The 71,897-nt window shown below is 42.8% G+C and overlaps 3 protein-coding genes across 4 annotated transcripts in view; all 3 read right to left on the bottom strand.

Annotated features, from left to right (window-relative positions):
• Positions 1-20,335: 20,335 nt before the first annotated feature.
• Positions 20,336-27,424, bottom strand: LOC102460184 (amylase alpha 2A). Its single transcript, XM_075936631.1, has 10 exons — positions 27,257-27,424; positions 26,639-26,785; positions 26,214-26,411; positions 24,901-25,131; positions 23,585-23,718; positions 23,376-23,498; positions 23,183-23,282; positions 22,834-22,955; positions 22,607-22,732; positions 20,336-20,657 (listed from the first exon to the last, which is right to left on the bottom strand). Exons 1-10 carry the CDS (start codon positions 27,422-27,424, stop codon positions 20,468-20,470), a joined length of 1,539 nt encoding a protein of 512 aa, XP_075792746.1. The 3' UTR covers positions 20,336-20,467.
• An 11,058-nt stretch (positions 27,425-38,482) lies between these two features.
• Positions 38,483-50,364, bottom strand: LOC102460423 (pancreatic alpha-amylase). Its single transcript, XM_006119797.4, has 10 exons — positions 50,150-50,364; positions 47,948-48,094; positions 46,996-47,193; positions 43,498-43,728; positions 41,148-41,281; positions 40,941-41,063; positions 40,730-40,829; positions 40,477-40,598; positions 40,260-40,385; positions 38,483-38,739 (listed from the first exon to the last, which is right to left on the bottom strand). The coding sequence occupies exons 1-10, from the start codon at positions 50,315-50,317 to the stop codon at positions 38,550-38,552; spliced, it is 1,539 nt and encodes a 512-aa protein (XP_006119859.2). The 5' UTR covers positions 50,318-50,364; the 3' UTR covers positions 38,483-38,549.
• An 18,094-nt stretch (positions 50,365-68,458) lies between these two features.
• The window catches only part of RNPC3 (RNA binding region (RNP1, RRM) containing 3), a 24,812-nt gene continuing 21,373 nt past the window's right edge, over positions 68,459-71,897 (bottom strand). Inside the window, exon 15 of one of the 2 annotated variants that reach the window (XM_075936629.1) lies at positions 68,459-69,665. The gene's annotated coding sequence lies outside the window, so the exon portion shown is untranslated. The remainder of the gene's footprint in view (positions 69,666-71,897) is intronic. The other variant, XM_075936630.1, reaches the window with a different exon arrangement.

Below are 71,897 nucleotides of genomic sequence, written 5' to 3'. Positions count from 1 at the left end.
GAGATCCCTTCTAGTTCTACAGTTCTAAGATACGTATGTGTTGTGAAAAGATACAGGAAGCAGTTTTCTTCTCATGTGAATATTTTTAGATCATTGTTTTCCATCTCCTTTTATTGTCTTAAACTAAAAGATAATCTCAGAAATAATCATGAACTGAAAAAAAATTAAACACCTTGGTTGTATTTGATTTTTTCTTTAGGGTTTTTCTTTTCAATCTGATAAAATTAAATTTCCAAATTAAAAAGTCAGTGTACACTAGAAAATTGGAATGTTTCATTCCCATGGGCACAATGTTGTAGGGTTGTTTGTTTTTACTTTTTTTCCTCAAAACTTCACAAACCATTTTTGTTGAAAATAAATTAATGTAAAAGTTCTAAGCTCCAGGAGTTGTAGAAGTTTCCTTTTCTATATTCCTTTCTATATTCCTTCCTGCTGATTCATTCAGTGATAACCCAGTCCTGTGTGTGACATCCCAATCTCTTGTTACAATAGCTGGAGAAGATATTTATCCCACACCCTTTAGAAATAATGTCTATCTGTGTGGTTATATAAACTGAAGATAATGGCTGATATACACTAAACCTCCTTTTAAGGACTAGATTCTGCTGCTACCTTTTTTCTCACTTGTAGCAATCTGTCAGGGATGGTACATGGTCCTGCTGTGAGAGCAGGGGACTGGACTCGCTGACCTCTCAAGGTCCCTTCCAGTTCTATGAGATGGTATATCTCCATATATATATATATATATATATATATATATATATATATATATATATATATATATATATATATATATAAAGACGTGTTCTTCCTCTTTACACAACTTTTAGCCCCCGGATGGTATTAAACAGTGCTCAGGTGACCACTCTTCAAATTTTCGTTTTCTTTGCTCCAACTGAAACAAGCTAGTACTGCTAATTGTAAACTACTCTGTTGGCCAGATATGTTATCTTTTACAAACATGCTTTAGTATTTCTATCAGTTACGTGCTGAGAGTACAAATAATTACACTTAATTTCATTAATGAAACTCACAACAGTTTTGCTCCACTACTATTTACTTCTTAATTAAAAGATCATTCATTGCTAAATGCTACACAAAACAAAACCAAAAAAAAAGTGCAGTGTGAATAACCAAGGGAAGAAATGCATCCAGCTTACATTACAATTTAGCATTCACATGTATTGCAATGAAAGGATCTTCAGACTGATTACTAATCTGGAAACTGGCAATGCCGTTGGAACCAACATTGACTTTGATTCCAGTACAGGAGTTGCCCTCCTTTTGCCCAGAAATAACATCACAATAAGCGCCAGCTGGAAGGCCAGTTTGCAAATTTACATTCAAGTTCCTGTGTATAAAAACAGATTTAAGAGTAGTAAGAGGCCAGTCAGACTCCAAAATATAGGTCTTCCTCGTAATTAAAAACTTAAAATGTCATGCTGGCCTACACCAATTTTAGACGGACCATCTCATGCTCTTTATGACTTCCACTGTGTTTCAAGTTTCCCAAGTCTTTTTCGGTACCTCTGACATCAGACAAGCTTAGCAGAGCACAACACCAATCCTAACAAACTGCTATTCCTCATGAGACTCTTCTAGACACTGCTCGGGACAAAATGTCTTTTGTACTGGAAAGGGAAGCATTTAATTTGAAGTGATTCAACCTTAACACGGACAGCACTAAGAACAATTCAGTGTAGAGCACTCAAAACCTGATAATCCTATCCCTATAAATCATCTAATCCAGTCATCAGCTCTTCTCCCTTCAGCAGACCTGACCCAATTCCACCTTCCTGGTCTTTCCCAGAGCATCCCAACCTGACACAAGTATTAATCTCTGATCACTTCTCTAGAGCCATCCACCTTCTAGCTCATGCCTAGTTACCACTCAGACCTTCACGGACATGCATTCCTAAGACTCCTAACCTCCTCACTGCTGGGTCTGAAACCAGTGATCAGGAATCAGCAGCAAACTGATGTATTGTTTTGGAAGCTAATGCTGTGTTTTGAAAAGTGTTTTTGGAAGCAGGCAGGTGGCAGGTTTCGAATTGCAACATGTAAAAGTCAAGATCTGTTACATTAAAAATTGTCACCTGTCCTGTCTGTAGCTGCCGTGTTCCTGATGCAATTCACCTTACTTACTTACCAGTCATCGTTATTAAAGACGACGAAGCCTTTATTACCACGCCCAAAAGCCACTTGATTGCTACCATTGTCCCACCAGTTTGACAAAGACTGGCCATTAACCACATTACGGAAAATCACCATGTTCCTGAAACTAAAACACATAGGATTCGCTTTAATTGAAATCTTCCCAAACAGTGAAAGATATACTGCAAAATGCATTATCTGTATTTAATTTCTCTCTACGGATCCCTACCTTATTTGAGGCCACCTATGTTCACAGACCCAGCCGTTACCACATGAGGAATCTGCATTGATTGTAACAGCTTTGGTGGAACCACCACCATTGCTTGGTGGTCCTATCCAGTCATTAACGTCCTTGTTAAACAGAACAGTAAAAATGAAACATTCTAACTATGAGAAAGGCCACAGGAAGAAGGATAATATTCACAGAGAGTCAAAACAAGGTTTATTCATCACTCAAGAAACACTCCTGCACCAAAGATTTTAATGGGTACTCAATAGTGCCTAATCCCAGCACTGTCACTCCACAGAGAGGAAAAGTAAGAGCCTTGTAAATTTATTTTCAACTGCTAGAAACCTACCTTTCCATTCTGGAAATGTCTTGTCCACCGGTAGCTTGACATTACCCGTGTGAATCCATAAGGATGAGCAAGCATGAAACCAACTGCCATTTTATATAGTCTGCAAGCCAAAGAGTAATGAGACACATAAAGGTACATTGTCTTAATTAGAAAAAAATAATAAGACTCTCACACAGCCAACCATATTCCTTACCTGGCATTCCAGAAGGTAAGAATAGAAAGTCCCGCAGAACCATGTCCCCTTTGGTTGTCATGATTATCCACAAAGACAAGGGCTCTGTCAGAGGGCATGAAACCCCAGCCTTCTCCCCAGTTCCTTTAAAATGAAATAAAAAAAGAGCATCAAACACATTGAGTCTTCTTCTTCAGCTATTGCATGAATGTCACAATTAATCCAAATGGTATATACTTTAAATAGGCCATCTTTTCTCCATCCCATTTGCGGATGATGGTCCCCAGTTTTGCACCATATTTGAACTCAGTCACTCGGCCAGTTCCAAAGTAGTCACTAGCCTTAATTGCCTCTCCACCAAAATCAATCACCTGACAAAAGTAAGAAAAATCTGTTAACACATTTCTAGCTATTTAACAAGCAATACAGTAATCACCACTTAACTCTAGTTCTGGTTCTGAATTACAAGAGAAATAATGAACATTAAAACAGATTTTATTTTGTATACAACAAGCATGCATAGCTCTTGTATTAAAAGAATTGCCCCAATGCCAGAATGCTTAGGGCAAGGGTGGGGAACCTAAGGCCCAGGGGGCTGGATGCGGCTCCCGGCTTGCCTGGATCTGGCCCCCAAGGCTCAGGGCTCCCCCCGCCCAGCATTGGGGAGCCCATCCTGTCACTCCATCTACCACACCATCCTCCCGCAGGGCTGGATCACACAAAATCTACTAGCCTGGGCCCCGCTAGGCTCTGGTGCGCGAGGGTAATATGGGGAGTGTCTTTTCCCTTTCAGTCAGGACACATCAGTGAGGGTTTGTTTTTTGGGGGGTTGTTTTCTTGCTTCTTGCTTGTGTGCAGCCCCTGACTGATTTTTCTGTGGATCAGTGGCCCCTGACCCAAAAAAGGTTCCCCACCTCAGCGCAGGGTATGTTTGCAGCTTTTAGTGTCACTAAAACTGAGCTTGTATGAAAGCTGGTAGTTGGCACTTTTGCTGCCAATAAGCTCTTCCCCCACAAGAGCACTTGATTGACTACCTGCTTGATTTGTTACTTCTTTATTCTTTGTGTCATCCTTTACATTTTGCACCTGGGCACAGCAAATAAACAAATCTCTGCATGCAAATTGTGCTTGGAAGCATCAATTCTGAAGCCTGCCACGCCAATATCAATAAGGTGGTTCATGAAGTCAGCAACTTTTGAGCGCACATAGTCCTTCTCCAGGACAAGATGAAGAAGATCAAGCAGGCGGCAGTCACGAGCCTGTTTTTAAAATGAGATGAGATGCCACAGAGTCATACACCAAACCATTGGTGCCAACTTCCCCCATAGATAGGAGCCTTCTTAAACCCTACTCTGAACCTACTCCCACTGCTCCCCTTCCCTCAAGCATGTGCTCCACCACAATCCTGTCCCCACTCCACCCCTTCCCTGAACTCCCTGCCCTTCCTCGTTCCCTCTTCTTTCTGCCTTGAGCACCCACTGTCCCTGCTTCTCCTCCTGCCTGCCGGCTGCGGGTGGTGGGTGCAAAGAGATGGGAGGGGGGAGGGAAGAAAGAAAGAGGGGAGAGCTTTGCTGCTGGTGGGTGTTTTGTACACACTAATTTTACTCTGTGATTGCTCCAGCCCTGGAGCAACCACAGTGTCGGTGCCGATGCACTACATTATAAATCTCTGATTCAAATATATTAATTTTTAACATATTTTTAATTGCACATTGTAAATCTGTTCAATCCACAAGCGAAACCTGTTCTGAAGAGAAATCCTTCAAAGTCACTACAGAAGAATGCATCCTGGAACTTACTATACTGAGCTGGTGTGAGTCTCACATCAGGCCAGGAAGTGAAGAATATTGCCTCCAGATGTAGCTGCCTGGGAGTTTAGGAAGGAACTTGGCAAACAAGACAGAGAAGCTAAAAGCCCTAAATCTGGGAAAGGAGCCATTAGCCATTTAATGATTACAAGAGCTCAGATTCCAGTTTTATGGCTCAGCATCCACTGAATCACCAGCATCCTTTGCTGCAGACCTGTGGATTTTCTAAGGTCATCTCTCATTAGTAGTTACTGATCAGGCTGGAAGACTTATGGGTTTTCAAAAGTCATCTCCTTAGGCCTTTGAGCAATACCTTGTTCAAGGTATTGAGCTTTATCAGTTAGGAGTGATCAGAACTGCATGACTACTAACAGGTGCATAAATAGGTGCAGCAGCATAACTTTAAACATCAAGAGAAGTCGGTGTTCATACTCCCACACTGAAATGTAGCTACATCCTTAAGTAACATCTTAAACAGAGTGCATACTAGTTAGCTTGGCCAATTATTTTATTTTATTTTATTTTAGGCTTGTTATGATGGTCAAAGACTGTCAGGAAGGACAGCAAAAATAAATACTTAAATACAAATTACCTGATACACATCATTGAAATTTTCAATCTGTCTACTTTCAGTTTTACATTTGCCATCGTTAAAGTCCCAGGCTGAGTATGGGACAGATGGAAAATCTCTGTGGTCTGCATTGAAATAACTTCCACAAGTAGTTCCGTTTCCAGACCCACCAGTAGCTCGACACATGTGGTTAACTACAGCATCCACATAAATATGAACCTAGGGAGCAATGGTTGCATGTCAGTTTGTTTTTATAAAGGAGAGTGAGTGAGGTGACACTATACTCTCACTAACCAAGTCACTGTTTATTCCCCATTTACATTCCTTCATTTTTGAGGATGTCTTCTCTTTTCATTTAGCATAGAACAGGCAGGCATTTCACTTGGTATCAGTTTATTCTTGCCACGTTATTTTAACACAAGAAACTTACTCCAACATTGTTGCATCAGGTCACCATGTCTTTAAATTCATGCTCATTTCCAGATCGGGTGCACAGTTTGTAGCTGATGGGCTGGTACCTTTCCCACCACGGTCTCCAGGGGTTATTGACAATAATATTTTCATTTGGAGGCGATATCTGTGAATGAAATTATGTCATGTGATAAACCTGTAATTATGATGACATTCATTTGTATAAGCACAGAGAGGATGTTCAGTGCTGTCCAACACGTACATAAGAACGGCCATGCTGGGTTAGACCAAAGGTCCATCCAACCCAGTACCCTGTCTGCCAACAGTGGCCAATGCCAGGTGTCCCAGAGGGAGTGAATCGAACAGGTAATGATCAAGCGATCTCTCTCCTGCCATCCATCTCCACCCTCTGACAAACAGAGACGAGGGTCCAGGAGCACAAACTGATATCAGGTGGTAGAATTAATCCTGATTAACATCATAATTCAGATCACTCTTCCCCACAAGGAGCTCACCATCTCAGAGGACTCATATTGAAATCAGTGAGACTTAAAGGAGCGCAGCATCTCACAAAAGATACCTGGGGCTGATTCCTTAAAGAAAGATAAAAACACCCTGGGAGCCTGAAGTAATCTAGAAGTTGTTGTTGTTGTTGTTGTTCAATTAGGATGACAAGAATGGGTGTTTGTACATATTACTGAATAATACATGTGTCTGAAATGATAACCAATAGTAAATCAATTGTTATTTTGTACTGGGAGAATCAGACTATGCATGACACACAAGGAAAACATAGTGTTTTGGAGCTAACCCCCTGGAGACAAAGTAAAATCACCCTTTCATAGTGACTGGTCTAGACACATACCTGTCAGCATTTCCTACTTCCATCACCAATTTCTACTGATGGTAAATGTGTTGCCTGCCCTCTGTGATCCAAACCTTTTTCTCTGGTAAGTAAATAATGCCAAAACATAGAGAAATTGTATTGTACATTACAGGCTACGTACCTGAACTCCACCAAATCCATAGGGTGCTAAATATCATTCACATTCAATAGCAATGTCAGCTCAACGCCATTCAAATAGGTGGACAATAGATGTCCCCCCAGAATTTGTATTTGGGTTGTATTGCGCCCAGCAAAATCCAAAAGCTGCTAGCAGAAGAAAGGTCTTCATGGTGCCTGAAAGTGAGGGTTTCTACACTCATTGACTTGTTATAGTCCTGCAAGAGGGTACAGTTCACATTACATTTACATGTGACATAGTTCACATGACTGCCTACTATTTGGTTAACTAGTCATTTGTCATTTTCTCTGATTGTGTCTGAAGTGCTCAACAGGTGAAGATAAAACAAATTCTCATGCTAACAAACTTTAACTCTAAATAAAACAAATTAGACTTGTGTGTGCTTTCTTGAGGGTGACAACACCATTTTCCATAGGTATCTGGCATGTGTGTGTGCGCCCTGGAACACAAACTCATTGACAGAAACCAGATATGAACATGCCATTGGCTTTGATAATTAGGACTAAGCCAGAAGTTTTGCACTCACAGATCTGAAAGGCACAATGGCTTAGAATGAGAGACTTAATATTAAATGTCTATCAGCACTGCACCTCTAGAGGGCTCCATGATTTCGTAAAATTTCAGAATTTCTTACTTAAGGCTCAGTTGTTGCTCTGTAGGACAGCTGGATAGCCATTGGGTGAGAAGGCATGCTACTGCACTGCCCCAGAGGATGTATGGGTGGCATTGTGCTTTGGCTATTTTAAAATATACATTTTTTAGTTTTTTTCATGTAGCGTTAAAATACTCTAAGAGTAACTAGAAAGAATTGTATTTTTCTGTAATGTTGTGAGTTACAAAAAATGCATATTGAGACCTGTATTATAGCATTGGCTTAACTGACATGACCAGTCCCAAGTTATGCTTGAGTACGTAAGTCATTTTTGAACAGCAATTATTGTAATGGCTGAAACAACTAACTATTGTGACTACGCTAATAAAGATCATAGAATCATAGGGCTGGAAGAGACCTCAGGAGGTCATCGAGTCCAGTCCCATGCCCAAAGCAGGATCAATCCCAACTAAATCAACCCAGCCAGGGATTTGTCAAGCCAAGACTTAAAAATCTCTAGGGATGGAGATTCCACCATCTCCCAAGGTGACCCGTTCCAGTGCTTGAGACCACTGCTCTTTTTTCTACCTTCCATCACTACTGAGAACAGCCTCTCTCCATCCTCTTTGGAACCTCTGAAGGGAGGTAGGAACTAACGAGTATGCTCATTTTCTTGTAAACAATGTTGACAGAGGTGATGAATTGGTGAACTAATAAGCATACCATATGCAATCTCAAAGCAGTGATGTTTACATGCAGGTATAGATGCTGGTAACTAGGATAGGTTTATATGAACTATGGTGTGCCATGGAATTGTGGGATCCCCCTGAACCTACATCCCTTGCATCTAGGCCTGGCTAGTGTACACGAAGAGCAGTTGCATGCCTATTAAAGTAACCTGTGTCAAGCAGGAGACAAATGGCTTCTGGACCCTAGAGAACTGGATGAAATGTTCTCCCAGAACTTTGCAAGGTGTTCTGGATAAACCAAGTGTCTCAGAGAGAATCCTAATATACCTGGCAGTTTGGTGGTCAACAGGATTATAGCCATAGAAGTTAAATTATCCATTATTGTTTCTTCCTTGTTTATTTGGTGGAATCAATACAATGCTCATACATGCTTGAGAGGCAGAATGATATGCATAGATTTTTAAGGCTAAAAGGGCTCATTGGGATCAACTAGTCTGACCTTCTTCATAATGCAGACCATAAAATGTCACAAATAATGTATACAACAAGCCCAAAAATCTGTGGTTGAACTAAAACTGATCTTTTATAAATATAGCAAATCTTAGCCACAATGTGGAAAGTACTTAGGACAATAGGGATATCTGGGAACAGACCAGCTGTAGTGATAGTGAAGCTATAAGGAGGATGCGATTAAGCAGTTTTATCAATAGATATCTTTTACAAGGTAGCTATCTTGATGGGAAAACATTTGTTCTTACATGAAGACAAAGACAATATGAATTTCAAGGAAAGGCATCAAATCATAGTCTCCTACTAAAACAAAGAGTAATAAAATCCCAGTCTTAGTAAACAGAGAAAAAAGTAAATATTAAGAACATGTTCTAAACTTCAAAAGAGCCTCTAGAAGAGAAAAAGCTTAATGGTGAGAATGAATGACAGCCAGAAGTTGAGAAGCTATGAGAAAAGACTCATTTGCTCACCAGTGGTAGAGATGTAGCCGTGTTACCAAGACTCATTTGCTCACCAGGAACTGATTGTTCACAGGCAACTAATACACAAACCCTGCAACATCACAAGAAAAGCAAGTTGGTAGAGCAAGCGGCACTTCCCCGCAGGAAGCTTCCAGCTGCCTATATCTGGTACAAATCACTATGATCTCTATAGATTAGAAAAAAATCCATAGCTGGTCAAACTCACCTAACTTTTAAATGCAAACACAAACTTCTAAAACACGTACATGACTGTCATCTGACTACACTGAACTACGCTCAGAATATCTACACTAGGAAGTTATTTTGAGATAACTTACTTAGAAATAAGAAATCTCAAACTATTTCAAAATAAGCATGTCCACATTATAGGGAAGCCTCCAAATTAGCCCAAGGAAGCCTCTCTCTATATGTAATAGAAATGTAGCAGTGTTAGTCTGGGGTAGCTGAAGCAAAATGCAGGACAATGTAGCACTTTAAAGACTAACAAGATGGTTTATTAGATGATGAGCTTTTGTGGGCCAGACCCACTTAACCTAGAGACTTAACCTAGAGACTGTTGGAGAAATCTCACTCCCCTGGGGTACAGAGTCCCCAGAAGGGTCCAAGGCTGGAGGTCCAAGGCTGGAGGAAAGAAATCTAGAAGGAAAACGAAGCAAAATGCAGGACAATGTAGCACTTTAAAGACTAACAAGATGGTTTATTAGGTGATGAGCTTTCGTGGGCCAGACCCACTTCCTCAGATCAAATAATGGAAGAAAACAGTCACAACCATATATACCAAAGGATACGATTTAAAAACATTGTAAAAAAATTGGTATATATGGTTGTGACTGTTTTCTTCCATTATTTGATCTGAGGAAGTGGGTCTGGCCCACGAAAGCTCATCATCTAATAAACCATCTTGTTAGTCTTTAAAGTGCTACATTGTCCTGCATTTTGCTTCAGCTACCCCAGACTAACACGGCTACATCTCTACCACTATTCTAGAAGGAAAACTTTATTATGCATGCATGCAGGCTGACAGCTACCAGAGTGAAAGCAGCAGCCGCCCTGAGAGAGAGTTTCAGGGATCCTTTATACAGTACGTTCAGACAGTTTAGTTGCTGATTGTTTTCTTTAACATATCAAAGTCTCAGCAGAAGTACTCTTGAGATGTTTCTGTTCACACCAGAAGTGCTAGTAGTAAGTTTTACAGTACAAAGGCACATGAGAACTTGAGTGAGGAGTCTAGAAGGCAAACTGTGACAAAGATAAGAGTTTGCATGGCAATTTGTGACAGACTAGGAGTCTCCATGAACTTGAGATAGGAGGCATTGTAAGAGTCTTGATTAGCGTTAAGATGATTTATCTCTGTTACAGGGAGAGAGGCCTGGAAAACTTTTAACCCTTACAGCAGTTTTCTTTTAGAGAGTTTTGATTTCCTCCACATTAGAGTTAATTGGAGTTATTTGATTTTTCTCCCACAAGACCTAGGAAGTACTGGGGAGTAATGACTCTGGAGAACAGTTATTTCGAAATATCAGCACTGGAGCACCCATACTATCGCTATTTCGACATAACTATTTTAAAATAAGTGTTATTCCTTGTGGAAAACAAGAGTTATTATTTCAAAATAACCAGCCCCTTATTTCAAAATAATGGGGTTGGTAGTGTGGATGTTCCACTTGTTATTTTGAAATAAGGGACATTATTTTTAAATAACTTCCTAGTGTAAATCAGGGCCAAAGTACCTATACAGGTACCAGAAATGTGTTAATTGATAGGGCTCTTCAATCTTGCAAACAAAAGACATAACAAGATCTAAATTGGCTAAAAGTTACCAATGACAGCCTAGAAAAGTCGCAAGTTGAAAACAGTAGGGTTGCTAGGTGTCCAGTTTTGAACTGGACAGTCCAGTATTTGAGCTTTCGGTTCGGGAAACAAATTGAGAAAATATAAATGAGAAAATATAAATGTCCGGTATTTTCTAAATAAAATGTAATGTAGATTGTGATGTAATGTCAAGTGTGTCTGGTATTTTTGTTGTAACCATCTGGCAACTCTAGAAAACAGTGAGGGCAATTATTAACTATTGGATCAATGAATGGATGTTGTGGTGGAGTTGCTGTCACCGGAAATTTAAATATCAAGATTGGATTGTTTTTTTTAAGATATGCTCTGGTTCAACCACTCCTAGTGGCCTGAAAACTGGAATTGATTCATGGGAGGCCAATGGCTTGTGTATGCAGGAGTTCAAGCTCAATGATCACAGAAGTTCTCACTTCCCCTAAAAATCTATGAAAATTTTGACCTGCAATTTCTAATACAGATGCCACCAAATTAAACTAAATGAGGCAGCTAAACCCACATGAAGGAACTCAAACTAACTGATAGGAATTTAGTGCCTAACGTATTCAAGAAGGAACATTCTGACACTGATGTAATAAAAAAGCCTTTGATTTCTACGTACAAAGAGTTGTAAGGGACGTTGGTGTTTTTTGTGCTGCTTGTGGCTATCTCCCATCAGCCTTTCAGCAGACAAAAGCATTTGGGCATTCAACTAGCAATCCAAGTTCCTTGGGAAAAAATGGAAGCTTTCCTTACTGTTTAACCCAGTTAGCACCTCATGTGAAGCATGAGCACAAATATGCACACACAAATGAATTTTATTTTCTTGGAAACTTTAAATGACAGGCACTAGGAATCCTGTAGGGTCTGCAGCTACCATGGAGACAGCTGAAATACTAAACTGTAGCTATGAAAAAACAACTTCTTTATAGATAGGCTATGGTACAGAGTTTAGTGAAATTTGTCATCATAGACTGTGCATGATGAGGTCTATTCGTAATATTATTTGAAACTGTCAAAGCAGAGAGGCAGCGCAAACTGATTTTAGCATTTAAAAATAAATAATTAGGTGTGTGTGTGGGGGGGGGGGTGTCACACCTCCTTCTGGAAACTTGCTAGTTAGAGGGTTTCTTCTGCCATGTCCACCCCAGTGCTGGACCCTAGGTTCTTTGGTGTGATGCCTGACATCACCAATCAAAGTGAAGCCTTTAGGACAGTGGTCTCCAACCTTTACATACCCAAGATCACTTTTTAAATGACAGACCAAGCCAAGATCTGCCACCCCACCCCTTCCTTGAAGCCCCGCCCTCTCTATTCTCCTCCTCTCCATCACTTGCTATTCCCAATCCTTATACTGCTGCTTTAAAAAAAAATTCTTCTGTAGGAAGAGGTTTTTCCAACATTTGGCCTGTCTAGACTGGACCAAATGTGAAAAAAACAACCCTTCTTTTGGAAGCCACCTTATTCCTTGTGGAAGGAGGAATATAGGGGTGACCAAAAGAGCCAGTTTGCTCCTCCACTAAAAAAGCGGAAGAACAAACGCAATCCTGGATGCAGAAGAGTTTTTCTGGGATATCTCCAGAATCCTGAAAAACTCCTGCAGTCTAGGTGGAGCCTTGCTGTGTTGAGACAGGATGTGTAGTCTCTGGGGTAGGAATGAGGGATTTGGGTGTGGGAAGGGGTGAGAGGTGCAAGCTCTGGGAGGAAATCTGGATGCAGGAGGAGGTGGAGAAGGGGACACTGGCTCGGGGAGGGGGCTCCAGGACAGGCAGTGTTGAGATACTCAGCAAGCCACAGGCTTGTGGATGTGAGGGTGCAGGAATTTGGGTTGGGGTATGTGAGGGGCTCAGGGCAGGGGGTTCCAGTGTTTGATGGGCTCAGATCTAGGGTCTGGGGAAGGAGGAATGCAGGAGTGGTTGTGGCCAGATGGGGGTTTGGCCCCAATTGGGGGTTTGTTAGCCAGGCTTCATTTTTAAATAAAATACTATGTTAAACACAAAAAGTTTCTGCATTGTCTTTATTTATGAGAATGGCAGGGAACCCGCCTTCAGACAGGGGTCACTGACCCATAGAAAAGTCATTTGGGAGCAGGGGACACAGTACTGGGGAGGGGTGCTAGAGGGTTCTGGGGCAGAGAACAGGGTGCCAGTGGGGGCAGGGGAGAGGGGGCAGGGTGCCAGGACAGGTTTCTGCAGCAGGGGACAGGGTCCTGGGGGGGGGAGGGGGGACAGGTTTCAGCAGAGGGGAGCAGGGGGACAGGTTTCTGTAGTGGGGAAGACAGGGGGACAGGTTTCTGCAGTAGGAGTCAGGATGCCGGAGGGAACTGGTTTCTGCAGGGGGGGCAGGGTGCCAGGGGACAAGTTTCTGCAGGGGGGGGCAGGTTTCTGCAGCGGGGTGGGGGGGGGCAAGGGAGAGGGAACAAGGGGCCAGGAGGGCGGGGTACAGGTTTGGGGCAGAGGAGAGGGAACAAGGTTGGGGGCAGGGAGTTCCCAACACCAGCCACGGAGGGAAGCCTCAGACCCGCGTTCCCTCCAGACTGACCGCAGGGCAGCCGGGCTGGAGCGAAGAGAAGCGGCTGCCCAGCCAGCTGGCCATGGTGCTCAGCCAGGCTGCACCAAGCTCCACATGGGCAGGGGCAGAGGAGAAGCCGCCCATCAGCTGGAGCATGGGGCAGCCTCTTTCAGCTGAAAGCCACAGTCAGCTGGCTGGGGTATTTCAGCCCTCCCGACCTTCCAGCTCCCACCATTCCTCGCAGCTACTCACCTGTGTTGTTGCTCGGTGAGTAGCTGCTCCTCAAATGAGGAAATCTAATGTAAATGTACTGTGCAGGCATGCAGTTCAGAGAGGGCTCAAGAGCTACTCTTAGAGCCCCTGAGATCTACCGGTAGATTGCGATCTACTGGTTGGTGACCACGGGCCTAGGACATGAGCAGGTGTTGTTCCTTAGAAAAATGACTAATACTCCTACCCATTACAGTGTCCGGGCCAAGGCCAGGTGGCTCCAGCTGCTGCAGGTTGGAGGATAGGCTAGGTGGCAGGGAAAGGGTTGCCCTTCCCTATGCCGCAAAAAGTTCCTGCCCTGCATGGCCTCCTTGAGTGCCTGCAGCTGTGTCAGGCTAAATTGTTAGCTGCATGACCAGCCAGCCACACAGCTTACAAGGAACATAGAGCCCAGCAAATCCCACTCCACCTAGAGTGGCTGAAGTGGGTTTAGCGCACAAAAGCTCATGATACTATATATATTTTTGTTAATCTCTAAGGGTATGTCTACACTGCCACCCTAGTTCGAATTAGGGTGGCTAATGTAGGCAATCGAACTTGCAAATGAAGCCCGGGATTTAAATATCCTGGGCTTCATTTGCATCTTGCCGGGCGCCGCCATTTTTAAATCCCCGTTAGTGTGGACTCCGTGCCTGCGGCTACAGGCGGCACGGAGTAGGTAGTTCGACTAATTCAAACTAACATTACACCTCGAGTAACGGTAACGGTAGCTCGAATTAGAGAGCCTAATTCGAACTACCTACTCTGTGCCGCGTGTAGCCGCGGGCACGGAGTCTGCACTAACGGGGATTTTAAAATGGTGGCGCCCAGCAAGATGCAAATGAAGCCTGGGATATTTAAATCCCAGGCTTCATTTGCAAGTTCGATTGCCTACATTAGCCACCCTAATTCGAACTAGGGTGGCAGTGTAGACATACCCTAAGGTACCACAGGACTATTTGTTGTTTTTAAAGTTACAGATTGACACAACAACCCCTCTGAGATGGCAGAAAAACTGATCACCTTTTTTCTGTCCCTTCTTCTTCCCTTCCCAGAGGCCCCACCTCTGCCCAGCTCCTTCTCTGAGACTCTGCCCCCCCCTCCCACTCCATTCCCTCCAGCAGTCTCTTGCTCTTCCCTCCCCCACTCACACTCCCGATCACTCGCTCATTCTCACTGCAAGGCCCAAGCAGGCATCAGAACACCAGGGGCTGCAATAGCTTGACTGTAAGAGATTGAATGTGTGATTCAAGAGCACTGCACGTCCCCAGAGAGAGATTTGAAACACTATTGTAAAATAATTTCCTCCCAAAAGAGTCCCGCTCACTCACAATTCGCAGTCTGTTCCAGGAGCTTTGGGTTTTTTTGCCTTCACCCAACTCTCCTAGCAGTGCATCCAGTAGTGCTGCAGCCACTGACTGACTCCTTCCCTACTTCACAATATTCAGAGGGAATAGTTACACTGTTCCATGCTTAATGTCTTGTTGTCTGTAACCTTTAATGGCCAACAGGATGGACAAATTAATGTTATGGGCATCTTAATGTTGACATTTCCTGATATCTATATTTAAATATATAACCTCTGTAGTGTGCTGATGTTAGTTTATTAATTCAGATAGCTCATTAATGTTCAGAAAGTAAGGGTGAATAAAATTTAATTCATGTCATAGAAACTGACTTCCTCTCTTTTTGCCATATCACCCAGATTTTCTAGATTCTTCAAGTTTTCTCACCTCTACTGTACCCATAGCCAGTTGAGAGGAAGTCTTTGACAGGGTCACACACAGTGTAACCACTATGTTCTGTGCCCGAATTACAAACCAAATAAATAAACAGTGTCTTAAGTCAATAGTCATGCAAAGGATTGCACACAGCAATACAAAGCATTATTTGCATATGAGTGTTGTGTGTTACAATTAAAACATTGGGTGTTGCCCTGAAAGATAATTTTCTTCTATAATTTCCAAATTATCCTTAATTTGAAATATAAAGGATCAGTGTGTGGTTGTAAGAGATTTTTCATAGTTAGGAATTAGCACTTCTACATCAGTCCTACTGAAACTATTGGCAGTAAAAGGCAAGACTACACAACACACAGGCCCCATTTAAGTCAGTTCTGCTGATATTAATAAAAGGCAATATTTACCCGATTTCTACCTACATGACAGCACTTTTAGGCTGTGTCCAAACTACATGGCTCCATCGACGGAGCCATGTAGATTAGGGTTATAGGCAAAGGGAAATGAAGCGGCGATTTAAATAATCGCCGCTTCATTTAAATTTACATGGCTGCGCGCTAGTCTGGACGCTCCCCTGCCGACATCAAAGCCCTTTGTCGGCAGCCCCGTTATTCCTCGTGGGATGACGTTTACTGGGGCTGCCGACAAAGGGCTTTGATGTTGGCAGGGGAGCGTCCAGACTAGCGCGCTGAGCGGACAAACAGCTAATCAGCTGTTTGTCGGCTCAGCGCGGCAGCCATGTAAATTTAAATGAAGCGGCGATTATTTAAATCGCCGCTTCATTTCCCTTTGCCAAAACAACAAATCTACATGGCTCCGTCGATGGAGCCATGTAGTTTAGATGTACCCTTACTGAGCAATGGCAGTCCAGGAATCTAATTATTGAAATGCATTTCAACAGAAGACCAATATATTGACTCACCATTGTGCAGTGTGTTCCCAGTGGAGGCCATGTTCAAAGGATGCACCTGTTGGTCATGTGTTGAGCCCCACGTAAACCCAAATCATGCCAGGAGCTGCAAACAAAGGGGTCGCGGGCTGCAAGCAGACCACGGGTTGCTTGTTAAGTAGCCCTGGCCTAGATTAGTGTTTCTCAACCAGAGGTAGGAGTACCCTTAGGGGTACTCGGGAGAAGTCAGGGGATATGTCAACACAACTGAAATTTGGAGAAAAATGATTTTTTTGTAAGTTTTACAGCACTTCATTATTTTTGTACTTTTTAAACTCAAAAATTTCATTGCCCACCCAACTACGATTAAGTTCTTTAAACAAATGTGTTGCAATAGTAGAAAAAGATTTTGTGTGTCTGAAAACTGTAGGTACTGGTGGGGTACATATATATATATATTTTTTAAAGGGGTACTTTATTTAAAAAAAGGTTGAGAAACACTGGCCTAGATAATACTTATTCCTATCCTGAGTGCACAGGACTGGACTACATGAGCTCTTCGGAACCCTTCCAGTTCTATGATTTTAAAACATGTATTTGTTGTGAAAATATAGGCAGGAAACAGTTTTCCTTTCCTTTGAATATTTTGCGAGGTCATTGTTTCACATCCCCTTCATTGTCTTATACTAAAATACAATCTAAAAGATAATCATGAACTGAAAAAAACCAAATTAAATATCTTGGCTAGATTTAATTTTTTTGTTACTTTTAAAAAAAATCTAACTAACTTAAATTTCTAAATGAAATAGTCATTGTAAACCAGAAGCCTGGGATTTTTCATTCACATGAGCAAAATGTTGTAGGGTTGTTTGTACTTTTTTTTCTCAACATTACTTCAAGTTAGAAAATTTGTTGAATAACGCCCTATTTCATAAACTGTTTTGGTTCAGACCATTCAGCATTTTTCCCAGAATATAGATTAATATAAAACTATGTTCCCAGCTTCAGGATAGGCAGAAGTTTCCTTTTCTGCATTGAGCCTTTTCCTCCCAACTGATTCATTCAGTGATAACCCAGTCCTGTGTGTGTGTGATATCCTAATCTCTTGTTACAATAGCTGGAGAAGATGTTTATCTCACACCCTTTACAGATAATATTCTATCTGTGGGGTTATGCAAACTGAAGATAGTGGCTGATAAACATGAAACCTCTAAGGACTAGATTCTGTTGCTACCATGGTTCTTACACATAGGAGTGATATAGAGTTGTACTGGCCCAAGGGGAGCATGTGGAAGCAGTCTGTATCAGAAAGGCTTTGTTCCAGCAGGGGCGGGGGGAAGAGGGGAGATGTAATATCTTTTACTGTCTGTTGATGAGAAACTTGCTAGCACTGAACTTGCCCTATTTTACCAGCATCACAATGTCCCCAATAGTTAAACTAGTACTATTTTTTGGCATGGCCATAGTGTTGACTAAGAACTAACCAACTCTTGGTTAGAACTAAACCATTTCACCTGTATGTTCATTTTGATCAAAACGGGTATTAATCTTATAAGAATGTACTTAGTGTTTAGACTCTGAAATGATTTTACAGTTCTGCATCCATTACTCTTACTTGTAATATCTGTATTTCATGCAGCAAGGTAAAACAACTTATGTTTTACAATTGTAAAAATACCCACAACTTGTGAACTCAGAAGGGAAAGGTTCCTCCCCCAATCAAGAACAACTATCAAGACTTGATGGGCCATCTAGGACAAAAATGGTTTTGCTGGCTGCCTCTTCTAACCATAAAGAAATTATATGCCCAGTTTGAATGCTGAGGGAAGGTCATATAAAGATTCTCACAGGATGTTCTCTTTGCTGTCTGAAGTCTCCCAGGGCCAGAGACACTAAAGCTCTGTCTACACTGGACAGCTAACAACACTGCAACTGCACCAATGCAGCTGTGCCACTGTAAAATCTCTCATGTAGCTGCTATATGCCCAGAGGGGAGAGATCTCCCATCAGCATAATTAATCCACCTTCAACTAGTAGTTGTACCTTTGTCAGTCTCTATCCCAAAATAATTTACATCGGGGGGGGGGGGGGGGATATTTATACTCTAAGCAACATAAATGTTACTGACATGAGTAGTAGTACAGACAATCTACATTAATGCAGAGATACCCAGGGTTAATCTGGATCTAGCCCGAAGAACATTTTGAACTGGCAGATTATCATGGTAACTCCTTTGTTTGTATATGCTTGCTTGCTTTAACCAATAACTAATCTTATTCCTCTTTCCTAGATAAACCTTAAAATGGTAAGAGAAGTGGCTACAGGGCATTGCGTTTGGTGTAAGATGCAGGGTACCTATTGATGTCGGGGTTAGAGCCAGGTCTCTTTGGATGGGTAGCAACTTGAATAATTTGTTATTTTTTGTGTATGTGACTGTTTATTGCTAAATCCAGATTACCCGGGTGACAAATAAGATGGGAGACCAAAGGGGACTGTCTGTGACTCCATGATAAAATTGTGACCATGATCCAGTAGTACTCACTTATTACTGTGCTGATGAATTCTAAGGGCATGTCTACACCACAAACAGAAAACCACCTTCATGAGAGGCATACAGCTGTGATGCTTTTGTGGTGATGTGCAAGTGAAGGGACGGTCATCCTGTTTACATAGCTTTTAATCTTGGGAGGATATCCGACAGTACCTACAAGACAACTCTAGCCAGCAGATTTTCTGCTCTGATCCAGGTTAACGGAGGTCTTCTCCTCCTCCTGTAAAGCCCTGGGAACTTTGAAACGTCCTTTACTGTTTTCTTTGCAAGTGCTCACTAATCATCTGGCCAAGTGACAAGGGCTTCTCCACATACTAAATGAACCGCTGGTTGGAACAACACTGAACTACTGGAGCCAGATAAGTGTTTGGGGAGAGAAGATTGTACAGGGATCCAGGATTCCCTGTGATCACCCTTCCCCTGCCCACAAGAACTATCCTCAAAATAGAGAGAGCTACACTGTGGGATAGCTGCCCTCAATGGCAATGAAGGTGCTGCAAAAATGAACACGATCTGATGACTGCAGAAGTAAATGAGAACACAAAAGCAATGTTCTTTTACCAGTTCTCTATCACTAGTGAAACTGACAATGCACAAACTCTGTAAGTGCAGACATGGAGTAATTATAGAATGTACTACCAGTTTGTGGTGTCTGTCCTGTTTTTGACACACAAAAACCTGTTGGAGAACACTTTAACCTGTCTGGGCATTCATTAATGGATCTCAACATCACCATGTTGTTTCAGGCCAATTCCACAAGCCAAATAGACAGGAAAGGGTTGGAACTTAACTTCATTTACAAGTTTGATTCCTATCATAGAGGTATGAATGAAGACATTGATTGGCTCCCATACTACCTTCCACATCCTAATGACTTAACCAACTACACAATGGGCACTTAGAGAAAGTGCAAATTGGTCTCATCAGCTTCTTGCAACTTGAACGCTCTTAACATTTTCTCCCTTCTTTCCTCCCTCCTGCCCCTTCCCTTATTTATTCTTGGATCTGAACTTTTAGTGCTCCATTCATCTGAAGAAGTGGGCTGTGCCCACGAAAGCTCATGATACCATCTACATGTTTTGTTAGTTTTTAAGGTGCTGCCAGACTATTCGTTGTTTTTTAAAAAATTTCTCTTTTTGACAGTCTGCCCAGAGATAGGCATTCACAGTCATGAGCCACTCCATGCCGTATGAGCAACATCCTATCATTTAATATAATGTAATGTACCTATGGAGAATAATATGTATTTATTTCACCTGTTTTCATCACTTTAAATTCATTATTCATATATATATATATATATATATATATATATATATATATATATATATATATATATATATATATATATATTAGTGATGTGTGTATGAACATATACCAAATTTGGCCTTAAAACAGTAAAATAAATGTATCATTTAATTTCTGCTTCTAATTGCTGTCCTTTTGTTTTGCTCCACCTGAAAAAAATACTGTAGTACAGCTAGTATTAAGCTACACTGTTGGCCAAATACACCATCTTTTACAAGCATTTCTATCAGGTACGTGCTGAGAGTACAAATAGTTACACTTAATTTCATTAATGAAACTCACAACAGTTTTGCTCCACTACTATTTATTTCTTAATTAAAAGATTATTCATTGCTGCATGCTCAGAAAACAAAACAAAGTGCAGTGTGAAAAACCAAGGGAAGAGATGCGTCCAGTTTACATTACAATTTATCGTTCACATGAATTGCAATGAAAGGATCTTCAGCCTGGTTACTAATCTGGAAATTGGCAATGCCGTCAGAACCAACGTTGACTTTGATTCCAGTACAGGAGTTGCCCTCCTTTTGCCCAGAAATAACATCACAATAAGTGCCAGCAGGAAGGCCAGTTTGCAAATTTGTATTCAAGGCCCTGGGTATAAAAACAGATAGAAAAGGAATAAGTGATAGTTCAGTCTCTTTAACATAGATCTTTCTCTGTAATAAAGAAAAAATAATAAAAAGTCATTCTAGCCTGCAGCCCATGGGATGACCCTACAAGGTCAGATGAGTTTTAATCTTTAGTTTAATTTTTTGCTAATTGGGCCAATGGGTTAGGAAGTGCTGGTATGGGAAATCTACTATGAGTTCTTTAGCTGAAATAAGAGCAACTGCAATTAATTGAAAGTGCTCTGTGTAATCTTCATAGGCACCTCACAAGGATGCAGCACCACTGGTCAGCATGAACAAGACAGGGTGTTCCATGTCATTTATTAAGACAAAAGCTTCATATATTTATTTCCTGGGATAGTTCTTTCCTCACAGATATAACCCTCCACTAAAAGCACAGAAATTTCATCTAAGGCTTGTTTTACATGTAAAATTTAGATTGACCTGCCTATATTTCTTGATGGTGAGAAAAATTCATACCCTTGAGCGCCATAGTTAAGTTCACATAACCTTGTCATAGATACTGCCAGGACCATGGAAGAATTCTTCCACTGACATAACAGCCATTGTTGGGAAAGGTGGATTAACTTCCCTGATGGAAAAAGCCTTTCTGTCACTTTAGGAAATGTCTACACTGTAGCATGGCTGCAGCACAGTAGCTGTAGGGCCCACAGTGTAGACAGGGCCTGAATCTCTTTGGGAAGATTTAAGCTGCAAGCGGTAAGGGAATGTCTACACTGCACAGAAATAACTACCCCTCATCTACACAAGCCACCCATTATTTCAAAATATTTTACAAAATAATGGACACACTATATCAATATCCCAGTAAATCTTGTTGCACAAGGAATAAGGGATGGCTCAAAACAGTGTACTATTTTGCAATTTGGCACTGTTGTTGTGCTAAATTTCAAAATAGGCTATTTCAAAATAGATTCAAAATAAGATACACTATTTGCATAACACAAATTGCGTATCTTATTCCAAGTATAGGGTGGTGTGTAAATGCAGCCAAAGAGACAGAACACAAACTCAGATTCTTACAATATTTACCAGCTTTGACAGAACGATCAGCTTCCGGTTCAGACTAAACATTTACACCCTTCATTGTCACTTCTGTACATATATTGTCCTTTTTCCTCTTCCTGAAGCTCTCTTTCTTTTCAAACCCAAATTACCTTTTCTGATTGCCCCCTAAAGCACCTTAGCAGAAAGCTGGTTTCAGAAGAACCATTTTCTGGCAATGTCATGTTCTTTATGGCTTCCACTATGTCACAAATTCCCCAAATCTCTTTTTGCACCTCTGACATGAGAGGAGCCTAAAAGAGCACAACACTAATCCTATCAAACTGCCATCCCTCATGAGACTCCACTATAGTCTTCAGGAATATCCAAAGAGATTGAAGGCACTGCTTGAATACAAAATGCCTTTTGTACTGAAGAGGAGGGAGGCATTTAATAGAACTGATTCACAAGAATCAAGAATAATTCAGTGAAGAGCATTAAAAACCTGAGAATCCTGTCCCTATAAATCATCTAATTCAGTCATCAACTCTTCTCCTCCTCCCTTCAGCAGACCTGATCCAGTTCCACATCCCTGGCCTTTTCTAGAGCATCCCAACCTGAGTCAATTATTAGTCTCTGCTCATTTCTTTAGAGCCGTCCACCTTCTAGCTCATGCCTAGTTACCACTCAGACCTCCATAGACATACATTCCTAAGGGCCAAACCTCCTCAATGATGGATCTGAATACACTCCAGCATCAGCAGCAAACTTATGTATTGTTTTGGAAGCTAATGCTGGGTTTTGGAAAGCATTTCTGGAAGAAGATGGCATGTGCAGGTTTTGAACTACAATACTTAAGAGTCATAATCTGTTGTATTACAAATTTGTCTCCTGTCCAGTCTGTTCCAATTTACCCTACTTACTTACCAGTCATCATTATTAAAGACGATGAAGCCTTTATTACCACGCCCAAAAGCCACTTGATTGCTACCATTGTCCCACCAGTTTGAGAAAGCTTGGCCATTAACCACATTACGGAAAATAGCCATGTTCCTGAAAATAGAACAAATAGGCAAACTGAAATCTTCCCAAACCGTGAAAGATATATTGCAAAATGCATCATCTGTATTTAATTTCTCTCTACAGATCCCTACCTTATTTGACGCCACCTATGTTCACAGACCCAACCATTGCCACAAGTGGAATCCGCATTGATTGTAACAGCTTTGGTGGAGCCATCACCATTGCTTGGTGGTCCTATCCAGTCATTAACATCCTTGTTGTTAAACAGAAAATAGTAAAAATGAAACATTCTAACTATGAGAAAGGCCACAGGAAAAAGGATAATTTTCATTCATATGCAGGGAGGCAAAACAAGGTTTATTCATCACTCAAGAAATGCTCCTGCCCCAAAGAATTTAAGAGGAACTCAACAGTGCCTGCACTGTCACTCCACACAGAGGAAAAGTAAGAGCCTTGTGAATTTATTTTCAACTACCCTACCTTTCCATTCTGGAAATTTCTTGTCCACCGGTAGCTTGACATTACCCGTGTGAATCCATAAGGATGAGCAAGCATGAAACCAACCGCCATTTTATATAATCTGCAAGCCAAAGGGTAACGAGACACATGAAGATATATTGTAATCGTTAGGAAAAAATACTAAGACCCTTACACAGCCAATAGCTTTCCCTACCTGGCATCCCAGAAGGTTAGAATAGAAGCTCCTCCAGCACCATGGCCCCTTTGGTTGTCATGATTATCCACAAAGACAAGGGCTCTGTCAGAGGGCATGAAACCCCAGCCTTCTCCCCAGTTCCTAAAAAACCAACAGAGTCTCAAACACATTGACACTAATATTTCAGTTGTTGCATGAATTTCGCAATTCATCCAATTGGTATATACTTTAAATAGGCCATCTTTTCTCCATTCCATTTGCGGATGACGGTCCCCAGTTTTGCACCATATTTGAATTCAGTCACTCGGCCATTTTCGAAGTAGTCACTGGCTTTAATTGCTTCTCCACCCAAGTCAATTACCTGGCCAAAGTAAGAAAAAGTTGTTAAAACATTCCTAGCTATTTAAAAAGCCATATAATATACATAGTTAACACTGTATAAGAAAAATCTGTCCTAGAAAAATCATGAAGAACATTAAAACCATCTCATTTTCTATACAAGAAGCATGTTTAGGTGTTATAAGTGTTAAAAGAATTACCCTTGTGTCAGAATGCTGAGTTTGAGAATTCAAAAGAGACTTGAAAATTCTGACTTTAAAAGATTTAGGGGGGAAAAAACCTATTAAACTGTTTCTACGGGTAGTTATTAGCATCAGTTTTTTAAATAGCCATTTAAATAGAGAGAAGTACTATATTTAAAAATCAAAACTTTATCATTTGTTTAGGGCCTACACAAAATCGATGTTGTGATCTTTCTGCTGCCTCTGAGTAGGTTAGCTAGGAAAATGAAATTCCTGGACCTGCACAAATTAAAAAGCCCTGGTGAACTGTTCTCTGAAGAGTTCCTTGGAAAACCTGAATGTCAGAACAGAAGACTAAAAGGGGGATTCCTAGATGGCAAAGGTAAGTGACTATAAGGAGTATTTTTTCATGGTTCATTTTTTCCTTAAACTTCATGATGTCATTTTCACCTGGGAAGAGCAAATGCCTAAGTATTTATATGAATAACATACGTTTATGACCCTGCTTGATTTCAAAACAAAAGGATCTATTTGTATATGCAAACTGGAGATCATGTAAAATTACAGAATTTACCATTTAGCCTTTAAAACTTTTATGATCTCATATAAGTATTAAGTACTGTTTATTAAGTTAATTCTTAAGTACTATTCTACAAGCGAGCAACAGGGTTGCTGGGCCCCTGGGCAAGGTGGCAGGGGAGACAGCTCTATGCTCCCAGAAGGGATAGGGTTGGGATAGCCAGCATAGTGCTCAAGTGGTTATTTAAAGGGCCTGGGCTCTGACCACGCTGCTGCTGCAGTAGTAGTGGCAGCAGATGGGAGCTCCAGGCTCCTCTGAACCACTGAGCCTCCGGGCAGTAGCCCCCTTTGCACTCCCCCTCACATCAGCAGCTCTGCTCTGCTATATTAAGCCAACAACGTTCAGAACTTTGTGCTTTGCGGGATCTGGCCAATACTGTATTTGTATTTTTATGCAAAAGGACCCATTTCTATGCAAAGCAAAAGTCAGAAAATGAGATTACCTCCTGGTAAATGAAAGGCTTGGTGTTAGAGGGAAACCATTGAGTATTTAGGTTGTGCAGTTTGCCTAAAAATGCCTTCATATCTCCAGGCCACATGTGCTTGGAAGCATCAATTCTGAAGCCTGCCACACCAATATCAATGAGGTGGTTCATGTAGTCAGCAACTTTTGTGCGCACATAGTCCTTCTCCAGGGCAAGATCAAGAAGACTGACCAGGCGGCAGTCACGAACCTGTTTTAAAAATAGGATGGGATACCATAGAGTCATACACCAAACCGTATGTGCCTATTTTCCTCTAGCTCAGGGAGTGCTTGACCCCCCACTCTGATCCAGGGTCTCCCCCACTCCACCCCTTTTCACAGGCCGGTGTTTGACCCCACCTCCTGCCCCATTTCACTCCTTCACTCAACACCCTGCCTTGCTTCTTCCTACCATATCTTTTCCTGTCCCTATTCTTCCCCCTCTATCCCAGGGCTTCTGTATGTTGCAAAACAGCTATTTGTGTCAGGTGAGAAGCTCTGGGAGGGAAGGAAGAACAGGAATTCAATCAGCTAGGCTACTAGCCAATGACAGGCACTGTGGGAAGAAGGAACCACAGTGTCGGTGCCTATGCACTACATTATAAATCTCTGATTAAAATAGATCTATTGTGAACATATTTTTCAATTCACGCCATAAATGTGTTCAATCCACAAGCTAAACCTGTTTTGAAGAGAATTCCTTCAAAGTCACTACAGAAGTATGCATCCTGGAACTTACTATACTGAGCTGGTGTGAGTCTCACATCAGGCCAGGAAGTGAAGAATATTGCTTCCAGATGTAGCTGCCTGCGAGTTTAGGAAGGAACTTGGCAAACAAGACAGAGAAGCTAAAAGCCCTAAAGCTGGGAAAGGAGCCATTAGCCATTTAATGATTACAAGAGCTCAGATTCCAGTTTTATGGGTCAGTATCCACTGAATCACCAGCATCCTTTGCTGCAGACCTGTGGATTTTCTAAGGTCATCTCTCATTAGTAGCTACTGATCAGGCTGGAAAGTTGTGTAATAGCTTGATCACAATAGTGTCTTCATCAGTTAAGAGTGAATGGAACTACATAAATAGGTGCAGCAGCATTACTCTAAGCATCGTTGAAATTAGTGGTCATACTCCCACACTTAATTATAGGCCTGTACTTAAGTATCATCTTGAACTGAGTGTGTATTGCATTGTTCCACAAAAGATCTTTTTTGGGCAGGAGGAGGGGGCTTTTTAGATGGTCAGAGATTGGTCGAGAAGATAAGAGGAGGGGATAGTAAAAACAGATCCTTATTTACCTGATTCAAATCATTGTAATTTTCAATATCTCCACTTCCAGTTTTACATTTACCATCATTAAAGTCCCAGGCTGAGTACGGGACAGCTGGAAAATCTCTGTTCCCTGCGTTGTAATAACTTCCACAAGTGGCACCATTTCCAGAGCCTACACCTGATCCACACATGTGGTTGACTACAGCATCCACATAAATATAAACCTAGGGAGCAATGGTTGCATGTCAGTTTGTTTTTCAAAGGAGAGTGAGTGAGGTGACATAATAAATGTCACTGACCAGGTCACTGTTTATTCCCCATTTACATTCCTTCTCTTTTATGTAACTTCTTTGATGCCTTCTCCCTTTGCCATAGAACAGACTGCTATGCCAGCTGAAATCAGTTATTTCTCTCTACACTATTTCAACCTGAAGAACTTCCAGATACTTACTCCAGCATTGTTGCATCGGGTCACCATGTCTTTAAATTCATTTTCATTTCCAGATCGGGTGCACAGTTTGTAGCTGATGGGCTGGTACCTTTCCCACCACGGTCTGCTGGGGTTGTTGATAATAATATTTTCATTTGGAGGCGATATCTGTGAATGAAATTATGTCATGTGATAAACCTGTAATTATTTTGAGGTTTATTTGTATAAGAACAGTGAGGATGCTCAGTGCTGTACAACACGTAGCAGGAGCACAAACTGATTTAACTTACACCAGTATTAATCCTCATTTACATCATAATCCAGCCCACTCTACCCAACCAGAGCTTGCTCTCACAAGAATGATCCTGGGAGGACTCAGATTGAAATCAGTGGAAGTAACAGGAGCTCAGCACCTCACAAAAGGATAGTTTTTTGGAGCTATCCCCCTTAGGACAAAGTAAAATCACCCCTTCACAGTGGCTGGTCTAGGCACATACCTGTCTGCATTTCCTACCTCCGTCACTAATTTCTACTGTTGGTAAATGTGTTGCCTGCCCTCTACAAACCAAACCTTTTTCTCTGGTAAATAAATAGTTCCAAAACATAGAGAAATTGTATTGTATGGTAAAGGCTACATACCTGAACTCCACCATATCCATTGGGTTTTAAATACCGTTCACATTCAAGAGCAATGTCAGCCCAACGCCATTCAAAAAGGTGGACAATAGATGTCTTCCCATCTTTTGTATTTGGGTTGTATTGTGCCCAGCATAGGCCCACAGTTGCTAGCAGAAGAAAGGTCTTCATGGTGCCTGAGACTGAGGTTTAGTGCTCTCACTGGCTCTTTATAGTCCTGCAAGAGTGTAAAGTTCACATTACATTTACGTGTGACATATTTCACATGACTGCCTACTATTTGGTTAACCAGTCATTTGTCAGTTTATCTGACTGTGTCTGAAGTGCTCAACAGGTGAAGATAAAACAAATTCTCATGCTAACAAACTTTAACTCTAAATAAAACAAATTAGGCCCATGTGTGCATTTTCCAGAGGTTTCAGATATGTGTGGATGCATCCTGGGACACAAACTCATTGACAAAAAGCAAATATGAACATGCCATTGGTGTTGATAATTAGGGCTAGTCTGGGACGTTTTCACTCACAGATCTGAAAGGCACAATGGCTTAGAAGGAGAGATTTAATAATAAAGGTCTATCAACACTGTGCCTCTAGAGGGCTCCATGATTTCTTAAAACTCCAGAATTTCTTGCTGAAGGCTCAATTTTTGCCCTATAGGATAGCTAGATAGCCTTTGGGATGGGAAGGCATAGGACTTCACAGCCCCAGCGGATATATGGTTGGCATTGTGCTTTGGCTACTTTAAAATGTATTTTTCCATGTACCCTTTCAATATTCTAAGAGTAACTAGAAGAATTTGTATTTCTCTGTAATTTGTGAGCCAAAACTATGCACTTAGCTGACAGGTACAATTCCAAGTTAAGACAAGATATGCCACAGTAAGTAATTATTGAATAGTAGTTACTGTAATGGCTTAAACAACTAACTATTGTGAATATATTATTGAGGGTAATGGAAATTAATTAATATGGTTATGTTTCTTATAAACAATGTCAGCAGAAATGTCCTGAACTGATAAGCATGCCATATGCAATCTGGCAATCAGTTGATCTTTACATGCAAGCATAGATGCTGTTAGCTATGATAGGTGTATATGAACTGTGGTGTGACATGATTAGAATTGTAGGATCCCCCTGTACATAAACCCTTTGCATCTAGGCATGGCTAATGTTCACAAGAAGCAGTTATATAAAATAAGAATATAAGAACATAACAATGGTCTTACTAGGTCAGACCAAAGGCCCATCTAGCACAATATCCTGTCTTCTAATAGTGCCAGGTGCACCAGACAAAATGAACAGAACAAGTGATCCCACTCTGTTACCCAATTTCTAACTAAGAGAGGCTAGGGAACCATTCTTACCCATCCTGGCTAATAGCCATGGCTCGACAAATAATGTAATCTACTCGCCCGTGGCGAATAGATTAAAACCTGGAAGAGCCGGCGCAGAGCGATCTGGTGTTCGAACTAGCGGGGTAGTGTAGACATACCCCCAGAGAACTGGATGAAATGTTCTCCCAGAACTCGACAAGATATTCTGGATAAACCAACTGGCTCAAAAGGAATCCCAATATACTTGATAGTTTGGTGGTCAACAAGATTATAGCCATAGAAGTTAAATTCTCCATTACTATTTTTCCTTATTTATTTGATGGGAGCAATTGAGTAGAATCAATGCAAAGCTGATACATGCTTGAGATGCATTAGGGAAGAATAGATGCATAGATGTTTAAGATTAAAAGGGCTCATTAGGAACAGCTAGTCTGACCTTCTGTATAATGCAGACCAGAAATTTCACAAATAATTTGTACATCAAGCCCAAAAACCTGTGTCTGAACAAAAGCTGATCTTTCATAAATACAACAAATCTTAAGCTATATCTATACTTCAACCTTCTTCTGCAAAAGCTTATGCAAATGAAGCGCGGAGGAGAATATCCCTGCACATCATTTGCATAATTAATTAGCAGCCAGTTTTGCACAAGAGGCTTTTGCGCAAAAAGGAGCCATCTACACAGCTCCTTTTTGCACAAAAGCCTCTTGTGCAAAAATGGCTGTTAATTAATTATGCAAATTAATCACAACAATATTCTACTCTGAGCTTCATTTACATAAGCTTTTGCAGAAGAAGGCTGCAGTATAGACGTAGCCATAGTCAAATGTGGAAAGGACTCAGAATAATAGGAATATATCGTGACAGTCCAGCTGAAATGATACTGCAGATGTAAGGAGGACTACAATTGTGGCTTTTCTTCCTTGAACTCGGTAATTGACTTGGTTTTATTTTAAAGAGGCAATGGCTATTTCTTTAAAGCAAAATACAAAACAAAACAGGTTTTGTTAATAGATATATTTTACAAAGTAGTTATCTTGATGGAAAAATAACAGTTCTTGCAGTGAAGACAAAGGCAATATGAATTTCAAGGAGAGGCATCAAATCATAGTCTCCTACTGAAACAAAGTAATAAAATTCCACAGTGTTAGAAATACACAGACAAGTAAATATTAAGAAAATGTACCAAACTGCAAAAGAGACTTTGGAAGATGAGACGCTTAACGGTGTGAATAAATGACAGTCAAAAGTGGAGGAACTATCAGACAGAACTCGTTTGCTCACCAGGAACCGATTGTTCACAGGCAACTAACTCAGAAGCTCTGTTATCTCACAAGAAAAGCAAGTTGCAGAGAAAGCTTTGCATTCCAGCAGAAAGCCTCCAAATGCCAACATCTAGTGAGTTACTATAATGACAATAGATTAAGAACCATCCCTAGCTGGTCAAACTCATCAAACTTTTAAATCCAAAACACAAATTTCCAAAACTCTAATATGACTACCATACCTGACCCACCCCATGGACCTGAAATTTGATACTAGATGGGGGGTTTTAATCTTGCAAACAAAAGATACACAAAGATCCTGAATAGTTAAAAGTTATTAATTGCACACTACAAACACAGTGCAATAGAATGCAATAGGAATTTAAATGCTTGAAAGGTATCCATGGGTATGTCTACACTACAGCGCGAATTCGAACTAATTTAGTTCGAATTAGTTAATTTGAACTAAGCTAATTCGAACTAATGCATCTAGAACTAAAAACTAGTTCGAATTAGCGTTTTGCTAAGGATGGCTGGAAGCAGTGCCGGCAGGACATCAGATGAGGACTTAGAGCATGGAGCTGCTGTCTCAGGCTAGCCGAGGGCTGTGCTTAAAGGGACCCGACCCCCACCCCGGACAGACAGTTCTCAGGGGTTCCCCGCTTGCAAAGCAGTCCTGGCTTGGAGTGCCCGGACTACCCACACTGGGCACATCACACCACTCGGCCATCAGACTGGCTGCACTTGCCGCAGGCTGCCATCTGGGGAGAGGGGGCAATTGGAGGGCTGCAGGAGAGCTTTCACCCCCAGAAGCCTGCAGAGCCAGCCCCGTCCCCCCCATCGGGGGCTCGTACCCCATTCCTCCCTCACCTCCTTCCACTTACCTTTCCCTAGCCCCCCTTCCTCATGTACAAAATAAAGAAAACGTGTGTTCAAAAATAGAATCTGTCTTTATTGAACAAAACTGGGGGAGACTGGGAAAAAGAGGTGGGAGAGGGGAAGAGAGAGGGTGGGAGAGGGGAGGGCAACTACAATGATCAGAGGTTTGGAAGAGGTCCCATATGAAAAGAGGCTAAAGGGACTGGGACTTTTCAGTTTAGAAAAGAGGAGATGGAGGGGGGATAGGATAGAGGTCTATAAAAGCATGAGTGGGGTAGACAGGTTGCATCAAGAAAAATTCTTCATTAGTTCCCATAATAGAAAGACTAGAGGACACCAAAGGAAAGGAATGGGTAGCAGGCTTCAAACTAGTAACAGAAAGTTCTTCTTCACAAAGCAGAGTCAATCTGTGGAACTCCTTGCAGGAGAGCTTCTACCCCCAGAAGCCCGCAGAGCCAGCCCAGTCCTCCCCATCAGGGGCTCGTACCTCTGGAACACAGCGCAGGAGGCTGTGAAGGCTAGAACTAGAACAGAGTTTAAAGAGAAGTGAGATAAAGTCATGGAGGTTGGGTCCATGGAGTGGTATTAGCCAGGGGGTAGGAGTGGTGTCCCTGCCCAAAGTTTGTGGAAGGCTGGAGAGGGATGGCACGAGACAAATGTCTTGGTCACTGTCTTCGGTCCATCCCCTCCAGGGTCCCTAGGCTTGGCCGCTGTCAGCAGACAGGCTACTGGCCTAGATGGACCTTTGGTCTGACCCAGTACGGCCATTGTAAGCTCAGGGGTCAGGCTCGGGGGTCTCAGTGGACCACCTTGATTTTCATGCACACCTGCTCCTGGGTGGCCAGGCTGGCAGCTCTCCTGCCCTAGATGGCCACTTTCCTGTGCCTAGTGCGGAGGTCGTGGATGAGGTCCACGATGTCCGCACTAGACCAGGTGGGTACCCACCTCTTGCGGTCCAAGGCAAGCTCCCGGGAGCCGCCAGCCTGGTCCCGGGAAGAGGGGGAGGGCTGGGGTACATCGGGTGGGTGGCTCGATCTGTGCCAGGTGCAGGGTCTGCTAGCTGGGTGCTGGCAGGTTTGCACCTGGCACGGGCATCGTAGCCAGCCCGTGCCCCTTTAAGGGGTCCGGGGCCGGGAGGGGGGGCGATAGAGTTTCCCTGGTGGTGCCCAGAGTGGCCACCAGGGAAAACTGGGGAGGGCTAGCCTCCCACTAGTTCGAATTAAGGGGCTACACACCCCTTAATTCGAACTAGTAAGTTCGAACTAGGCTTAGTCCTCGTGGAATGATGTTTACCTAGTTCGAACTAAGCGCTCCGCTAGTTCAAATTAAGTTCGAACTAGCGGAGCGCTAGTGTAGCGCCTATCAAAGTTAATTCGAACTAACATTCTGACATTGATGTAATAAAACAGATACGTGGTCTTATGCACAAAGAGTTGTAAGGGACTTTGGTATTTTTTGTGCTGTTTGTGGCTATTTACCATCAGCCTTTCAGCAAACAAAGGCATTTGGACATTCAACTAGTAATCCAAGTTCCTTGAGGGGGAAAAAATAAAAGCTTCCCTTAGGCTATGTCTAGACTGGCCCCTTCTCTGGAAGAGGCATGCTAATTTCTAACTTTGGAATAGGGAAATTCGCGGGGGATATTTAAATATCCCCCGCGGAATTTAAATAAACATGTCCACCGCTTTTTTTCCGGCTTGGGGAAAAGCCGGAAAAGAGCGTCCAGACTGGCGCGATCTTCCGGAAAAGGGCTTTATTACGGAGGATCGCGCCAGTCTGGACGCTCTTTTCTGGCTTTTCCCCAAGCCGGAAAAAAAGCGGCGGACATGTTTATTTAAATTCCGCGGGGGATATTTAAATCCCCCGCGGATTTTCCTATTCCAAAGTTAGAAATTAGCATGCCTCTTCCAGAGAAGGGGCCAGTCTAGATGTAGCCTTACTGTTTAACCCAGTTAGCACCTAGTGTAGAAGCAGCTACACAAATATGCACACACAAATGAATTTTATTTTCTTAGAAACTTTAAATCACAGGCACTCGGAATCCTGTAGGGTCTGCAGCTGCCATGGAGACAGCTGAAATATTCAATTGTAGCTTTGAAAAAATCACTTCCTTTGTGATAGGCTGTGGTACAGATTTTAGTGAATTTCGTCATCATAGATTGCGCATAAGGAGGCTCTATTTTTAATATTATTTAAAACTTTGTAAAGCAGAGAGGCAGCACAAACTGATTTTAGTATTTAAAAATAAATAAGTGGGGGGGGGTCAAGCCTCCTCCCAGAAGTTTGCTAGTTAGAATGTCTTAGCACCAGTGCTTCCTCAGAGACTGTGCATGAGACTTTATTTTTAATATTATTTGAAACTATTCAAATTTTGTTAAAGAATATTCAAACATATTCAGTGCCACACTCATAAAGCAACAGAGTGGGGTCGGTTTGCCCAAGCCATGGCAGGGCTGGGGCTCGGCTGCTCAGGCTACACTAACCACAGTAGGATTGGGGCCGGAGGTGGGGCCAGGTTGCCCCAGAATAGTCGGGGCCAGGATTAGGGCTGCCCAAGCTGCAGCAGAGTTGAGGCTCGGGCCAAGCTTAGTGCCGCAGCAGGACTGAGGCTGGGCCGAGGCACCCTGCCCATGACAAGGCTGTAGCCAGGCGTGGATGGTCCTGTCCAGGCTGCCACAGGTTTCTGCCTTGCGTGGACTCCCTGAAAGTGCCTGCACTGTGCTGTGCTAAAGAGGACGTTGCATGGCCATGTGGCTGCACAGCTAGCACCACCAAATCCCACTTTACATGGGCTTGCCGAATTTCTTAACCTTATCAGCATCACTCTGCCCTCTGCTCACCCATTCCCAGAGGCCCCTCCCTGCCCTGCCCCTTTCTCTACTACTTCATCCCTGTTGTCTCCTTTTCCCCCGCCAGCAGTTTGCTCTCCCCTCACCCACCAGGGAAGGGAGCTGCACATTTAGACTGTGTTACCCTGGAGACTTCAAGTAAGCAATTAAAATGGTCAATTGGTGGAAAAGTTAGGGATGTCTCTGCCAGAAGTCAGATTCAGCCTGACAGTAACGTATCTATCACCACTTAACTGTTCCATAAATGATGGACAAAACATTTAGGGCCAAGCCATATATTTGAAAAGAAATGGTTGAGCACAACAAAAGGCAATGGTATATTGAATTAAATGACCCCACCTTATCCCGAAAAGAAGGTAGATAGAAAGAGAACCCAATACAACAAGGGGAGATCTTACAACAATGAGGAGGCGGCGATGGAAGCCTGTGACCCTCTACCCATAGGCTATTTGGAAGCCCTTGGGGAGGACTGACAGGGAGGTCCCATGAGGCGAATCCTTCCTGTCGGAGGAAACACTCGAAGGGAAGAGGACCCTTGCCTCGGTGGTGGACGGCGCTGCTGGAGACCTTCACGGATCCTTCGAACACGTGTAGATCCTCTCAGGGACACGGAGGTAAAATGTCTTTATACAGTCCATAAATCCAGTCCCTAATTAGTCCTGAGAGGTTTCCCAAGTACTCAGTGGAGACTCCGTAGATTAGGCCAGTATAGATAGTCCCTAGGCCATAAGTCCACACACCCTGGAACTTCTCACAGGACCCGAAGACGAACAAGGAGGAGAGAAGAACGACAAAGAGAGAAACCTGAGCCCTTGATCGGAGTAGGCTTTTAAAGCACTTAAGGCGGGAAAACCAGATGAGGGCACTGTGCAGTGTTTGGCTGTCTGCCAAAGACGGTTAGGGCAGAGTGCAAAGGTGTTAGGGAGGAGTGCAGAGGTATTTTAGGAGGGAAAATGCGGGCAGGACACTAAGGCGGGAAATCCTTGAACAAGAACCCAAAGATTCCATTTTGTTTTACCAAACTCCATTTTGAATTTATACACGCATGGTAAAAAGACCATCTCCTCCATACCCGGCCTCCCAATGCAGCCAACAGCCGCTTGTGGGGAGCAGGGACACCTAGCTGGGGCACCTGCTAGGAAGAGCAGGAGGGTGTCAGGGGGGTCATGGCTCCAGGCTGGAATGGGGCCAGAATGAGGGTTTCAGGGGGAGAGGAGGAGGCTAAGATGGGGTGGGGAAGAGGGTGGGCTTGTGGGCTTTAGAGTGGGGCTGGAGGGGGGTTGGAGTGTTTGGAAGGGGACTCTGGGGTGGTGAGGCTGTGGGGTTTGGCATGTGAGAGGGGGCCTCAGGTCTGGGCAAGAAGTTAGGGTGCAGGGAGGGCATTTTGGTGAGGGGGTGTATGTGTCCTAGCTGGGACAGCAGGGCTGGGGCATGAGAGGTGGTTCAGTGTTTGAGCTCTAGGTGACTCTGACTGTTGCAGGTCATTGGGGCTCAGTGGCACTGACCTGAAGTAGCCCCTTAAATAGCAGCCCTGCTGGTGTTGCTTCAGTATTTCACAGGGACAACAGAAGTTGCATGAGGTTGTGGCATCCCTGAATCCTTTCCTCCACTCAGCTTCGGCCTCAGCCCTCATGCCTATCCCCTAGAGCCAATGTCCTGCTCCTGGCCCTGGCTATTGGGGAATAGTTCGGGACTGGTGTAAAAGTGCTGTTAAGCTAAAAACTTGTGACAGGGGCTGCACTTAGACATCCACAGGCAGGGACACAGGTGTCGAATCCATGGGTGCTTCGGACCTAGAACACCCATGTGGAAAAAACAGCAGAGTGATGCTTACCACTCACTAACAACTCTCCTTCCCCTCCCCCCAATCACACATGGCAGCTGGTGGCCCTGCCAATGAACTTCTTCCCCTCCCTCCCAGCATCTCCCACGCACCAGAGAGCAGTTGTTCCGTGGCATGCAGGAGGAACAGGGAGGAGGGGGATGGGATATATTCAGGGGAGGAACTGGGTGGGAAGAAACAGGGACTCAGAATGGGCAAGGGATGAAGAGGAGGAGCCTGGGGCAGGGCAGGGCTGGGCAGAGGCCAGGCAGAGGCGGGTGACTGGGAGAAGGGGTGGAGTCAGAGGGAGAAGGGATGGAGTCAGAGGGAGGGACTTGAGGCAGAGCAGGAGGTGAGTACCCCCGGTAAAAGTTGGAAGCCAGCACCTGTGGGCCAGAACACACCAAACATAGTTACATGAATGATCTCCCAGTCACTCCTGAATCATCAATTCCAGGGCCTTGGTCAGTTCTCTGCAGTGCTACAGCCCAGGACTATACAGTCTTACACTGCTTAAGGCAAGTTCATTAAGTAGCTTGCCACGCCCTCAAGATGAAATGGACACAGAGTAGCCTTTGTAAACTGAGCTGAGTTTTCCCAAGCCACTTTAATCAAATCAGTTTCAGGTAAAATAATAAATCAGGTTCATTAATAAATAAATAATCAATCCGGTTCATTAACTACAGAAAGTTAGATTGTACGTGATTATACATGATGGGCATAAAGATCGGAGATTGCATTAAGAAATGAAACAAACACATTTTACATGCTACATTTTTACTCTAAGCAAGTGATGAAGCAAACAATGTCTCACCCTCAGAGATGGTACATGCAGGTTACAGTTTCTCAATACTCAGGCTGAGACTATCATCCAGTCAGAGACAGAGACAGAGACAGAAAGAGAGCGAGTGTCTGTATGTGTGTGTGTCTCTGTCTGTCTGCATAGAGACCATGTGCTGCTGTCACTGTTTCTCTTATATTTTCTTCCAGCTTGCTGCAAAGTTCTTTGCTGTGATGCAGTTTAGTCTGCTCCCATGGGATATGTGTCCTCTCCCAGCAGGCTCTACAATAGTGGAGGGGTAGGGGATTTAATGCAGGGGTGGGGAATTCTTTTTGGGTCAAGGGACACTCACCCACAGAAAAGCCAGTCCGAAGCCACATGTAAGTGAGAAACAAACAAACAAAAAAGACCAAAGAAAGAAAGAAAGATACCTCACTCACGCAACTCAGGGTACCAGGGTTCCCTTCACACTCCACCGTCATTAGGGGGCACGATAGCTCATGGCTTCCCCTCAGGATCAAATTAACTCTGAGAGCCTGAGGGTAAGTAGATTGTGGGTCCCCCCTAGACTCTGGGGTGGGGACGAAAATGGGTTTCAGTGTGTGGTAGAGTGCTGCCAGGGAACAGGGTGAGAGAGTGAGGATGAGGGTGCAGGGTCTGGACAGAAGGTAGGGTGCAGGAGCAGGCTGGGATTTGGGGTCTGGGAGAGAGTGAGGGAGAGTTCAGGAGTGGGCTGGTGATGGAGCATCTGGGTAGGAGGGGGTGCAAGAGTAGGGTTAGGGTGGGATACAGGAGGCAAAAGGGGGATGGGCGTGCCTACCAAGCTCAGCTGCAGGGGGGCACTGGTGGTGCCGCGCTGGCAGGCATCACTCCCACTACTTCCATTAGCCAGGATTCACAGTCAATGGGAGTTAAGGGGACTGGAGCCTGCAAGGCAGCTCAGGGGACATGTTGCAGCACAGAGCTGCTTTTTCTCTCTTCCAGGCAGAGTCCATGGGCCGGATGCAATCGGTGGCACCCTTGCCCCAGCCTGCGAGCTGCAGGTTCCCCACTCTTGCTTTAATGCCATCTGCCTACTGATGGCTATGCCTTTGTTGTTACTGAAAGGCTGATTGTAGGTGTTCCCAACCTCACAACATGGTTCAGTAACATGTATATCATTATGTTATTCTCTATATCAGGGGTGGGCAATAATTTTTTGCAAGTGGCCACTTCTGAAATTTTTGAGGTAGCTTCGGGCTGCACTGGAAGGGGCAGGGCCTCGAACAGAAGGGGCAGGACCAGGATACTTCCGGGCTTCCCCACTCACAGACCATGATTGGTCTGGGGGTGGGAGAGCGCTTTGGCCCCCTCTCCCCCAGATTTCCCCTAGGCACCCATGCCTCTGGCAATGTAAGAAGACTTCCTGCATTTCCCCGCCCCCAGGCCCATCAGAGCCTGGGGACAGGGGAGCATGGGAAGTCTCCTCCCACCCTTCCCGGGCACCCTTTGAGGGTGGGGGCAGGGCAGAGGAAACTTGGGGAGGAGGAGCATGTGAAGGGCTTGGGGAGGAGGAGCATGTGAAGGGCTTGGGGAGGAGGAGCATGTGAAGTCTCCTCCCACCCTGCCAGGAGCCCACAGTGGTTCTAAGGGCCACATTTTCCTGGCAGGGTGGAGGAAACTTTATATGCTTCCCCCTGCCCCCAGGCCCTAATTGGCTTGGGGATGGGGGAGAGTCAGGGCCTTCCCAGGCCGGATCAACCCGCTTGGTGGGCCAGCTCCAGCCCTTGGAGGCCCTTTTGCCCACCCCTGCTCTATATAATGCCTTCAGAACTTCATATATAATGATCGTACATACAGTCCAACAGGTTATTATTGTTCAACAGATCAAGACTGATACAGAACCACGACATATTTTGTACAAAACGTGTCATAATTATATGACCACAGTGAATATGGGGGATCCCAGGATGCTACTGTGAGATAGTGTCACTGATTTGATGTGAAACAAAATCTTTTTCAACACTTTTGCTTTGCCAGTGAACCAAAAATATCCATTTTTTTTCAGCCAGCTCTATTAGGTGCTCTTTATCTGGCCGAGTTTTGGAATTGAAACTGTAAAATCATCTCGAATCATGGTTTAATTTCACTTTTACAATCTTCATGTGAAACAAAAATGAAGTACTCTTTGAAATTAACCATATTTGTAGGCCTATTTCACCATCTCAAAAATGTGTTTCAGTATCAGTGCTGGTTATTGTGTAATAATGGTACAGCAATTACACAATATTTCATTAATGAGACTAAACATACCACAACTTCTTCACCAATACATTTTATTCCTTGCTAGAGATGTTCTATAGAGAATCATTCATTCTTGCCTGGATTACAAAGTTGCATCAACATGAATTGCAATGAAAGGATCCTCAGCATGGTTACTAATCTGGAAGTTAGCCCTGCCATCACCAGCTACCTCCACGTGTAATCCTGTACAGTGGTCGTCTTCCTTTTGACCAGAAATAACATCACAGTAAGTGCCATTGGGAAGACCAGTTTGCAAGTTTACATTCAAGTACCTATGAAAAACAGATGGAAATGGAGTAAGTTTAATTTGAACTCTATTTCTTTTTTGTTATAAAGCTTCATGTTTGACCTGCCTGGTGGCTTTGGGGACAATGTTCAGCACCACAATACCTGATGCTTGGGGTTTACTGAGTACTCTTGGGTTTGCTCTTTCACTCCCTGATGCAGCAGAGTCTGGGTGTGTTAGAGAGGGACAAACATCAGCCTACAATAAATACTTAGGCCATTGTATATGTTGTCTATATGGCCTCAAAGGGCCCATGCAGCCCTGCTAGACATAAAGAAAGAAGGTTCCAATTTGAAATGCCAGCAGGCCTTGCATGTGTAGGAATGAGTAAGCAAAGGCTACTCCATCTATTCCCATTCCCAAAGGCTTCATATATTTATAATTCAGTATAGAGGCTGGCGAAAATAAATTATTCAGACTCATTTTTCATTTGACCTGGACATTTAAAGAATTAGCTTTTGACTATCTGTAGAATGATCCCACTTTCGAAAGGGCAAAAATTAATTAAAATTGAAGCCCCATTTCATCTGGGATAGACATGAGGACAAATGTTAATCTCCTGAAGTATCTTTCAGACAGACAGTCTCTCACGCATGCAGTTCTATCTGACAGCTGCTGTTCCTTTTGTGTGAAGAGGAGACTATCCACAGGGTAATTTACACATGAAAGACTCAATTCTATTCTACTTGCTTTCACCTTTTACTCCAGGCTCGACCTCTATTCTCCACAGTCCAGTAACATCCAGGGTCTGGCATCCCCGTGGATGCTCCTTGGTTGGAGCCCTTGCCGTGCTCAGACCCTCTTCCCCCACCCTTCCAGAGCTTCTGGAGCACCACAAATAGCTCATCTGGAGTGCTTAAGCTCAGGGAGGGAGCAGTAAGAGCAGAGATAGGGGATGCTTGGGGGAAGATACAGGGTGGCTCCGGAGCCCTGCGGGGACCAGGAATGAAACCCCATTGCCAGCAGCAGGACCAGCATTGACCAAGCTGGAACTGGGGTGAGGAGTGCTTAGGGGAGGAGGCAGGGTGGGTGCAGAGCCCAGGGATTGGGGGCTAGGAGCACAGCCTGATGGCCGTGGGACTCAGTGAGCTCCCACAGGGCTGCGCTCCCGGGGCTCCACAGACATCCTGCCTCTTATACCAAGCATCTTCTCAGTGCCTGCTCTGCCAATGCTGGTCCCTCTGCTGCTGCCGGAGTGGAGCCCTGCAGCTGGCAGCAGCAGAGGGGCTGGCACTGACCTTCCCTCATCCAGCAAGTTCCCTGGTTTTTGGCCAGTCAGGTCCCAAGGGTTTTGGAACAGGAAGGGATAACCAGTACTATAAATATGCCCTGTATCATGTGGGCATAATGTCCATGGACAGTCAATGGGGACTGCCAATACACATCAGAAGACAGAATTAGACTCCAGAGAGAAAGACAAGAGAAAAAGCATGAAGACAGATGTGCAGTTATCTGCAGGGACAGGGAGTAACATTGTTTCTGAAGCTTTTCACCTCACCCTCTTACCAGTTGTCATTATTAAAGATGATGAAACCTCTATTACCACGCCCAAAAGCCACTTGGTTGCTGTCATTGTCCCACCAGTTTGTGAAAGGCTGGTCATCAACCACATTACGGAAGATAACCATGTTCCTGAAAATACAACCAATAGACATGCCTTTAATTAAAATATCCCCACATCAGGGGAAGAATACATTGGAAATTGCCATATGCAGTGTCCTACTTTATTTGACGCCATCTGTGTTCACAGATCCAGTCGTTGCCACAAGTAGTGTCCGGATTAATTGTAACAGGTTTAATTGATCCATCCTCATAGCTTGGTGGTCCCACCCAATCATTAATGTCCTTGTTATTAAAAACAAAGTTATACAGATTAATCATTCTATCTGGGGAGAGGGCTCAATGGAGCACACAAGCTGACATAGAGTTAATAGCCTAATGGCTTACAGACTTATTCTCGTTGACCATAAACCTACCTTTCCATTCTGAAAAAATCTTGGCCAACGATAACTTGACATTACACGTGTCAATCCATAAGGATGTGCAAGCATAAAACCAAGTGCCATTTTGTACAATCTGTAAACCAAAGAGTAATGATATACATGAAAATAACATTGACTTGGGGGAGAGTAGTGAGGGGAGAAGAAGGGAGGAAGGAAGGGAACTCTGTTGGCTGTATAAAGCTACCTGGAATCCCAGAAGGTTAGAACAGAAGCTCCCCCAGCACCATGTCCCCTCTGGGTATCATGATTATCCACAAAGACAAGAGCTCTGTCAGAGGGCATGAAACCCCAGCCTTCTCCCCAGTTCCTAGTCAAACAATCAAATACATTGGAATTAGTATTTCAAATATTGCAGGAATCTAACGATTAATTCAAATAATAGCGATATTACTTTAAATAGGCCATCTTTTCTCCATTCCATTTGCGGAGTACTGTACCCAGTTTGGCACCGTATTTGAATTCAGTCACTCGGCCATTTCCAAAATATTCACTGCTCTTGATTGGCTCTTCACCCAAGTCAATTACCTAGTTCAAATAAGAAAAGCCCTTATTATAGTCCAATCAGCTGGATAAAACATGAAATCATAGCCCTATATGCAGCCACCCTGCCTCTTATACCAAATACCTTCTCAGTCCCTGCTCTGTGAATGCCAGCCCCACCAGATGCTTTTGGGGAAGAAAAACACAAACAAACAGTTGAACATATTAGAGCAGAAATAAGTTGGGTTACTTGCTAAATCCCATTTATTGCTTCCTAAAGCATCCCAAATTCAGGTGCATTTTAAAAGCATTTAAAAACCTCTTGTCCCTGGCTCCATCCCCCAGTACATCATGACCACGAAGAGATTAGTAATGAACTACATGACCCAGTTCCAATCAAACTGACAATAAAAAGAATCAAATGACTTTAAAGGGTCATTGCTGAGAGATTCAGGTCCAAAATATTAATTCACATTTAAAAGTTTAAATTGGGAAAGATTGTCTTATAGTTTAAAAACAGTCATTTACATATAAAAGTCAGGTAACAATATTGCAGAGATTTGGGGGGAAATCTTACAAAGTAATTTACCTTTTTAGGGAATGCTTTTTATTCTTTCTTTTTTGGTGCTGAAGCTACAAAATAAAATTCAGAGCTCTCTGACATATTTGTAATGATTATGGCAATGATGAAGTTGGGGTGGAAGCACAAAAAGGAAGCAAAACAAAAGAAAATGCATGAAAGAATTATGTACACGTTTTAAAGTTTTTCACTGAAAATGTCAACTAGACTTGCAAACGTAAAGCTCTAGTAGCAAAATTGGAAACTGGGGGCTGGTGTGTGAAGTACTAAAGGCTAGAATCCACAAGAACTAAAACTTTTGAGGCCTGATTCTCCATTATTTTTAGCTTTGCGTGATCAGTTAGGGTATGTCTACACTACCACCCTAGTTCGAACTAGGGTGGTTAATGTAGGTAACCAGAGTTGCAAATGAAACCCGGGATTTGAATTTCCCGGGCTTCATTTGCATATTGCCAGGCGCCGCCATTTTTAAATGTCCGCTAGTTCGGACTCCGTGCCCGCGGCTACACGCGACACGGACTAGGTAGTTCGGATTAGGCTTCCGAACTACAGGTACACTTCGTTACCCTAAGACAGCTACAATATGTATGCATGTGTAATACCAAGAATAAAATCCTGACCACTAGAAGTCAATGGGAGTGTTGACATTGAAGGCAATGAACCAGGAGTTTACCTCAGGTATTTAGACATTATTGGATTGCAAACAAAAGGATTCATTTGGGCCCGTACAAATTAGAAACATGAACATTTTGACATTAGATATTTTTGCGTTAATTTGTAGATAATTCAATCAAGATGCTTAGCACTCTGGTCCTCATCCAACAAAACACTAACACACATGCAGGATCAAGTACATACATTATTTGCATGAAATAACCTTTTTCTCTGCAGAGCAGGCCTGGGCAAAATATGGCCTGCAGGCTGGATCCAGCCTGCCAGGCTACTGGATCCGGCCCATGGAGGCAGTGGGAAGCCCGAGGCAGGTGATGGGCTTCCTTTCTGTTTCAAAACTGGAGGGGAGGGGGGAAGTTTCAGGAGCCTTCCTGACCCCAGCACAATCCCATTGGCTAGTTTCTGGCCAGAATCCAACAAATGGGAGCTGCTTGTTTGAATAACAGGCAGCCAAGAAGAACCACTCCCCCTCTCCTTGGCTCAGTTATTCACAGAAGCACATGGCTAGGCAAGCAGACAGGCTGGCTGACTAGGAAACGTTTTAAGCTCTGCAAGCCTTGGCTCTGCAGGCAGGTAGGCTGGTTTGGCTGCTGGCTGGTAGAGTCTCTTGGCCACAGCCTGCCTCTGGAACCCCAACCCCTCCCTGCCCCAACCCTCTGTCCCCCCCACTCAACACACCCAAAACCTCTTTCCCCCTCTTGCAGTCATACCTACTGTCTGATCTGGCACCCCAATCTCCTGCCCCAGATCACAATCCCCTCCTACCCTAGGTCACATCCTAAACTCCTGCACTCCAGTCCCCTGCTAAACTCCCTCCCAGATTTCAGTCTCCCTCCTGCTCCCCTCTGCACCCAACCTCCTTCCCAGACCCTGCACTTCCTCCATTAATATCATGGAAGTGTGTGGCTCTTGATTACGTTCCAAAATCTTGGAGTGACACCCCGTTCTCCCCCCGTTAAAAATTATTGCCCACTCCTGCTGTAGAGGGAAACTAAGAAAACTAGATTACCTCCTGGTAAATGAAAGGTCTTGATCCTTCGGCAAACCACTGTTCAGTTAGATTTTTCAGTTTGTCTAAAATTGCTGTCATGTCCCCAGGCCACATGTGCTTGGAAGCATCAATTCTGAAGCCTGCCACGCCGATATCAATAAGATTGTTCATGTATTCCGCAATTTTTGAGCGCACATAGTCCTTCTCCAGGGCGAGATCGAGAAGACTGACAAGTTGACAGTCACGGACCTGTTTAAAAAATTAGCTGGGACATTGATTTAAGACAATTTTCATCCCAGGTGGTAAATGAAGTATCCTGGACACAGTTCCTGCAAAGCCATTGTTGGGAAAAAAAAAAAAAAAAACAACCAACCCGGCACAGAATAAGAGGAATTTCGTAGGGAAGCCCCAGAAATTTTTTCCATGGTACACACTGTCAGTCCCTATGGAGCCATGGTGCCAGTACCTTTCCCATGCCATGCTGCTGGTGCCAGGACCTTGTCTGTGTCATGAGCAGCCCCTGTCTTTCAGCCTAGCTTACTCAGGTGCTATGTCACTACCCATTCCTGAGAAGGAACACAGGCTGCTGTAAGTGGGATGAGGAAGGGTAGGCCCCAGTGTAGGAGCTAGCCCTATGACACCAGCAAAGAGGATTAGTGATGGGTCATTAGTGTAATGCATTCAGGTTTGGTCCCATAGCCCTGCCGTCATGACACAGGGAGCATGGGGCCAAATGTGAGTAGCACTGTGATGAGGGTGCACCAGTTTGCAATATCACTCAATTTTGGTCCCTCTACAGCAGGGACACATGTGTGGCCAGTGGACCAGCCAGCCCTCCTCATTGTTGTCACTACCAATGGTACACAATGTGCATAACATACATATGGCTGCAAGCGACATTGGGATTACATAGTCTATATAGATTATACTAATATAGGGCCTGATCCTCTACTACCATGTATAGTTGTTTAGATTAGGACAAAGACTGATTGCATTTTACACCCAGTCTGGCTCAGTATAAGTTATTTAGGAAGAAGCCAGCTAAGAATGAGGGCTATTATTTCCACCAATAATAACTGAAATGTGTTTAATATTTGATGTTTCCATGTCTATAAAGCTTGAACTTTTTTAATCCCAATGTGGACAGTCATTAAAAAATTATCTGACCTTTCCTATAATTTCCCACAATTCTGAGACTTTAAAATGAATAAAAATATTAAGAAGTACTTAAAATGCACAATTTTTGCAACAGTGAAGACTTAAATGGATACAAATTATAAAAGGGCTAAATAAACAATATTATACAAAATAAAAATCTATTTCTGCCAAGCTTACTCATGTGATTTTAATACAATTAGAAGAAGTAATCTGGTTTAATATGCATTTTTTTACTTCAGTTCTAATATTCAGACAAAAATATTTCTCTTCAAGATCAACTACATGCCACTTTACTCTTAGCTTGAGTGTATGTGAGATTTTATTAGAGCTGAATTCATAATGCAAATGTTTGCCACAGATTTCATTTCACAATTTTAAACAAATTCACATCGACTGTGGTCACGACCATTTTGCTGACATGAATTTTTAATTAAATAGTATTTTTAAAGCAGTATTTTAAAATATTATCATACAAAAAATAGTTTCCTATGGCAAACCTAATATATTTCAGAGAGGCGACTTGTAATCAAATGTTTTATCTCTGCATTACAGTGAAGATGTATAATATGAAACTTTTGCACCTTTCATCCTAAAGGATGCCCAGTTGCTTAATGATTTTTACAATTTCCCTCTCTTTTCCTTCCCTTCCTCCAGCCCTCAAGACAGGGACAAAAGGAGAGAAAAAGAGAGGGAGAGAGAGATAGGAATCCTTTCATGTACCATTGAAAAAGGGTGAAAGATGCTGTTTAGCAATGCACAGCATTACTACCTAACTATTCAGGGCAAGGGGTGAAGAATATTGCTTTCAAATGAAGCCGCCCTGGGAATTAAAGCAAGGAGACCGCATAATGGGATTTGGTGAATACAGCTGACCTTAGACCCTGCACTGGGAAAAGAAGCAATCAAATACCTACTAATCAGAAGAGGTCAAAAGCTCAGTTGTGTGGCTCACCCATAACAAGCACAAGGAAATGTGCTATCTACTGAATCACAGATTTTGTATCACTCTGGGATTTCCATCTGTATTTCTAGATCAGCCTGGGTAGTGGGTGTCAATGGCAGGGGTATGGCCCCACCTATGCTTCACCCCCAGGCCAGGCCCCACTTCTGTGTGCTTTTCACAGAGTTCTGCACTGACTGAGGCTGGCTAGCTGACCTCCCACAGGGACTCTGGTGCTGGGGCTGTGCTGCCAGTCCAGTGCTTGGTGCTCTGGGGCTTGCTTCCTGGTGCACCAGGGATGGGGGCCCTGTTGCCACACTGCCTAGCGTCTCAGAGCACTGGGTCTGGGAACTCTGTGGCTGCACTCAGGGGTGGATATAGGGCAGGGCGAGTGGGGTGGCTGCCCCGGGTCCCACGCTTCAAGAAGCCCCGCGCATGCGCCGTGTCAAAGGGGGGGGCCTGCAAAATTGTGCTGCCTTGGGCCCCGCAAAATCCTTATCTGCTCCTGGCTGCACTGCCCAGAGGTGTTGTGGCCATATCATTCAGAGCACTAAGGCTGGGGCCTCACCCCATGGCCACTCTGCAGGAAGGCCAGAGGCTATAGTGGTGATGTTCTGGGTTCCTGGGAAGAATCAGGCAGGGCCTCACACAGAAGTGAAGGAGGAAGAATGGCTAGTCTCCCCCAGTGGGCAGGCCAGTGGGTAGCCAGGCTGATCAGACTCAGTCCTGATTAGCTTTTAAGAAGTAACAATATCCTTTGAAATGACCAGCATGGCCTTCATTTAGCAAGGTACTTAAACACATTCCTAACTTTAATTGTAAGAACTTAAAAAACAAATAGTCTTGCAGCACCTTACAAAAAATGTATATGGTATCATGAGCCTTCATGGGCACAACCCACTTCAGATTTAATTGTAAGAGTTATTCCACTGATTTGATAGATCAACATGCTTAAAGATCCTTGCTGAACTGTAGTCTATTGGTTATATAATTCTCACCACTCCTAGTAGCTAATTAATGCAGAGACTATGTGTGAAATATTGCTAAAGCTGGGCAAGAATTTGCTATGGAACATGTTTTTCAAGCAAAAAAAAAAGTTTTACCAAATTTGTTTGGATGGGGTGGATTCGTGGAGAGAAATTCCTAAAATTTCAAAACTTAATTTTGACTTTAAAAAAAAATCAGTATTTTGGTACTTTTAGTTTCAAAATGTCCCTTAAATCTATTTTTTTAAGTTTAAAAGCTTAACATGGAAATTATTTTATATTATTTTTAAATTGCCTATGAACTGAGAAATCGGTTATTCACCAATCCCTAAGTTTTTCCTAATCTGAGGTATTATATGTGACAGCAAAGCCCACTAAAGAAGAGGATGTGAGTAAGAACTGAAAGGGAAAATATATTTTACAATTGTTTACCTGAGTCACATCATGGTAATTTTCAATGCCTCCACTTCCAGTTTTACATTTACCATCATTAAAGTCCCACGCTGAGTATGGCACAGCAGGAAAATCTCTGGTCCCTGAATTGAAATAGCTTCCACAAGTAGAACTATTACCAGAGCCAGCACCAGATCCACACATATGATTAATTACAGCATCCACATAAACATGAACCTAGAAAGCAGTGTTTACATTTCAGTTTAATGAAGCTAGTACCTGTGTGCCATTAAATGAATAACACTTATTCTCTCATTCCCTTTTGACTCCCCATTTTTTTCTAGAGCTTTTTCATATTTTTCTAAGTATCCAGAAGTTAGGTCGCCAACCAATCATCCGCACCACCTTTGGAACACCAGACTGCTTGGGAAAAAAAAAACCTGTATCATCTTTCTTTTTAACTCTCACCTCCCCATATCTTCACTCCTAAGTGACCTGATTTTGAGTGCTAATGATCATATACCATCAGTAATGCAGCAGTCAAGAGCATATGAAGTAAAATGATAAATGTAGGCATCTATCTTAAGTTCCTCTATCGCCAAATAATAGTTACTCTGATTTTTGCTAATTGAAAGTTTTGCAATTATACTCAATTTTAAAAATTGGCACCTGCTGGAAAGCAAATATTTCTTCTGATTACAAACTTAAAAAAAAAACAACAACATAGACCCCAACAACCCAAACCCAATTTTTGCTGGGATTTTCTTTAACAATACTTTCTTGTGTTGAGCTATTGCTACATGATGCAGCTTTTGGTTGACATAGTCCTCCATTGTGAACAAGTGAAACATGTCCTGTGCTATGGCAAGTTATCTCCTTGGCTTTAATAAAGAATATAAACTTTTTTCATTGGAACTAGGATAGAGGGCTACCTGAAATCTCTTTCACCTCCCCACACTGTTTATACAAGAGGAATTTCAAAGTCTCTTACTCCAACATTGTTGCATCTGGTCACCATGTCTTTAAATTCATGCTCATATCCAGATCGTGTACATAGATTGTAGCTGATTGGCTGGTATCGTTCCCACCAGGGCCTCCATGGGTTAGTAATTATAATATTTTCATTTGGAGGAGATATCTGTGAACAAAGTGATGTCATTTGAAAATAAAATCATCATTACTTATGTACGAGTTCAAAGTTATAAAGACAGAGGCCTGGTGAACATTCCATCTAATCTTTTTCATCTATGTGTGGATTTTTTCTATCTATATGAGGAATGAATTTTGTGTACATCAAGGCCTGTATGAATGTGCACCACCTGTAGAAACAAAAAGCCTTGCTGTAGACCTTTGCTAATTAGCTGAGTGGCATATGAATTTCTCCTGAGCAGCTGCACAAACGCCCAGGTTACAGGGAACACTGGCCCTGACCCTCTGCAGCAAGTAGCTGGCTATACCAGAACCCAGTTCAGGGAGATACTCAACACTATTATCTCCCTTTGAAATCAATAAGAGATGAAGCACCTCAGCATCTCAGAGGTAGTCCTTACAGACAGAAACTCACTGGGAGATCAGGCTCCTGAGATAACTTATATGTAAGTGTGTAATGAAGCTAGCATATGAAATAGACATAGCTTCATGCAGCATGTTGAGAAATGGTATGTATCAAATTGTACTTCAGACCCATACTCAGGGGCTATGTGAAGGACACAAACATTCCCACAGTCCTTCATGGTGTGCCATGGTGCTGATTCCTGCTGACCTAGGGAAGGCAGGTAGGGTTGCCAGGTGTCTTGTTTTGAACCGGATAGTCCAGTATTTGAGCTTTCTCTTTGAGAAACAAATTGAGAAAATATAAATGTCTGGTATTTTCTAAATAAGATGCAATGTAGATTGTATGTAATGTCAAGTGTGCCCAGTATTTTTGTTGAAATCATCTAGCAACCCTAAAGGCAGGGGCTGTGCACTGCCCCAGCCTCCTTCCCCTGTGCGCTGGCCAGCCAGGGAAGGCTGGGGCTGATTCCCCCTTTCTCACCCATGAGTAAGGCCAGACCCCAAAGGGATGGGGGCAGCCACCAGCCCCTCCCAAAGCTCACTCCCCTCCCCACCAAAATTCCTGCATATGGGCTAGGAATTGTCACTTTAACAGGCTGAGCTGCATTTTAGACCCCTTTTAGGCCTTCTTGATACCTCTCTGGCAACAAGTTTTATGGCCCTCATCCCTCTCCCCGTGGAACCACACAATCCTACAACTCCTAGAATGAGGCTCTGGGCTGCAGGCCCCGTTTACCAACAGAGATATGACAGGCTCAACTGTATTTGTCAGCGGGCCTGCCAGCCCTTTTTATCTAAGAGCCTATGACCACATGTTGATTAAAGGCACTACAAAACAGTTTCTTCAAAATTAAGTATTATGTATTCACCCAACGATACACAATACTCTGAGAAGAGAGTTAAAAAGTGAGGGGCCTGTATACATGTTCATGTGTCTTACCTCAACTTTATTCAAGTTTCATAGAGTCCAACCCCCCCATAATCCCAGGAAGGGAGAGGCAGACAGCATATTTTCATCTTATCTTTGTCAAAGTTAGCTCCAGCCAAAGCTGCTTATTCATCTCTCCCCCACCCCCTTTTCCTATGCGGGAAGGGGGAGTGTCAGTCTTTGCCATAGTGTTCCTTTGATCCCAGGGTCAGGAAAAATAAATGTACTAGCTCAACGCGAGTCAGACAGGTGGGTACTTCCCAATTAAATCTCACTCCATTGTTTCCCTAAGGAACCTTGGTAGCTCTGTGGAAACCTTTATCTCTATCATTTCTTCTTTGTTCTCCTAAACATTCTCCTTCAATTAAATTTGGTGTACTCAAAATATCAGGCTCATAAACTGTAGTGCATATTAATAAAAAATACAGGTATCTCCCTTATTTCCACATTAATTCATAAAGATTCAAGTGTTATTTTGCATTTAGAGGAATTAATATTTTAATTACACCCTTTGGAGTGACTAAATAAATGTACACCATCACGATGGACTGGTCTCATTCTTACTGTTTTAGCATTTAGCATGTCCATTACCAATTTCTATTTAGTTTGAACTTGGTTTCTGTCCTATGTGACTTGGATTTTTACTTTGGTAAATAAAATATGCTGGTTATTAAGCAATTTCACTATATATTAACATTAGAGGCTACATACCTGAACTCCACCAAATCCATTGGGTGCTAAATACCGTTCACATTCAAGAGCAATGTCAGCCCAACACCATTCAAATAAGTGGACAATAGACGTCCTCCCAGGTTTTGTATTTGGGTTGTACTGGGCCCAGCAAAATGAAATGACAGCTAGCAGAAGAAAGGCCTTCATGGTTCTTTTAATAATAGCTTGTGTTCTTCTCCCTGGATTTTTATACTCATGCAAGAGGGTAAAGTACATGGTACAAATTACAGATTTGAAAAGGCCAACTATTTTTAGCATGCATTTTGTTTATCTTGCTGTTGTTTTGACTGTTTCAGAATTGCTTATCAGATGAAGCTATACCACAATCTCTCATGATAACTTCAATAATGTAACAAGTTAAGGTTCAGTCCTCAACTACACAAAGATGTTGTGCTGGTATATAACTGTATTGATTGCTAGAGTGAGCTTTTTACAGCTATATTTATGCTGATACTATCCCTACTATGGACACAGAGTGACCTTATAGTGTAGCTTTTAACTATACTTATGTTTGTATTTAGATAAAGACTTCAGTGTTTTGGTTTTGGGGTTAATTCTGTCAACAAATTCAATAGTTCAAAGGACTGTGATGTGTGTGTATGGGGGTACAAATACTTACTGTCAAAACCAGACGAACACAGCATCAGAGAAAGTAACTAAAGTCTAAGGTTTCAGGGGGTATGTCTACACTACAAAGTTAATTCGAACTAACGGACGTTAGTTCGAATTAACTTTGATAGGCGCTACACTAGCGCTCCGCTAGTTCGAACTTAATTCGAACTAGCGGAGCGCTTAGTTCGAACTAGGTAAACCTCATTCTACGAGGACTAAGCCTAGTTCTAACTTACTAGTTCGAATTAAGGGGTGTGTAGCCCCTTAATTCGAACTAGTGGGAGGCTAGTCCTCCCCAGCTTTCCCTGGTGGCAACTATGTGACCCTGAGCCCTGAGCCCCCCGACCCTGAGCCCTGAGCTTACAATGGCCGTCCTGGGTCAGACCAAAGGTCCATCTAGCCCAGTAGCCTGTCTGCCGACAGCGGCCAACCCTAGGGACCCTGGAGGGGATGGACCGAAGACAGTGACCAAGCCATTTGTCCCGTACCATCCCTCTCCAGCCTTCCACAAACTTTGGGCAGGGACACCACTCCTACCCCCTGGCTAATACCACTCCATGGACCCAACCTCCATGACTTTATCTCACTTCTCTTTAAAACGCTGTTCTAGTTCTAGCCTTCACAGCCTCCTGAAGCAAGGAGTTGCACAGGTTGACTCTTTGCTTTGTGAAGAAGAACTTTCTGTTACTACTTTGAAGCCCGCTACCCATTCCTTTCCTTTGGTGTCCTCTAGTCCTTTTATTATGGGGAACTAATGACGAACTTTTCTTGATGCACCCTCTCCACCCCACTCATGCTTTTATAGACCTCTATCCTATCCCCATCCCCCCTCAGTCTCCTCTTTTCTAAACTGAAAAGTCCCAGTCTCTTTAGCCTCTCTTCATATGGGACCTGTTCCAAACCTCTGATCATTGTAGTTGCCCTCCCCTCTCCCACCCTCTCTTCCCCTCTCCCACCTCCTTTTCCCAGTCTCCCCGAGTTTTGTTCAATAAAGAGAGATTTATTTTTGACCACACGTTTTCTTTATTTTGTACATCAGGAAGGGGGGCTAGGGAAGAGTAAGTGGAAGGAGGTGGGGGAGGAATGGGGTACGAGCCCCCGATGGGGAGGATTGGGCTGGCTCTGCGGGCTTCTGGGGGTGGAAGCTGTCCTGCAGCCCCCCAATTCCTCCCTCTCCCCAGATGGCAGCCTGCGGCAAGTGCAGCCGGTCTGATGGCCGAGTGCTATGATGTGCCCAGTGTGGGTACTCCGGGCACTCCAAGCCAGGACTGCTTTGCAAGCGGGGAACCCCTGAGAACTGTCTGTCCGGGGTGGGGGTCAGGTCCCTTTAAGCACAGCCCTCGGCTAGCCTGAGGCAGCAGCTCCATGCTCTAAGTCCTCTTCTGATGCCCTGCCAGGACTGCTTCCAGCCATCCTTAACCCCGGTTCAGGGTCCACTCTGTGTGGACATGCTAGTTCGAATTAGCAAAATGCTAATTCAAACTAGTTTTTTAGTCTGGATCCGTTAGTTCGAATTAGCTTAGTTCGAATTAAGTAATTCGAACTAAGTTAGTTCGAATTAGCACTATAGTGTAGACACACCCAGAGAGAGAGAGAGAGAGAGCCATGTTAGTCTTTTCAGAGAAATCTACAAGGAATCTGATGGCACTTTAAAGACTAACAAATTTATTGGGGAGTAAGCTTTTGTGAGATACAACTCTCTTCCTCAGATGCTTGAAGTGAAAGAAAGGTGGGGATAAAGAGAGGAGAGTATAACATCAATACTAATTAAATCAGGGTGGATGTGGCTCACCTCCAAGAGGGATGAGAAGGTGAGAGTACCTGAAGGGGAAATTACTTATTGTAGTGAGAGAGCCATTACATGTCTCTATTCGGTCCCATTCAGAAAGTGTACAATTTGCATATTAATTCCACTCAGCAGTGTTACATTGCAGTCTGTTTTGACATTTTTTTGCCTAATGATGGCAACTTGCAAGTCAGTAACTCTGTGTCCAGGAGGTTAAATTGCTCCCCACTGTTTTTTGAATGTTACTGTTCTTGATATCTGATTTGTGTCCATTTATTCTTTTGCACAGAGATAGTCCAGTTTGTCCAATGCACATGGCAGAGGGGCATTGCTGGCACGATGACATACATAACATTAGTCGGTGTGCAGGTGAACAAGCCTTTGATAGTACAGCTGATGTGGTTAGGTCTTGTGATGGTGTCAGTGCATAAATGCGTGGACAGAGTGGGGATGGAGCCAAACACTGAGGCATGTCATGACTCCATCCCCACTCTGGCATGATAAATGCAGAAGTGGGGGCCAGCAAGTGTACCCCAAAGCCTTATCTACCAGGCTTTGGTATAAAACTTCCCTCAAAATCTTAAAAAACCCTAGATTTTGAGAATAAAACTTCCACTGCCACCACCCAAATATTAATAACGAGATTAGGGGAAAGATCATTTGGGAAATCTCACCCCTATTATAAAAATCAGGACACACAAGTAACCAATGCCAGGTTAATAAAAGGAAAGGAGAAAACTTTTATTATTACAACAATATTCCTGTTGCAAGCATAAGGATCAGATGGAAAGGTAACAAAATATACTCATGGAGGAATTACACCAGGGGCTAGAACTTAGTTAAAAAGAAAAGCCAAATCTCTCTTAAGCAGTGACAGGTATCAGATCCCATACCCAACACTTAAAACAATAAAGCCTAACGAAACTACCTAAACTTTACCCTACTTACAGAAAGTGAAAAATTGTTTCTTGGAGAGAGAGAGAGACATGCTTGTCCCTCCCTGTAGCTGCAGAGGACTCACCCAGAGACAAAGGAGGGAAAAACCCAAATTCCTTTGTCCCAGTTTGAAAGTCCTACCTCCATTCCTATTGGCCACATCATCCCTTAATCCCCAGGCTACTGGCTAACCCTCATAATCATGACACACATAATCATGAATGGTGTGGAGAGGGTGAATAAAGAAGTGATTTATTAGTTCCCATAATAGAAGAACTAGAGGACACCAAATGAAGTTAATGGGTAGCAGGTTTAAAACTAATAAAAGAAAGTTCTTCTTCACACAGCACATAGTCAACCTGTGGAACTCCTTGCCAGAGGAGGCTGTGAAGGCTAGTACTATAACAGAGTTTAAAGAGAAGCTAGATAATTTCATGGAGGTTAGGTCCATAAAAGGCTATTAGCCAGGTAATAGAAATGATGTCCCTGGCCTGTGTTTGTCAGAGGCTGGAGAAGGATGGCAGGAGACAAATCACTTGATCATTATCTTTGATCCACCCTCTCTGGGACACCTGGTGCTGGCCACTGTTGGTAGACAGGCTACTGGGCTAGAAGGACTTTTGGTCTGACCGAGTATGGCCGTTCTTATGTATGCTGGCTGCTTAGCCATGTGGGCAGAGCCTGAGAGGTTCTGACTGGCTCACTGGCCACGTTTGGGTCCAATGCTGCAGCTTAAGGCTTAATCCTTGTATTCATGTCCATTAGTGTGAAAAAAAACTATTTGCATATATATTAGCATGTGTATGCAACCACACTTAAGTTGTGACCCTTGGCATATGCTGAGAGTATCATTGTGGCCCCCAGGGCTTCCAAAGTTGAGTAGCCCTCCTGTAGGTCCTTGAGGGATTGAAGCAAATGAGGCTGTATCTTAGGGCTTTGCTATAGACATGGTTCCCAACCTGGGGTCCATGAGAGTATTGCAGGGGGTCTGGGAAATAAAAATAAAAATGTTCATAGAAAATAAGTTTTAAATAAATTGCAAAGTTACAATCAATTATTATTTTAAAATTAAATATCTTCCAATAATGTTACCAATTGCTGTCCAAAAAATCTATGTTGTGGCGCCTTTGTATGATGAAATGATTGGGACAGTTAGAAGCATGCAAATGTTAGCCATACACTCAACATGGATCTGTGGCTGAAATCAGGCTTGCTGAAGAGAAAGGAGATTGATGAGCAGAGTGAAGCATCCACAAATGGAACATCTAATCAAACAGACATAAGTAAACAAAAAGTAAGAAAATACTCCACTGACTATTAGAAATTCAGCTAGAATTGGCTTTGATGGGGGTCCATGAACAATTTGGGGGGTGATTGGGGATCTATGACCAGTTTGAGGGGGTGGTTGGGGGTCTGTACTAGTGAAAAGGTTGGAAAGCACTGCTGTAGACAATAGATAGTATCATATGTTCTGGATAAAAGCTGGAGCCATGCAGGTATTATAGTGGTCAGCGGGTTTCTGGTATAGAGTGGTATAGAGTGATATTTATTTGACCATTACTTATTTGCATTGTAGTGTCCAGAAAGTGGATCTTTTGTATGGACTGGTCCAGGCTGAGATTGATGATGAGGGGGAAACTGTTGAAATCCTGGTGGAATTTTTTAAGATCCAAAGGGTTTTTCAGAGCTGTAGGTTTTTACTGGGTTGGAACCAGAAACACTAAATATTTGATATCGGTCTGCTTTTGCAGCTTGATAGTACAAAATGTTGTATTAAATGTACAAAATAGATATCTTCCTCTCAGAGTAGACTATGCCATTCAGGCACAGGCCGGGGAGTGTTGTGCAGCTGTGTTGTCCTGCCTCTCTTGGCTCCCTGGTGCAAAAGATGAACATGCTGAATGTGCTTCATTCATTTAGCAGGTTTAGCACTGTGTGGTATAGCTAGTTCTCCTGGCTGGCACATTATGAGGCTAGAGCCATGGCTACCAACTCTCCAGCCCTTTTGGAGCACTGTGGTCTACTGGGTGAAGTAAATGCATTTTACCTACCCCTGAACTTAAGTAGCACAGCTCCACACTTTAATAAAGCTCCTTAATAGTCTGTGCAGCCAACCAAGAGCCAAGCAGCTTCCAGTCCTATGCTTCCAGACCTTGTTTAAAATAAAGACTCTCAAACATGTTCCCTAAAGTATGAGTTCGACAAAATTCTGGGAGATCTTGAAATGCTTCTGTGAAAACATCCTGTGCTCTCGTCATCAAACCCAGCAAGGACATAGAACCTAACAGATTGGAGGTTACCTGATCCCCAGCTTTTATAGTCTCATTTTGTAGCAGTGACATTTGGATGATAAATACCTCCTGTAACCAGAGAGTTGAACTGCTCTTCTTGGATGCAAGACCTAAAAATGAGAGAACAAGCTGAAAAAGCTGTTCTTTCTGATCAAAGTCAACATTATAGTCAGGATTGAATATTGGGCTAAAGGAGAGTAGAGGACAGAACTAAGGTTCATATATGAAGTTGCAAGATAAAAACAATCATGATATGCCTGCCCTTTGGTAATGCTCAAAATGGAGGTGTTCTATAATGAAAGCTCAGTGCAGCATGTGTTTTTTCAGAAGGCTTAGTATTCAGGATTTCTGTACCACTCACACAGCCTTCATTTGTAAATAAGTTTTGGATGGAAAATGCTGCTGAAAACAGCATCACGATACAGACAACAAGCTAATGAATAGGAAAGGAGCTATCCAAAATGTCAAGAAAAAATGCTTCCTACATAACAATCCTCCCTTTGTTTGAAATATAAATATGAGCGAGGAAGAACTACCTCACTCTGTGTAGCTGTACTCTTTGGAACTTGTTCAACTGCAAAGTGTGCCAGTTTATATAGCACAGCTTCTGCTGCCAGATCCTGTTGCCATCAGCTGTTATTGTAACTAACAGTCATAATTGGGAGCAGAGCTATTTTGAATGAATCATTTGACAAATATAGCCCATTTTTCTGCTTACAAACTGATTTTCATGCCATCTGTACCTGTTGAGTAATTTATGAGCAGGTTTCAGACTAGGAATTGTTTATGAACTGTGTGCATTTTGTAGATTCATCATGTGCTATGCCTGCTTGATCACATAGTATTTGTTTCTGTTCCTTGATTAGAGGGAACAACGAGAATTTGAGGTAAAAAGTAGAATTTGTGATCAAGTCATTGACTTTGTTTGAGTTTCTCTGGAGAGGATAAAAACAGTTTACAGGGTTTGCAGAATTATGGTACTTGGAATCTTCATCTTTTCCGAAGAGTGAAATCACATCTTGTCTTATACACCACTGCTATAAAAGTCAGGCAATTCTACACCATGCAGTCTGATTTTAAAGTTAAGTTTATCTTTACATTCACACAGTAACAGAGTTACACGTGTATGCACAACCCCAGCAATCAAAAGCGAGTCTAAAGTTTTGACTGGCTACTTAATACCTTTGTACCCTGGCTGTGACTATGAGTGGTTATACCGTCCTAACTCCAAGAGAACAGTTACATGTTGTTATCCATCATAAAATGAGTACTCATATAAGTAAAATGGATGACAAGGCCATATGGAATAGCATGCTAAATATAAACTTTGACCTTACTTTCACCCACTTAAGGTAATGTTTGAAAGGAGAATCCATTACAGAGGTTTTCCAGTTCTTGGAGATGAGGTGGAAGATTAGCCTGCAGTGAAGCCAGATCAGTTAATGATGATGATTGTGAAATCCTTCAGTGCACCATGAGCGTTTGTCTACCTTGCAATTATACTCCAGAAGCTGGCCCATGCAAGCTGACTCAGGCTCACAGGGCTTGGGCTAATGGGATATGAAACTGCAGTATAGATATTCAGTGCTTGGACTGCAGCCTGAGCTCTGGGATTCTCCAACCTCACAGGGTGTCTGGGCCCCAGTGTGTTTTTAGTATCCAAAAAAGGGAAGGCTGTCCCCAGGGGTGCTCCACCTTAGGTGCACCAGAGCCCCTGCACCTCTGGTCGATAGACTTTTGATAGCAGTGGTCCACCCCTGGTTGGCTGTGTATGCAGAACACTGCTGTGTGACACTTGAAACAGTCATCCCACATGCACAGCCAACTGCCTCCTCAGTTCCTTCTCTGACCCAGATGTAGTTGGATCCGAAGCCGAGGGGAAGATGGTGGGTGTGGAGCATCTATGGGGACAACCATCTCAAAGAACTCCAGTTACTGCACAAGGTGAGTAACCTTCCCTTCTTCGAGGAGTATCCCGGTGGGTGCTCCACCTTAGGTGACTACAAAGCAGTATTCATGCTTGATGGTGGGCGCTTCAGTAGTGTTGACTCGGTAATTGTGAGTATAGTTCAGCCGAAACACGTCTGTGTCTGCCAACATCTGTATTGCACAATGCTGCATAAATGTGTAGGTTGAGCACCATGTGGCAGCTTTGCAAATGTCTTCTGTTGGTACTCCTCTGAAGAAGGCTGTTGTCGCTGCCATTGCTTTCATGGGATGAGCCCATATACTCTTCTGGAATGTGTTGTATGCTAGATGTATGCAATCCGAGATCCATTTAAATAGTCTTTGGATATAGGTAACCGTTTTGATCTCTCCATAGATGACACAAAGAGTCATGGAGATTTCCGAAAGGACTCTGCATTTTAGGTAAAAGGCTATTGGCCTGCAGACACCTAGAGTGTGTAGCGCACTTTCTCTGTCATCCTTATGAGTTTTAGGAAAGAAGACGGGTTAAGTATATGGGTTCGTTGCAGTCTGTGGATTGGATGTATCGCAATACAAAAATATGCGTCCTGAAGGTCAAGGGTGGACAACTAATCTCCCTTCTCCAAGGCAGGAACGATGGTGGCTAGGGTTACCATCTTCAACCGTTGATAATGAACAAAGCAATTGGGTTTTCAGAGATCTAAAATTGATCTCCAACCTCTCGACTTCTTGGTGGTGAGGAAGTAGTGGGAGTAGACTCCCTTCCCCTGGTTCTCTGGTGGAACCTCTTCTATAGCCCCAAATTGTAGGAGGTATTGTGCCTCTTGTACAAGCACATACTTATGAGAGGGGTCCCTGAAGAAGGATGGGGAGGGGGTTTGGGGATGGAAATGAATGGAGTGCAGTAATGCTGATCTCTAGCACCCATTTGTCCGTGGTGATGATTCGCCATGTTAGATAAAATGTAGCTAGTCTGCTGTCATATGTTGTACTGTGTTGGAATTGCTGCCTTGGAGATCTCGGTGCTGTCTGACCCTCAATCAGACCTTCAAAACGCCTGATGGGATGTTGAAGGATTTTGTGCGATTGTTTGATCTGCCTATCTGCACCTGTTCTGCCACGGTCGATGTCTGTTGTTGTAGTATGTTGGCTGTTGATTAAATGGGGTTGGTTTATATCTCTGTGTGAAAGATATTCCCTGTTTTTTCTTATTCCTAGGTATATGTATGCCTAGGGTTTTCAATGTGGCTTGTGAGTCCTTCAATGTATGCCTTGAGGCATTGGTGGATTCAGCAAAAAACTTCGTGCCTTCGAATGGTATATATTCAACTGTGGACTAGGCCTCCCTTGGGAAGCTGGAAAGTTGAAGCTCAAAGCACGCCTCATGACGATTGCTGACACTAGGGATCGTGAGACCGTATCTGCTTAATCTAATGTGACCTGTAGGGCTATTCTGGAGATTAATACTCCTTCATTGATGTTCGTTTTGAATTGCTCTTTTTTTTTTTATTGTCAGGAAGGTCTTCAATAAAATTTGCTAGCTGATCAAATATGTGATGTGTGTATTTGCAAAGAGGGACACACAGTTTGCAATTCTGAGCTGAAGGCTAGCAGAGGAGTAAGCCTTCCTGCCTATTAGGTCCAGACGTTTCCAGTCGTTGTTGTAGAGGACTGTGCACATGATGTGATGCTTGCTCTTCTGGTTGTTTGCCTTGATGACGAGAGCTTGGCATAGTATTCAAGAATAAGAATTCCACACCTTTCGGGGTCACCTAATACTTGCGGTCGGATCTTTTGAAAGTTGATGGGATTATTGCTGGCATCTGCCATAAGGTTTTGGCAGGATCCATGAGTGCTTCATTCATGTGGATTGCCAGCTTGGCATGTGGTGAAGCATGCAGAATATTCGTCAGATTGCACTGAGTCTCTGGCATAGCTGACAGCGATATCAAGGATAGAGGATGCATAGTTTGTGAGAAGTCAATTGTTCTTTCTGCCCCTGTGATATCCACCTCTTTGTCCTCTGAGAAGGAAGAATGGTCAGGTGACTGAGTGGGGAGGACCTGAAGTTTGGGCACCTGTGGTAGTTGCAGCTGCTGAGGTTGTTGAACTGTGTATGCTACCCATGGGTCCCAGTACAGCCAGTTGGGTGGTATGGGTAGTGGGAGCTGTTGCCTGGGCATAATATTTAAAATACAAAATGGAGTCTGTGGGGTTCTCTCTTTTCCTCAAAGCATCTTTCCCGCCAAAACCAGGTAGGGAAAGGCTGTGCACTCAGCACTAAGCTGTGCACTCAGCACCAAAGACTGTGCACACCGCCCCATTTGCCTGCATGCGCATCCATCTTTTGCACATGGCACTCAATTCCTTATGCACCCGGCTCTAGTTCTTTGCACCCCTCTCCTTCAAGTGTTTTCCCACCTTGAAGTGTTTATACGCTCTTTTCAAGGAACACTCGTGTTCTTTGGCTCCCTTCATGTCCTGTGCATGCGTCTGATTCATCATTGTTCCCCTGCATCATTGTCTTCCCTGAGGAGGCCAAAGTTTCAGCCTGCAGTCTGACAAGACTACCCATTTCTAGTGACATTATTTGGAATAAGGGAAGCCTTTTCCACCATCACTAAGACTTTGGGACTTATAATACCGTCTCACTTACGGGATACTCGGACAGAATCCGGTACTCCACCAAGCGCCAGCTTGCAGGAGGCGAGAAACATCCATCAAGGGATTGCTCTGTTTGTCCTCCCTTAAGGCTTTACACTAGCCGCAAGGTTGTAAGTCACGAACATCTAGCATCAATCGCCGACTGTGAATGTAATGTATGACCTTATGTGTGTGGGACTCTTCTATCTTCTCTTCTAGGGTTAGGGTGCGACTGTTGCTAAATTGCATGTTGTTTGTTGATGTTTGATCTTTACCTTTAAAATACATGGTTTGGCCCTCAATTCTTGTTGTTTGGTAATTTCTAAGTTGTTTCCCTGGTGATTAGATACAGGATACCAAGCCAAATCTGGCTTCTGTGGGAGGGCACCTTAGGCTTTAAATTAAATTGCATAGCCCACAGCACAGCAATTGTTTGCCTCAGCTCTCCGGGTAACAGAGCCATTGTGGTTGTTGCCATTGTTGCACTTGTTGCATTGGCTTGGGCAACGAACTTCTGGGAGTATGCGTGTATGTAGGCTTCCAGTCGTCATCATCACTCATTAAGGGAGATGCCATAGCTGGTGTTGAAGACACACTAAATCTCGAGGTATTTAGGGTGCCATCTGTCTCATACAGTGGCATCCCTGGTACCAAATGTTACCATCAACTCTGCTGTGGACATAAACTGGGGCAGCTGAGGTGGGGGGAGCTGGATGGCACTGGGGGTATTTGTATTGTTGCACTGTCATTGGAGCTTCAGCTGGAGCCGGGTGCTTCTTAAGCACATTTGTGCGTTTGGACGGTGCCAGCTCTTTAAGTGCTTGTGTTGAAGTGCTCGGTGTCGGAGCTGACAGCGCTTCCGCCGGTGCTGGTGTGGAGTTCCTGTGCTTCGGCTCCACGCTCGGTTTGTGGGAGGAAGGTTGGACCTTCTCTTTAAGGTCCTGGCTTTTGTGTGTACTGGCCCTGTTCCCCATCTGTTTCTCCAGAGCCTTAGCTGTAACAGGCACGGAAACAGAATTGTTATTTGCTGAGAGTTTCCTCAGCAGGGAGTCACAGCCTGCCAAGAAGTGGAACCTCTTTCTGAGCGCTTAAGCCCTGTCTTGGTCCCTGGGGCTTTAGGAGAGTGGTCGCATGTTCCTCCCTAGGGGACATGAGTCTGGGGGGCGAGATTTTAGTTTGCTCAGTGGCAGCTCTTGAATTTTGTCCTGCTGGTCAATTTCAGGCAGTTTTGAAAGAGTTTCTTTTTTCTTAAGACTGGGGGTTTCTGCAGGCGGTGTAGGAACCGCAGCTTCTGTTAAGCAAAGGGAAGGAATTCTCTCTCCTTTCCTTTTTTTTTTTTCCTTATGTAACAAGAAAAGAAGAAAAAAAGAAAAAACAGTGAATCTAAGCCAACTAATGCTAAGGTGAACAATTAATACTAAATTTGAATATAGTAGGAGAAACTAAATAAGGGCAACTGCTCTGTTGTGACCAAAGCCAGCGGTCGGTGGTCAGAAAGGAACCTATGAGGTGGTTGGCTGTGTGCATGGGATGAAGCGTTGCGCATCAGCATTCTGCATGCACTGCTGGCTGGGGGTGGGGCACTGCTATCAAAATTCTACCAACCAGAGGCGCAGAGGTACTGGCGTAGCCAAGATGGAGCACCCACAGGGACACTCCTTAAAGAAGAATAGAAAAATGTAGAAGAGCACATACATCCTGCTGCTACAACTTGGAGAAGCAAGCTGAGGGCTGACCTTCTGAACACTCTCATTGACTTTTCTGAAATATAGAGGGAGCTAATTAATTTGCTCAAAGTGATAAGTGAGGGAAAAGTAGCCTCCTATTCAGTCCCCTGAAAACACTGGGGGGAGGGGAGGAAGGGAGAAAGAGGAGGGGTATTTTGGGATACCAGAAATATCCCGAAATAGCTATCCCATGTCTTTTGAACGTGCCCGCTATTTCGAGATAACTCTTGTGGAATGATGTCTCGAAACAGTGCATTATTTTGAAATCTGGCACTGTGTAGATGTGCCAGATTTCAAAGTAAGCTATTTCAAAATAGAATCGTGAAAATCCATTTAGTATGTGAGAGCGTGCATGCGTAAACAGATGCTGAACTAAGTTAGCAGCCCATGGTAGCTTACCCACAGACAGTACTCACACAGTAATGATAAAAAAAAGGCAGCAAAATACTGTATAGTCTAAGTAAGTTACAGATGCTCAGAAAACAAAATTGGAACTCCCTCAGGAAACATAAAATTGGAATTCCAAACTTCTTTCTTAATTTAGTTTTTGCATTTAACTGTAGAAAGCTATTGCAATTCAGTATAAGAACATAAGAATGGCTGTACTGGATCAGACCAAAGGTCGATCTATCCCAGAAGCCTGTCTGCCGACAGTGGCCAACACCAGGTGCCCCGGAGGGGGTGGACCGAAGACAATGATCAAGCGATTTGTCTTGTGCCATCTGTCTCCAGCCTCTGACAAACACAGGCCAGGGACACCATTCCTACCCCCTGGCTAATAGCCTTTTATGGACCTAACCTCCATGAATTTATCTAGCTTCTCTTTAAACTGTTATAGTTATAGCCTTCACAGCCTCCTCCGGCAAGGAGGTCCACAGGTTGACTATGCGCTATATGAAGAACTACTTTCTTTTATTAGTTTTAAACCTGCTACCCATTAATTTAATTTGGTGTCCTCTAGTCCTTATATTATGGGAACTAATGAGTAACTTTTCTTTATTCACCCTCTCCACACCACTCATGATTTTATATACCTCTATCATATCCCCCCTCAGTCTCCTTTTTTCCAAACTGAAAAGGCTCAGTCGCTTTAGTCTCTCCTTTTATGGGACCCGTTCAAAACCCCTAATCATTTTAGTTGCCCTTTTCTGAACCTTTTCCAAGGCCAAAATATCTTTTTTGAGGTGAGGAGTCCACATCTGTACACAGTACTCAAGATGTGGGCGTACCATAGTTTTATGCAGGGGCAGTAAGATATTGTCTCATTTTCTATCCCTTTCTTAATAATTCCTAACATTCTATTTGCCTTTTTGACCACCGCTGCACACTGTGTGGACGTTTTCAGAGATCTATCCACGATAACTCCAAGATCTCTTTTCTGATTGGTCGTAGCCAAATTAGCCCCCATCGTATGGAAATTTCCAAGCTTTCAACAGTATTAGATAGGCACACTTTCCTTTAAATTCTGAGCAAATTTAAGAAAGCAAATAGTCATCTGTGTTGACTTCAAAATCCATGTATGAGGGGGGGGAGTCTGATTCTTTTCTCACTAAAGTTTTATACAGGTTAACTCAATTGTGCAGATAAGGACTAACATAGTTGAATTTAACTGAGAGATTGCAATCCGGCCTGTTATGTCAGATGAGCATTTCTACAGATTTCCTCAGAGGGAAGTAATTTAAATCTCATGCCATCTGATGGTTCTCCTTAGAATTGCTCTCCAATATTGCCTGTCTCCTTAAATAAAGGTTTCTCTAAATAAATTTCTAATTTCTCTCGTAGGACCAGTTTTATTAACCATAGCCCTGTGTAGGTTTTTTCCTCTGTAAATACAAGAAATAAGCAAATTCATGATAGCAATATTATTTCACAAAAATAAATGCAAAGCAGATCTGAAGACATACCTTTTTGACTGACTGATGGTGTTTTCAGTTGTTTTCCTGCAGTATTACAACTGTCTCAGCATTCTACAGTTTGAAGTAGGACTGATGCAATGCCATAACTAAGTCAGTCATTGAAAGGCAGACCTTCCTGTCTCTAATGGAAGAGTAGATAGAATTTCTTCCTCTGACACATGCCAGGACTGCTTCTTGCAGTTACTGCCAGTAATCATAAGCCTCTTAATGCTGCCCTCTGCTGCTCTGATTTACAAATATTAAAACCTCTTAATATATATTTTGTTTTAGGAAGTAGATTTGTTTGGCTGTTTCTAAACAGGAGTATATCAAAAGCACATATGAAAAATCGTTTTGTTTTCACTTTTATTTTCAAGTTCAAACCATTTGCTGAGAAATGGGCCCTGTCTTGATTTCTGAGATTTGAAAAGGGGATTATTGGGGATATTATGTATTTGTTTCTTATGTGTCACCATTTTGCTTCTACCTATATTGCTTTTCAGACGAGCTACAGCTGTCAGGTTTAACTCATTAAGAGATTCAGCTCTTTTCAAAGAATATCTAAGTACAACAAGTAGTAGTATTGGTTGACCAACCAATACTGTGTTCTATACCTGCCTATACTACTGTTACCATGCTGCATTCTCCATATGAGACTGGAGTATATCTTATTTCTTAGGTAACTTCAGCTGGAGTAGAGAAATGCTTTATTCATGGTGAAAACTACTAGAGCTCAAGGGCTAGAATAAATATTTGTGCTCTGTCACACAAAACCAACTTGGATCCAGTTTCAGAAACTGAAGGCAGAGCCCCAAAAGAGGAAAAAGCCCAAGCATGACCTGAGCAATTTGTCTGCTAAATATGTGCTGCTATGAGAATGGAGTTGCCCCTAGGCATATGCAATTACGAAGGGCACCTGAAAATTTGGAGCAGCAAATTTTCACATGGCTTAAGCAGCTGCCATTGTACTTGTATGTATAAGTACAGCTCTATTACCTCTGCTGCTGCCTTGTTGGTTCCTCTCTGCCTCCTTCCTCCATCTGTTCTCCTTTGCCCGATATCACTTCAACATGCTCTTCTCAGCCAGAAGACTAGTGAGGGCTCTATCATGTAGGCTGGGGGCAGAGAGGAGCCCTCAGTCTCAGCTCCAGCCCCAGGCAAGCCCCCAAACACAGGTAGAATATGTGCGTTGGGGGAAGGGAAGTCCAGGCCCCTGGCACAAAACACACATGGGGAACCAGGCGGGGGGAATAAGGGAAAGAACCCCCGAGCCCCATCAGAAGTCATACTGGCAGGGCTCATTTGCATAGGGCCCCATAAAGTGTAAGGAAGGTCCTCTATGAGAATATTAGTAGCATGAGCTACTTCCCAAAAAAATGGGAAGTAAAGCACACCAGGAGTTTCCTTGAAATCCACAGTTTGAAAAACAAACAAAAACACACAAACCAACCAACCAGGAACAGGTTAAGAAAAAGGGGGAATATCATACCTTTCTAGATATTTGTGTGGTCAGTACTGAAAATACTCCACCCTTTCCTGAAATACTTTTAGGGAAAATATGCCACTCACCAATCTGCTTGGATTAAAATGAAGGAAGACATACACCAAAGCAACAGAAATATTCTGGCAAAAAAGGGGCTCTACTGTAATATATTATGCCTGTCAGCAATATGTCCAATGTTCCCTAGAAAAGGTCCTCTAACTCATCCTCACCAACATCCATTGTGTACTCTTCTCATCTTTCCATCACCCATCCTCTACCTCAGAACCATCACACTCAGCAACATGTCAGAATCTTTTCTAAGTGGCTGGCTCCCTGAGTGATAGCTGTTTCTCACAGTAGCAGTGGTGGCAAGTGTTTTCTTGTGAGCTCCAGCTGTGGGATGGGTTGCTGAAGATAATCTTGATTCTTGAGGAAGTAGATCTGCTGTGGCTACAGGAGGTCTTTTTCTCTTCATGTGCTATCATCATCATACACTTCATACAGTTAGCTTTATATTCAGTGGACAGTCAGCTATGATTCTTTGGAATATACCACAAAATTTAAGTGTCTGAAGGTGGAAATGCTCTTAACTGCAGTCTCCAGCAGCAGAAGTGCACCCAAGCTGTATGCATTTTCCATTTAACCACAGCAATACATTTTCAATAGGCTCACTCTTCAAGGAAAATGACTCGACTTACCTTGGGTTCAAGTGACCTTCTGAGGACTGATACACATGCATGACAGGCATATTCTGACAGCGATGTGTCACAGAATGACCAAGTCAGACTCAAGAATCTAGCCAAATTTTAGATTTATGCTATATATAAAAAAAAATGTACTTTTTGATGTCCTAAGATCCTAATGATTCATCAAGAACTCTTTTGCTAGAAGACCTTAATAAACACCTTAAGAAATAGCTTCTTTATTCAAGAAAATCTATTGTGAGAATTAGCCAAGTGCTTTATTGTTGTAGCCTGGCATCTGCTTGAAACCTACAGAGATAGGAGACTATATCTAAAAATCATGCATATTGTACTAAGTCAGAATGGCCAACCCATTAAACTAAGAGAGCTGCAATAGCGGTGGAAAAAATGAGAAGAGTAGCACCGCACCAGAATTGTTGAGAGGGAAAAAAGAAAAAAAGATCTCCAGCAGTCAGAGTTGTTGAGAAAAAAAAAAGGAAGCTGCCCCTTTAAATACAATGGGCTAGGCTTTTTGGACACATAAGGCTCCAGCTGGCCACCGCCATCTTGCCACACCAGATGGCTCTCCTGCATCCGGTGTGCACAGGGAGCTGGGGGCTGTTTGTAGGGGTGCATGGGGTGGCTTTGTGAGCCACACTTTCAGGGGTGAAGAGCCGCATGCAGCTCATGAGCCACAAGTTGACCACCCCTGTACTAAGTTGACTATAACTGAAATGCTGTGATTTTTATAAGCCATTTGTTACTAAAAGTGAACTTTATAGTTACACACTATCTGGGAAGCAGACTCCCCATGACTTGCTAAAAAGGGGTAATTTAAAAGATGTTAAGATTCAAGGCATTTAATCCCTTTAAAATTATACACCAGGGCTGTGTCTACACTGCACCCCTTTTCCGGAAAAGGGATGCAGATTAGACACATCGTTATTGCAAATGAAGCGGGGATTTAAATATCCCCCGCTTCATTTGTATAAACATGGCTGCCGCTTTTTTCCGGCTCGGGACTTTGCCGGAAAAAAGCACCAGTCTAGACGGGGATCTTTCAGAAAAATAAAGCCTTTTCCAAAAGATCCCTTATTCCTGATTTTAAGGGATGCAAAATATTTGCATTGCACTATCAGAGCATTTTTACATAGTCTTTCCCACACGGTTTTAGCAGGTAATATATAAACTAGCTACACTTTATAGTTCTAAAAATTAGTAACATAAGATACTTTTAGATAGTCTAAAGCATTGGTTTTTTTAGCAATGCTGACTCAATAATAGAATAAGAATGCTAGCCTACATGGTCCTTTGGCTTACCACTGCTTAAAATTATTAGTGTGTAATATTTATTTTATGGTAATGTGCAGAGGTTTCAATCAGGACTTAGGCATCTTCATGCAAATATGGTTCTTGCTTTACTGACATTGGCCAGCAGCAACTTGCATTCACGTGAATGACAAAATTGCTGATGGCAATGTGCCTCAAGCACAAAACCAGGGCATTAGTTCTGTATGATTTCAAGACAAAACAAAAATTCCTGATTCACTAAAACCAATTCTTATTCCCATTTTTGCTTTCAGACAGCACATCAACATCCTCAAGGAGGAGAAAAAAGAGTTTTCACCATGGAGTCTCTGAATGTCTCTTCTGACAAATACTCTGTGGCATAAAGATGTAAAATAATTAAGTAAAGGTTGAACTTCTCTAAACTGGGACTCTCTGATCTGGCAATATTCATGGTCTGGCAGGACCATGGCTGTTCCAGGACCAGAGAGTCCCGACAGAAGGCTTGTGCTAGGAGCCCTGAGTTGGGGCTGAAGCCCAGTAGTGGGGATGCTCTGTGGCAGCAAAACCGGGAGCCCGGCAGTCCTGCTGCCACCCAACAACAGAGCTTCCCAGCAGTGCTGGAGGTAGTAGGGCTGCCACCCAGCGCTGCAGATGCCCAGCAGGACTGGAGACGGTGGGGCTGTCTGGCAGTAGGACTGCTACCTAGCAGAATTCCCCAAAGGGGTCAGAGCTCAGAAGTGGAGCTGCCTCCTGGCAGCACAGCTGAACCTCAGCCTTGAACTGCCATCCAGCAGCACAACTGCCTGGTAGGACTGAGAGGCAGCGAGGCTGTCCCGTGGGGCCAGGAGCCTGGCAGCCCTGTAGGCCAGAAATGACCTCTTCTTGTCCGGTAAAATCCCTCATCCAAGACTGGTCGGGTCCCAAGGGTACTGGACCATGGAGGTGTAACCTGTATTGAATTTCTGTAAGAGTTAAACATCTCCTCTCCAAAAAAGAGCAGTTAGAATGCAAAGTGAAAGGGAAAATAATAATTTATTAGAGATTTAACAAGCACATGAATATGCATTTTTCATATATCTGTCTTCTCATAAGCTACAATTTGTTTAAAAGCATTTGGAACCTTTAAAAATGAAGAGAATTAAGTCTTGTTTTAAATACATTTGAAATGCTACTACGCACTGTTCAATAGTCCTGATGATCACATTGCTTCTTCCCATAGCTTGGTAACACTTGAAAGAGATGGAACACAAAAGGAACCTGGAACATTATAAAGGCATGTTAAAACGTATACATTACTGGAAAATTTCTTTGTTCTGTTGTCAGAAGCTTAACTAGACAGTTGAAAATCTTAAGATAGAAAAAATTAGTGAATCATACATGAGACAGCTAAATTTAACTTCCTACACATATATATTAGTTTATATTACTATTAAAAAAGGAAGGTTAATCAGAGAATGCTACGGTACAACCCCCACCCTCCCAGGAAAATAAAGATTAGTAGCCACAAAACACTACCAGAAAGTGGGAAACAAAGGTAGCAATAAATAATAAAGTTTAGCTTCAGTCAGTCTGCATTACTTCATCATGAGACAGCTAGATTTTTTTTGTTCTTTGTTCTAAAAAAAGTTACAAAAAAACTAATTTCAGGTCGCTTCTCAGAAACTCAGACACAAGTTGTCAATACATAAAAGTATTAGATAAAAAGACAACTTCAAGGATTGTTTTCTGCTTATAACCACCCCATCAAAACTGAAACATGCTGTGTGGAGTTGCTATTTATTAAAAAGAACATCTAGGGCCAGCTCTGCAGCTGATATAAGTCAGCATAGCTCCACTAAAATCAATGGAACAAAGCCAGGTTACACCAGCTGAGGATGTGGCCCGTAAAAATGAATTATAAGGAGTCAGAAGGAACAAGGAGGAATGGTCACATTTTGAGACTAAGAACATTCATGGTGTCCCTTTAAGTAAATAAGTGACCTGATTCACTGTTTGTCAGAAAAAAAGTTCCCTTCATAATTTTTAAGTGTCTTACCTATGTTAATAGATTTACAAAATTGTGTATATATGAAAAAGGTGTAAATTCCTCCCCGCATCTGCACCAAATGAGAACTTTGAGATATTTGAGCGCTATGGGAAACACTGTACAAAAAAAGGATACAACAAGAAAGGATACACTCTGCATGACAGTATTACTGCAGTATTTACGCAGGAATGTTTCTAAAGAAGAACAGCAGAATGTGGTTTAATTTTACTTGATTCTCAGTATTGCATTTACACAACTTTTTTACTATCTCTTACAAGACTGTTTGATAAAATATAGCTGTTTTGATCCCTTCTCTGCATATTAGTGAGAGCTCACGTGTGCACCAATGATGACTCCATTCACATAAGCAAACGAAGTTCTTTACAACTTGAACTTTTAGGAAAATGCCAACATTTACTGTCCCATTCATTCAGTGGTCTGCATTTTATATAGGGTTCTGTTTTTCATCAACTCCATTGTTTTAAAGTTATGCTTCCATCCAATGCAGTCTATGGAGCCAGTAACCTTTGACACATTAGCTTCTACCTGATTGCGCTCTCTCATATAGTTGGCATTTTATTTAGATCAGAACTGAGTGCCCAAACGTTCATGAAAATATTTGTGACAGGAAAAGGGAATTCCAGCCCATGAAAGTCAAAGCTGTGTATTTTTCATCTTCTATGAAAACATTGTAATTAACATGCTTTCCTAAAGGAGAAAGTAGTAATACTTAGAATTACTGTCAATTAAACGTAGCCTTTTTCACTGTTAAAAAATAATTTGACACTAACAAATTACCATATAAAGTGACACTTATAGGATGCGTCTACACTGGCATGATTTTGCACAAATACTTTTAACAGAAAAGTTTTTCCGTTAAAAGCATTTGCGCAAGAGAGCATCTACACTGGCATGTGCCTTTGCGCAAAAGCATCCGTGCCAGTGTAGATGCTCTCTTGCGCAAGAAAGCTACGATGGCCATTTTAGCCATAGGGGTTTCTTGCGCAAGAAATTAATGTTGCCTGTCTACACTGGCCTCTTGAGCAAGAACTCTTGCGCGGCTTATCCCTGAGCGGGAGCATCAGAGTATTTGCACAAGAAGCACTGATTTCGTACATTAGAACGTCAGTGTTCTTGAGCAAATACTCACGGCCAGTGTGGACAGGTGGCAAGATTTTGCGCAAAAGCACCTGCTTTTGTGCAAAATCTTGCCAATGTAGACGTAGCCATATAGTATTCGTGTATCCATTTAACTTTGCTGGGTATTAGGAATGTTAAAATGCATGTAATTTTGTAAATGGATAGCCACTGAAATTTGCAGCAATTACCTGGTTTACATGTTGGGGGGGGAAGGGAAACAGCAGCAGTGCTCAAGGGGAGCCAGTTTCCAGCTTCCCCCCCCACCCCAAGGCTGCTGCTGCCTCTGATAAAGGTGTGTAACTGTGACAGTTAACCAGTGAGCCTAGGCTCATCAGTTAACAGTGTACATGAGTACACATTCACATCCCTCCTGGCTATACAATTCACATTTTACAGTATTTTTATTTTATTTACAAAATTTACTTATAAACCTGAATCTCTTAAGCCTTTGTTCCTTGCAGATCCAGACTTCATACCACAGAAACCACTATTTTGCATCAAGTCATTTTGGCTCATGGCAACCATAGAAAATTAGGGTTCATGTTTGTTTTTCTTTACCAAAAGCAAAGCAATTCAAAGTTACTGAAACTCACACACCCACTGTGCCACTTTACTTGAGTTCTGTAGTGGGCAATCATAAACACAAAAGTTGTATGTATTCCATGATACTTACAAAAGGCTGGGTTAAAGGAAGGTGTTTTGACTGTCACTCCTTTTATTAGGCTTTTAATTTTAATCTGCTAATGCAAATCTAATCATTACAAATATAATAACTGTGAATTGACTGTTCAGAATGTGATTAGAGATCAAACCAAGGTCTAGATTTTTCTATTTATATAATATGAATGTGAACTGGAACTTGTAGTTAGTTTAGTCAGAAAGAGGAATAGTGACTTATTTTAATTTACAAAGAATAAATTGGGAAGACTAGAATTTAATTGCAGTACAGTTTTTTTCAGTGCTCAGAGTTAAAGGTTGCCAACATCTATTCAAAGAGTATCTTCATTGTTTTTCAGCATTTGTCCCACTACATAAAATAACTGTAAAACAATGGAATAATTCTATGAAGAAACAAAAGGGAACAAGTTTCAAAACAAAGCTTATTTGTGCCTTTATCACTCTTAGAGTAAATTAGCTAACTTGTATTTATTTCTTGTCAACTAATGTAAGAAAATATTTGTGAATGGTATTTGTTTTTAATTTGATAAAATTAAAAGTTAACTTTGCCAAGTGGGACCAAATCTTATTCAAAAACAGATTACACACCATTTCAGTATTGCACATTA

Source organism: Pelodiscus sinensis, chromosome 9, assembly GCF_049634645.1.
Source record: "Pelodiscus sinensis isolate JC-2024 chromosome 9, ASM4963464v1, whole genome shotgun sequence".
In the NCBI taxonomy this organism is placed as follows: domain Eukaryota; kingdom Metazoa; phylum Chordata; order Testudines; family Trionychidae; genus Pelodiscus; species Pelodiscus sinensis.
The sequence above is the reverse complement of the archived record's forward strand: the minus strand, read 5'-3'. Positions and strand labels throughout refer to the sequence as shown.

Excerpts from the sequence above, each read along its gene's own strand:
- LOC102460184 (XM_075936631.1), bottom strand. The coding sequence starts at position 27,424 with ATGAAGACCTTTCTTCTGCTAGCAACTGTGGGCCTATGCTGGGCACAA. Across the intron at positions 26,786-27,256 it reads ATGGATATGGTGGAGTTCAG|ATATCGCCTCCAAATGAAAA; the intron begins GTATGTAGCCTT and ends TTTCATTCACAG. Across the intron at positions 26,412-26,638 it reads CCCGATGCAACAATGCTGGA|GTTTATATTTATGTGGATGC; the intron begins GTAAGTATCTGG and ends ATTGCTCCCTAG.
- LOC102460423 (XM_006119797.4), bottom strand. The coding sequence starts at position 50,317 with ATGAAGGCCTTTCTTCTGCTAGCTGTCATTTCATTTTGCTGGGCCCAG. Across the intron at positions 47,194-47,947 it reads CCAGATGCAACAATGTTGGA|GTTCATGTTTATGTGGATGC; the intron begins GTAAGAGACTTT and ends ACTGCTTTCTAG. Across the intron at positions 38,740-40,259 it reads ATCTTTAATAATGACAACTG|GTACTTGAATGTAAACTTGC; the intron begins GTAAGAGGGTGA and ends TGTTTTTCATAG.